The following is a 71,806-nucleotide window of genomic DNA, read 5'->3' as shown; positions in this document are numbered from 1 at the left end:
AACGTTATTGGTTTCTAAGCACCGGCTGGTGTGAGCTTCCCTTTGAATAGGCTGAGGTTGGACCCACCTTTTTTATGGTCTGCATCATTGTGCCGAGGCTTCGGATTATGCAAATGATGATTTTCGGCTTCGTAGTGTGTTGTCACAAAGTTTGCCACCTCCTCAGTAATGAATGCCTCAGCCATCAACGCTTCAATTCTACGCTTATTTTTACATTTAGCTCGAAGGGTATTCTGCATCCTCTCGGTTGCATAGCACCAACGATCTTGCACGGGCCCACCCAATCTTGCCTCGGTTGGTAGATGTAAAATCAAATGCTGCATTGGATTAAAGAAGCCCGGTGGAAAGTTCTTCTCTAACTTGCACAACAACTCCGGTGCAAACTCCTCCATGTCTTCTACCACGCCAGGCGACAATTCTTTCGCACAAAGAACACAGAAGAAATAGCTCAGCTCCGCCAGTACTAGCCATTCATCCTCAGGAATAAAGCCACGTAACATCACCGGCATTACCCGCTCTAGCCATATGTGCCAATCATGACTCTTGAGACCAAAGATTTTTAATTTTTCAAGACTCGCTCCCCTCTTTAGATTCGCTGCATACCCATCGCGGAACATCAAGTGCATTCTAACCCACAAGATAATTTCCCTCATAGCTGGCCTTTCAAGATTGAACCACGCATTTGGCTTCGACCACTTCTGCTTTCCTTTGCCTTCTCGCATGTTTTGTAACGATCTATGACATAGTGTCTCTTGATCGACTCTAGCCTTAGTATTATCCTTTGTCTTCCCATCTATGTCGAACAATGTACCAAAAATAGCCTCTCTGATATTCTTTTCAGTGTGCATCATGTCGATATTGTGTGGAAAAAGGAGGTCTTCGAAGTAAGGCAGATCCCAGAAGCATGGCTTGTGAGTCCAGGCGTGTTTTGAATTATACCCCTTGAAATACCCTGGACGCTCTGGATCAGGCTCGAGGGCGTTTAACTGATCCAGGATCTGTTGGCCTGTGAACGCAGGTGGTGCCAAGTTTTTGACAACTTTATCTTTTGTAAAGTTCTTCTTGTCTTTTCTGAACTGATGGTCAGGATCCAGGAACTGTCTATGCAAGTCAAAGCAAGAATACTTCCGACCCTCCTGCAACCAATGAAACTGAAGAGCTGCCTTGCATTGGGGGCACGGGAACCTTCCATGCACACACCATCCAGACAATAGCGCATACGCTGGCAAGCCATGCATAGAGTACATCTACCACACATGCATTTTGAAGTTTTCTTTTCTAGCGGCATCGTATGCCTTGACCCCATTATCCCAAGCTTCTTCCAATTCATCCTTAAGCGGTTGCAGGTACACATTCATATTCTTCCCCGGATAATTGGGCCCTGGAATTATCAACGTCAGAAATATGTTCTTTCTTTGCATAATCTGCCCGGGGGGGAGATTGAGTGGAATGACAAATACAGGCCAACAATTGTATTGGGTTGCCGTCATGCCGAAGGGATTAAAACCATCCGTGGCGGCGCAGACTCGAGGATTCCTTGGATCTGCCGCTTTATCATGATGCATTCCATCGAAATGTTTCCACGCTTCCCCATCCGATGTGTGTACCATCATCTTATTCCCATCCGCATCTAGTTCGGTTCTTTTGCCCAATTTGTGCCATGTCATCTGTCTGGCTGTCTCTTCGACCATGAAAAGACGTTGAAGTCTTGGTACGATTGGCATATACAGAAGAACACTAACTGTGATTTTGGTCTGCCTCTTCTCACCCATATCGTTGTCTACCACAAGATACCTGCAAGACTCGCAATTGGGACAATAGTCCAAGTGTGCATACTCCTTCCTAAATAAGACGCATCCTTTCTCACATGCATCTATCTTCTCATAGGGCATCTTAAGTACAAGAAGTATTTTGTCCGACTGGTACAGGTTTGCAAGCATGACATGGCCTTTGGGTAGGAAGCGTCCAAATAGTGTCATCATCGCGTCGTAGCATTCTCTTCCCAAGTTGAACTGAGCCTTCAGGGCCATTACTTGTGCACTTGCATACAGCTGGCAGAGCTCAGTGTGCTCATGGAGAGGACGTTTTCAAGACTCCAACATTTCATAAAAGGCCTTTGCAGATTCCTCCATCTCATCTTCCGAATCCCGAGCATCATCAAAGTCTTGCACCATGTCTTCGATCCTGGTACCATGCTCGTCGACGACGGACCACCTCAGCTCTTGTGCGTTGTATAGACTCACCATGAAATGTCCACAGCGTATAATTAGGCTTAAAACCCCTCCTCTGCAGGTGTTTAATCATTATAGCCTGTGTCATCTTTTTATAGTTGTCGCATCCAGGACAGGGGCAATAGTTTCTTTCCTGGCCATTTGCGAATGCGGCTTTCACAAATTCCTTTGTTTTTACAAACCATTCTTTCGTCATCTCTTTCTGACTAGGGTGACCGGTATACATCCACGCACGATCACTCATCTTGCGTAGCTACTAAAGACAGAAGAAATATATTTATATATAATTAAGCATTTATATTCATCGGTTAATCAGGTTCACCATTTTTATTACGTCCAGGCAACCTACACGCTAATAGGTAAAGATAGGTCCTAATCCCACCCGAGTATGTGTAGATTGGGTTCGTTTTCCCATGCTCTGCTCCGAATCCAACGCAAAATTTCGGCAGCACCTCCCCGCTGTTCTCCTGATACACGTCTCCGCAATAAACATAGAGGATGTGCATCCGGAGAACAACAGGGAGGCACTGACAAAATTCCGCATCGGATCCAGAGCACAGCATACGGGAAAACGAACCCAATCTACACATACTCGGGCTGTCCATGGATAATGTTGGACAATTCGAAAGGATGGCGGTTATAAATATGCAAAGACATGCATATTTATAGATGTCGCCCTGTCGAACGGGAGACGCATACTGGTCACGCATACTGATAAATTAATTTAATTACCTAAATCTAGAAAGTTTCATCCGGAAACCGGGCCACAGTAAATGAAGGGGCGGGGAGGAGATGAAATTTGTACTGACCCACGAATGCAGGGGCGGAGCTCGTACAACGCACGGGCAGGTCTTCGCATAGCAGACCTCACAGCGACGAGACAACTATCACATGTAAATCCACCCGATCAACACAAATATTCTAATTATGTCATTTTAGAGGAAAACAAGTTAAAAATATAATATTCATGAGCTAACCAAGGTTTTTATGCCATTTTGTAGCTAAATGGGCTAATTATCTCATTGTCGGGGAAAATAAGGTCAGGAGAATAAGATAGAGGAGAAGAAAGAGGAGGAGGAGGAGGAGAAGAAGAAATTAAGAAGAAGGAGAAGGAGGAGGAGGAGAAGAAGGAGGAGAAGAAGGAGGAGGAGAAGGTATTCTTCTTCTCTTCTTCTCTTCTTCTTCTCTTCTTCTTTTCTTCTTCTCCTTCTTATTTTTGTCTTCTCCTCCTCCTCCTCCTCTTCTTCTTCTTCTTCTTCTTCTTCTTCTTCTTCTTCTTCTTCTCCTCCTCTTCTCCTCTTCTCCTCCTCCTCCTCTTCTTCTTCTTCCTATTCTTTCTATTAAGCTAACTAACTAACTAACCTAACTAACCAAGCTAACTAAACCTATCGCTAAACCTAGATAGCAGTAAACAGCAAAAAAATAACAAAAACAGAATCTACCACTAAGTAACTAAAAAAGAATCTAGCTACCACTAATTAACAAAACAAAATCTAACACTAAACTACCTACTAAATCTACTAATTAACTAACTAAATCTACCAACTAACTAAACTACCACTAAAACTACTAATTAACTAACCTACGAACTAAACTATATATGCCACTAAATCTGTTAATTAGCAAAAAAAGAAAAAAGGACTCACCGGAGGGGGGCGGCCGGGGAGGAGGAGGGTGCGGCGGTGGAGGAGACAGCGGTGGTGGCGGAGGGGGTGGTGGTGGAGAAGGGGCGAGCTCCGATGGCGGTGGTGGAGGAGGAGGTCCCGGGGAGGAGGAGGGGGCGTGGTGGAGGAGGGGGCGCAGGGAGGAGGGCGCGCAGGGAGGCCGGAGGAGGGCGCAGGGAGGCCGGAGGAGGAGGGGGCGGCGGCGCAGGGAGGCCGGAGGCCGGAGGAGGGAGGAGGAGGGGCGGCGGCGCAGGGAGGCCGAAGGAGGATGGGGCGCAGGGAGGCCAGAGGAGGAGGGGGCGCAGGGAGGCCGGAGGAGGAGGGGCGGCGGCGCAGGGAGGCCGGAGGAGGGCGCGGCGGCGGTGGTAGTGTCGGGGGGTGAGAGAGAGGGGTGTGGGGTGGCCGTTAGGGGTGAGAGAGAGAGGCGCGTGGGGGTGGGGCTAACGGCCGTTAGGGGCGCACCCTCTTTGTCGTTCGCCTCCCGACGGCACAAAGGAGAAAAGTGGATGGCAAAGAGAGAGGTCGTTAGGGGGGAGAGAGGGGTGTTTGCCGTCTGCCTAAGTTAAGTTTGTCGTGAGCCCAGATCTTTGCCGTCAGCCTGAGTGGTGTTTGCCGTGAGCCAGCAGACGACAAAGAAGCAGCAGATGGCAAAGATCCTCTTTGCCATCAGCCTTCTATTTGCCGTCTGGTTTCTGGTAGCTGATGGCAAAGAGGGTCTTTGCCATCAGCCAGCAGATGGCAAAGAAGCAGCAGATGGCAAAAAATTGTTTTCCAGTAGTGTTTGTCCATCTATTTTATTCAAAATTAAACATTCTCCTCAAAACATGCATATATATGGCCTATTGGCATGCATACATATGAAAACATCTATTTTATTCTGCTCATATATTCAAACATATATACATGTATTTTCTGCTAATAGAATCAAAAACGAAGGTATGTAGTTTTATGCCAATGGAATCACACACAACCATATATGCATCTATTTTCCATACACAGTTCATGTACAGGAAAGAAAAAGGAAGAACACAGAGCTACCTTGGGCAAACCGTGCAGATCCTGAGAAGGCCAGGAGGGGGACGTGCGCTCGGAGGAGGTCAGCGAGGCTAGGACGACGGTCTCCGGTGGCGGGCGACGCGAGGGCCGGCTGTCTCCGGTGGCGAGCGAGGCGAGGAACACGTGCGAGGGTCGTCCGTCTCCGGTGGCAGGCGAGGCGACGAACACGGGCGAGGGAGGGTGGGCGCCGGCGGGCGCGGTCTCCGGCGGCGGACGAGACTGGCTGCGGGAAACCCTAGCACCGCCCTTGCTCCATCCCCTGTCTACTGCGGGGGATCATGGCTGGGGAAAAAAGAATGGGGGGATTTGCACGTTTATATGGGAGGGGCAGTTTTTCTGTAATTATAGTGAAGTGCCATGGGTCGGATGGGCGTGGGATCGATCCACCGCGGGGAAAAGCTGTCGAAGCTGCTCGCGACCAGCTTCTCCGCTCGCATGTAAAAAAGTTGCAGCTGCGATCAAAATTCTCACGAAAGCTCGTTGTTTGGTTGGGTTGTCGGCTTCAAAGATTGGAAAGCTGGTAGAAAGCCCAACCAAACACCCTATGTCTGCCCGAACTTTGACCATCGTGGTTGGCGGAATGGCGTCATTTGTCATGTCAGTCGGGCCTTTAGACCCTACGGCCTCGCCGAATGGCGTGTACACTTCACTACTCGTTGATCACACTCTTCTCTAGCATGACAATCATATGCTCGGTTCGCTTAGTTTCCTTATGCTCATGTGTTTCTGGGTGGAGGAGTCCGCTTCCGATGGTTCAAGTTATTTGTCATGGGATTCTATTAGAGCAACTGCAATGCGCCGACTCAAACGAACGGTGTGTTTGTCCCTTTTTTGTCCGTTTAGGTCGGCCGCCAGCTCGGCGTCCGCCCTGTTTAACATTTACATCAGTAGTATGGCCAACGCCCGCGACCCATTTCATGTCCACGCACACATTTGAAAAGGCTCGTGGCCGTAGATCAAGACATCGGTCTTGCCATCATCCAAAATTCATGCTAGCACCATGCCAGCGGCCGGCATACAATGTCAGTTTCAAAAAAAAACACCACACAGTTCATGTTGGTGCACTGGCTAGCTACCGGCACACATGCCAGCACACAAAAAGGGGCGGGAGTTCGACTTAGAGCCATCGCAACCGTGGCCATGCCATCATACTTGCTCGCATACAAATAAGGATGGCGCTCGCCGCCATAGATCACTCGTCGTTGAACTTGAGAATGTCAGCCTGCATCTTCTCGAACCACGACCTCTTCCTTGGCGACACGGTGTTGAGATCCACCTTCATGATCTCCACCCCCGTCATCATGCTAGCGAGAGCCACTTCTTTTGCTTTGGTCTTGGCATTAGCGACCTTGATCTCTCGCATCTTGGCTTGCTTCTCCGCCTCCATCTGAAGCATCTTGGCTTGCTTCTCTGCCTCCATCTCAAGCATCTTGGCTTGCTTCTCCGCCTCCATCTCAAGCCTCCTCCTTTGGATCTCCATGAAGGCATTCATTTGCTCTTCCTTGTCTTCCTGGTGCTTATCCTTCCCTGAATCCTTCTTGGTCATCATGCCCTCCACGGTTGCGATCAAGGCAATAGACGGTGCATCCCTCTTGTCCTCCTTCTCGGAGTTGGTCTTTCCTAGGGGTTGTGGCTTCTCGCTCTCCCCATCCTCCTCCATGACTTCCTTCCCCCCACGCGCCATGAGGGCAGCATATTGCGCCTTCAACTTCTCCTCATCTTTGATGATCCTCCAATAATGAGAGAGGTGGAAGGACTTGCCTTCGTGTTGGACCTTGAATGCCTCCAAAGCTTGGAATGCCTATAAATGAATTACATGCAAGCATATTAGCAAATGAATATGGAAATGGACACGCAAACCCAAAGGGGCATATGCATGCATACCATGTCTTGCGTGCCGATGCCACTCACGGGGCGTGCCTTGATGCTCCCATAAGTGGCATAAAACTTGTGCACTCTTGTTGGATCACCTTTCATCGCTTTGAAATGGACACCCACCCGCACGTGCTTTGTATTTGGTACGGCAGAAACTTCTTGTGTTCGTGAAACTCACCATGGACATGATTCCAAAAGGTTGATGCCTTTTGTTCGGCGCCGACCTTGGGGTCCTGCCTAATGTCCCTCCAACACTCAAAAGGAGCTTTTCATCGGCCGTCGTGTATGCCTTTGTCCGTCAGTTCTACCGCTTCGTCTGCACCCTGGTGGCCTGGTAGGCGAGCTTGTCCTCGAACAAAGGCTCCCCGTCGATGTCTACCTCATCCTATTCCAAGGTCGTAGTCATCTGGAAACACATGGTCGAGTGGGAAACCGTCCAGGTCTAGGCCGACCTGATCTTGCATAAGATGGCCTGCATGCCAGCTTGGTCATAGGTCGACGGTGTGAACGACCCTCAGCCGTCCTAGCTTTGGGTCTCTTAGGAATGGTAGCTAGCCGCAGTGGCACCGCCAGCAGCCGCTGCATCACCCTCAAAGATGATGCTCTGCACGCAGCGGTTGGCCCTCTCGTCGACGACAGTCGCCGGCATTGCATCGAACAGATTGCGGGTGCTAGAGAGCATGCCGACTGACATCTCCCACGCGTGTTTCCTCGGCCCACAGGATGACGAGTCACCGGCTACCGGTGTGGCGTTGAGGTCCATGGGCGCGGGCGCGCGCGTGGAAGGCGCAACCACGCTCACCTCCTGCGAGCATTCCCAGGAGAGTCGGGAGCCTTGCACGTAAACGTGGAAGCAGAGAATCGGGTGAGTCACCGATGCACGGGGCGACTCTAGCAGGACCATCCGAGGAATATAGACGAGCGAGTGCTGGCCGCGACCACGGCGGCGTTGACGAGCCCGTGCTGGCCAGGGTTTAACCCTAGATACAATAGCGCCTCCCTCGTTGCCGCCACGACGGAGGCGATGGTATCCTCCAGCTGCACGACTGCAGCTATGGCCGCGACGACCACTGCTTTGTCCCTTGCGTCTGTTGCATGACTTCGGCCCTTTCTCTTTGCCGACTTCCTGGCCCGTTCCATGGGCGTCGGCTCCTTCTTCTTCTTAGGCACGGTGGCGCTATTGTGGGAGGGGCGATGTCGGGGCCCTAGGACCGGAGGTACCCAGGCCCGTCAGCATGCGACCCTCGACGCAGCATGGCAGGACGAGCCTAGATCGGCCCATCGGCGAGCCGGCAAAGGAGAACCCTTGTGAGGGCCCGTGCCTCGCGAGGTGAGCGTTTGAAGGTCGTCGCCAAGGGCCTCGGGAGGGCGCGTGTCGCGAGTTTTTCCCCTGAGGCCCCCTTGGAGCGAGCCCGCCGAAGGCGACTTGGGTGGGTCCCATGACCCGGCTCCTTCACGTGGATGAGGCAGGCCACGCACGCGGCGCAGGAGCAGCGCTAGTGATTGTGTACATAGAGGATTTCCCCTTCCGTGCTAAGCAAGGTGGAACAGTTGGCATGCATCCCATAGCGACCCCCAAGGGTTTCCCATTCGGTGCAAAGAGGCTAAAGCTGGAGGCTTCGCAGGACGGAGGTCATCCTCGAGCCCACCAGCGAGTCATGAAGAGAAGCTTTTGCACGCAAAGACGACCTTTGTCAGGGCGAACTACAGTCATGTGCCCTTTCAAAAATGGTCATTGTGGCAACCCTTCCCACCAATGTTTTAGGGGGAAGAGGACCAAGGCCCATATATAGGAGAGGCACGGCCTCCGTAGAGGGGGATCCAACCTCGTCCTCGGGCTAGGGCCAGAACCCACCTTTGTACGTGTCTTGCACCTCACGCAATCCCAACAGAAGCCAGAGTAGGCATTTACACCATGAGGTGGCTCGAACCTGGGTAAACTCCCGCGTGTTCTAGCTCGTCGCCTTAGCTCGCGCTACCGTAGAGTCGTCGTGAAGTCGTGAGGTAGAACAGGGTAGAAGAGCGAGTGCACCCTAGTGTTCGAACCTTTCCTCCGGCCCGCGGAGCCTTGATTTCGACATTTGGCACGCTAGGTAGGGGTGTGTAGCCGCTCTCCCGTTCCAGATTTGCCTCGGCTTCACAGGCTCCATGGTCAGCACCCGCTACGCGCGCCCCGGGGGCTCGATGTTGGGTGGCCGCTACTTGCCCGTCGGCGTCGTAACCACCGCCGCAACCGGCGCCTAGGGGCAGCAAGGCCTGTTGTGGCTTCGAGTGACAGAACGGCCGCTCCACCACGGCGGATGCCGCGACCGGCGTTCGCATAGGAGATCCGAACGTGCAGGACGCGCTGCTCATGGCGGGCGAGCTGCTCCATTACCGCCTACCCGACGAAGGGTACGACGCTTGGGCGGACCGCATCGACGGGCACATCGCCATCGCCAGCACGTCCTTGGCACTCAGCGCCCCGCTTCCCCCCTGGTGCAGGAAGAGGGGGCGGTCCAGGCGGCGAGTCTCCCTCACTACCCCGTGGCAACCCGCGTGAGTCTCGGTTCGGGAGGCTCAGGTGGGATGCGTCTGGCGCCGTGCTCTTGCTCCTCACAGTCTTGGTGGCCAGCCCGGAGCCCCCGCTGAGCCCCAACACGGGCGCGCCCGGAAAGGACAGCAGGGAGCTCTTCGCTCATCACGACGCGCGCGCCCATGACACCGGGGACTACCGAACAGGCGGATCTGCCCAAGAAATACGTGCGGCCCGGCGTCCGGCCCGTGCTCGCCTCCACAGGCCAGGAAGAGCCGCGGCAGGCGCACACGCCGCACACCTCGCGCCATCGACGTGTGTGCGCTTCCCCCGGCATAGAAGACCATGCCCGACGCTGCCGTCAGGCCGGGCAAGGGGGCTCCCGTCTGGGGACCACCTGGCCCGCGTGGAGAACTGCCTCAGCTCGCGAGCGTGGCACGGGATGCCAGGGGCATAAGGGATCGTTGTTCAAGGTCTGGTGAATTGCAGGGCGTGAGAACGCGGGCGCTTCGCGGCCCCCCGTAGGCCCTTGGAGCCTTAGGAGACGTCCTCGCGAGGTGCAGCGGCTTTAGGGGCTGGTTGCCCTCCCCTCCCATTGAGGCAGGCCTCGACAATGTGCATTGTCAAGAGGCCCAATGCGTCTGCGGCAGTGTGGCCGCCAGGTGATTTTTTGGGTTGCGTGACTCGAGCGGTATCATGTACATTGTCTCACCTCAAGCAGGCGTTTTCCGAATATGTAAAGGTCCGATTAACCTTCAATTGAGATGGTATGGTTTATTTGGACTTTAAGCTCTGATCCTCCGACACCACAGGGGAATGACGCGCCCCTGTGACCGCCGCAGGAAGAATCGACGGTGAGGGGCAAGACACGGCGTATGTGCCCAATTCATCCTCACACGACCGAGAAATCTAACTGACCGAGCTTTGACTCGTGGGCTGGCTACCTATGTTAGCCATCTCGCTAAGGTCCTTAGTGTCCCTCCCTCTCGACGAGACATCACGCGCGAGGCGAAGAAGACGCGACTCGGAGCTGGACTGGAGCCTCGTGGCTCCACACGGCGACCCTCTTGATGACGTACTCTCTCGGGTATGTGGGTGTGAATGGCACTCATGCTTGGGCCTTGGGGTCTAGCAACGGTGCTCCTGGGAGTATGCAGGGTGTGTACGACACTCACGCTGGGGCCTCAGGAGCGCACCTGAAGACCGGGTTAGGAACTCCTGAGCCTTGTGTCTGGGGTGTCCGTCCGCTATCGACGCCCGTGACCCTCTCATGTAAGAATGAGGCGGTTGTAAACGCCCGGGCCTCCTATGCGTAAACCCACGACGAGTTGCATCGTGGCCGCGGTGGAAGGCCCTCCCATGCCCAAGTGGAAGTCCCTATGCTCTGCGCTGGCGGAATGACTGTCGAACCGTGACTATGCCCACGCCATAGTGGAAGCCCTTTCATCGCATGTGGGATCGATCGAAAAAGATGCCTCGCAAGTCGCACCCTTCTTTTAAGGTTACACCATACTGAATACGGCAACCTCCTTCTTTCTAAGGTTGACACGTACTGAAAATGGCAGCCATTTTCATTCGCTTTTCTTTTCGATCTATGAGCGAGCCTGCCAGGCTGATCCGTGTTGATGCGCCACCCGCATCCCCTTTTGGGGCTCGTGAGCAAGTTAGCTTCGAGTTTTTCATGAAAATTTCAGTCTTTGGGTTTTTCGGAGTTCCTTTGGTTCGTCTTTCCCTTCCCACGACCGTGCCCAGCGAAGGCTCCACAACTCGCTCGACGACGATGGCAAGGAAACGCCATTACGACACACACTTGTCGTTTTGCCCCGGGCATCGCGCTCATGGGGGCTAGGCATGATGCCTCAACCTAGGGTCATCGTGATGACGTCGGGGGTCCGGAGGCTGGGTCCCAGCTGGCGGGCACCTTGCGCATGTGCCATGTCATCAAGGTCACGGGATGTACCACCACGCGATGACCAAACACCGAAAGGTTGACGCACGCCGTCACGCCAAGGCATTCCCCTACAGGGTTCCTCCCGAGGCCTCACAAGACCTCGAGGCCTCGCAAGGAAGGCCTCGCGGGGCAGACCTTGCACCTCAGGGACCGCAGTGCCCGCGCTCAGGGGCTGGATCCAAAATTAGCAGGAGATACGAGGGAGAAGTTCATTTTGAATCAAAACAGCCTCCTATTCATGGTTTGGGGTACATAATCCTTCTTACACGCCCCACGGGACCAGTGTGTTGCATTTCAAGAAAGGAGTATGGCGTAAGAAAAGAAGGACGGGACCCCGAAGCACCCAGGCTGGAGACTCCCGCGTCGGTGGCGCGCGCGCTCAGTCAGAATCCACCTCCTCCTTCATGCGGGTGCCCAGGGAGCCGTCAGAGTCACTGTCACCCCCGCCGCCATCGGAGAAGGGGTTGTTGCCGCTGTCATCAGTACTGGAGGAGCCGCTGCTGCCGCCACTATTGTCCTCCATGCAGCAGCCCAAGCGTGGCGGCCCCGTCAAATTTGAAGTGGGGGACGTGCTCGTCCCACGGGCCTTAGGCGAGGGCGAATGACTTCCACCCGCGCCTCAAGAATAAGAAGCCAAGGGAGTTGAACTCCTTCACCACCTAGTTGGGCCCATTGCAACACCCGTCCAGTTGCAGCCACAGGCCCGGGGGCGCGAGATCCTCCATCTCCTCCGCAAAGAAGTGCGGAAGCCGGAGCCAGGTGCGGGGCCTACCCTCCACCTGCACGATGACCTCGCGCTTGGGCGGCCGGACGCTTGGGCTGCCCTAGCGGCCCCGTCCGCGACGGCCGCACCCATCATGCCCGCGGACGGTTCGCCTCCCGCGAATGCTGAGGGCGCCACGGGCCGCGGGCAAGGAGCGTCCACGTCCCCCAGGAGGTGCCTTGAGCGCAGCAACAGGCGCGTGGGGATGTCATGCCTCCATCGTCGACCGTCGCGCACCCGCTCCTCTCTTTGATGTCGTCTTCCTCTCGGCGCCAATGGACCTCTTCGCTGGTGCCATTACCGGGGCAATAGTGAGTAAGAGTGGGAAGCAAGGATGAGAAGGTTGGGGCAGGGGGGTCCCTCCCCCTCGCCCTTATATGGAGCCGCCGAGCGGGCAGTTGGTCTATGCCGCTTCGCACGCGCCCCAATGCTGGAAGACTAACGGGGGCAATAATGGCCCTGCGCTGCACGCAGGCTTTAACGTGGTGCCTGAGGACACCTAGGCGACGTGGGAAGCGGGAGCGTCCGATGCCCCCTGCTTGCCACGTGTCGCACGCGACTCTTCGGTGTGTAAGACTCGCACCGCTCCGTTCCCCACTACGAGATAAAACGCATCGATACATGCACCCGCGGGTCGAGCCGTTGGGCCCGAGGGCCCAGGAAAGCCTAGGGGCATCGTTTCTGGCCTCGCGGCGCGCGTCGTAGCCTCAGGTCGGCCCACCGCTATGCCTCAATAGGGCATCGGCCTCGCGAGTCTTGGGCCCATGGCCACATCAGGGATTTCAAGGCGCCACCGCAGGACGGTCGTGAGAGCTGCTTCGGGGGATGAAGAACGACCAAGGCAACATGGAGTGACAGCCTGGCCGGGAAAGGGCGAGTACTAAGGAATGCTCGGGGGCTATCCTCCGAGGCCCCATTGCCCAGTGGGAAAAGGCCGCTGAGGTGTGACCTCACTAGGACTCTCGGCGGGGACTAAGGAAACGACGAGGGGCGCCGGAAGGCCTCACGAGACGAGCAGTGGCACGCTAAGCATGACAGAGAGGAGTTGTTAAAAACAAAAATATATTACACATTTGATGCCCCACATGGGGTCGGGTGATTTTGAGTGCAACGGGAAAGGGGAAGCCTAGGCGGAGGAGGCGTTGTCTTCATCGTGGCCCTCGAGGGCCCCGGCGCTAGGGCTGCCGCTTGCTTCGGGGGTCTCCGCTCAAATGAACGGCTCCACCAGGGACTCCACGTGCTCGCTCACCTCGTCCTTGAGGGGGCACCGGAGGTCATCGGGCATCGGCCCCATCACGAGGGGGAGGTCGAACGTAGGATCATGGCGACGCAGGTTCGAGAAGACCTGCGTTAGCACATCGCCCAGGAGGTCACGCGCCCTGGAGTCGAAGTCGCCGTCCACCTTGGAGACGCCCGACTCTAACGCATCCACCACCTTGGTGAAGAACTCGAGGTAGACCCCATTGCGGTGCGCGCGGGGCAGCGACGGAGCGTATTGACGAAGTGACGTGGCGCGTTGTTCGTGCGGAGGGCAAGCTCCATGAACTGCTTGGCACGTTGCGCCTCCATCTTCCGCGCATGTGTCGCGTCGTCCTTGGTTGCTTGCACGGCGTCGGCGGCTTCTTCAATCTGGGCCTGGAGCGCGGCCAGCTCCTCCTTGGCGCTCTCCTCGCCCTGAGTGCGTCGTGAAGCACGGCATAGGCATTCCGCAGCTGGGCCCTGAGCGCCCGTCTCCGCCTCGAGTGTTTCGCACCTGAGCCGTTGACGGTCCTCCTACCAAGCGGGTTCGCTGCGGTCCGGGGCCACCTCGCTCCCGATGCCCTGAGGGGCAAACATGGCAAGTTGGGTCGCGCCCTCTGAGGGCCCGGCCGGCTCCTCGGCGGGGGTTGTGGGTGCCACAGGTCTCATCAGGCCGCACAAGGAGGAGAAGGCCTCCCCAGAAGGCGGCGTGCGGGATGCCCCCAGCGGGCTCACGCGACACCTCTGGGGCGCCGGCGCCCTGAAAGGTCCAACAGTCAGGATTCATCAGGACAAGCAAGACACGCGAGAAGAAGCAACAGTGGCGGTGTACTTACTCGTCGCTGGCAGACCTACGCCATCACGGTGCGGCCAGCCGCGACCCTAAAGATGTCGTGTGCACCTCGTCGCCAGGGGTGCCCCTTCTAGTCGCCATTGAACGAGAAGGGGAAGAAAGGAGGCGGCGTTCGCACAGGGGTGGAAGAGCGGGACGGGGACAGGAAGAAGGAAGAAGCAATGTGGTGGCGCGCCCCGGGGGTGGTCGTCTTATAGCCATGATCACGGCACCCGGGGCGTCGTGGGAGTAGCGGCGACGTGCCCATCGTGCGCCACATGCCGCGGTTGGCCTATGGGCGGTTCCGTCTTGTGTCGCCTCGTTCCCCCAACTGGCTGTCTTCGCGGGAAAAACGACGTGAATGAATGGCGTCAATCGGGAGCAACGACGGCACACACAGCACAGATGATCTGCCCCTACCCGCATGAGGCGATTCTCGAAGCGCCGCGGGAAGGAAGGGCCCCATGTAGTGTCGAACGCTGCGCGCCGAGCCTCACCCATAGGCGGTTGGGGCCCACGTCACCTCGCCCCTCCCGTTGGGAGGAGTCATGCCCGACGCGGGCCCGAGGGCTACTGTCGGGCCCCTGAGACCGGGGGTACCCAGGTCCGTCGGCCTACGGCCCCGGACGTGACGCGGCGGGGCGAGCCCAGTAAGGAGAACCATTCGTGAGGGGCCATGCCTCGCGAGGTGAGCGTTTGAAGGTCGTCGTGAAGGGCCTCGGGAGGGCGCCCATCGCGAAGTTTTCCCCTGAGGCCCCCGTGGAGTGAGCCCATCGAAGGCGACTTGGCCAGGTCCCACGACCCGGCTCCTTCACGTGGATGAGGCAGGCCGCCTACGCGGCGCATGAGCAGTGCTAGCGATTGTGTACGAGGAGAGTTTCCCCTTCCCTCCTAAGCAAGGTGGGACAGCTGGCATGCACCCCATAGCGACCCACAAGGGTTTCCCGTTCGATGCAAGGAGACTAAAGATGGAGGCTCCGCGGGATGGAGGTCATCCCCAAGCCCACCAGGGCGTCATGACAAGAAGCTTTTGCACACCAAGACCATATTTGTCAGGGCGGACTGCAGTCATGTCCCCTTTCAAAAATGGTCGTTGTGGCAACCCTTCCCGCCAATGTTTTCGGAGGAAGAGGACCAAGGCCCATATATAGGAGAGGCCCGGCCTCCGTAGAAGGGGATCCAACCTCGTCCCTGGGTAGGGCAAGAACCCACCTTTCTACCTGTCTTCCACCTCAGGCAATCCCAACACAAGCAGGAGTAGGGTTTTACACCGCAAGGTGGCCCGAACCTGGATAAACTCTCGCGCGTCCTAGCTCGTCGCCTTAGCTCGCGCTACCGTAGAGTCACCATGAAGCCATGAGGTAGAACAGGATAGAAGAGCGAGCGCACCCAAGTGTTCGAACCTTTCCTCGGATCGGTGAAGCCCTGATTCCGACAGGCGCGAGGCTTGCCTTTGCAGGAGGGTGCGGTCGTGATGCCGAACAAGGCGAGGCCGACGGTGGCATCAAGATCGTCGTCCATGGCGAGCGGCCGGAACGCAAGAGGGTGCGGTCGTGATGCCGAACAAGGCGAGGCCGACGGTGGCATCAAGATCGTCATCCATGGCGAGCGGCCGGAAGCGCGCGTCGACGAGAAGGTTTTGAGAAAGTGAAGGGAAATTATGGAGGCTTTACCACCGACTGGCTGGCCAAGGGGTAGTTCGCGTGCGATGTGTGTGCCCGTCTCATGTCCACGCCAATACAAACGCCAACGCAAATCAGACTGAAAAATGGGTTGACAGACAAGCGTGCGTCCATTTAAGTCGGTGTGTTGAGACGACTTTTCTGTCCGCCGCGACCAAACGGACACGCACGCGTTGGAGTTGCTCTTAGGTGTCAAAGAAATAATCCTAAACTCAGTTCACCTACGCAAGTAAACGGCTTACGTATCACCAAAAAGACATGGACACCGATCATAGTTTTGTGTCATTAGAAAATACAAGACAACTACAGACACGATACATACAAACATATTTGTAGACAGTGCATGAAAACCATCATTTTCAAAATGTTCACCTAAGTTCTCGTTGCATTTTCTTTTTGCCCCTTTACGGATCATTCATAAAGTATGTTCATAAGTTGTTTGGGTTTTGGCGTCCTATTATTCTAAAATAGGTCAAATAAACTTGGAGCAAGATTTATTTTTTTCCTTAAGATATGTGAGCAAGATTTTGTTCCTCTAAAAAATAGCAAAAACTTGTGGAGAGACCTCAGCTATACAACAACAAAAAAACAGAAACAGAAGATTAGTAAAGCTGTAGAAAACAAAGGTTATTTAGCCATCTGCATAATTTAAAGTCATGTGTAGTGGAATTTTCAAAAAGAAAGTCATGTGTAGTGGATACTCTATATTTATACACTTCAACTATACAGGTAAAAGGAAAACATAACACAACTATATGCTACTACTAGACCAATATAATATTCAATCAGATTGCATGTGCTTGTTGTCTCAAAGTTTTGGTACATTTGGTACTTGTTAGACGTGGAGCTGAAGTTAGGTAACTTGGAAGCAGGCTTCATCCCTGCACACGAATTTGATCAGGTGGCGGTGGTGGCGGAGGTGTTGGTGCCCTCTCCACATGTCTATCTGTGCTGCTGGTGTTAGTCTTGTGAAGTAGAAAAGTCCCTGCAACAATGGTCACGAACCCACATAGTTGAGTAGCTATCTGTGTTGCACTCTGTGAAACCCAGTCCTGAAATGGGGAAATAACCATGGCCCTAAGTCAGATGAAAATGATGTATACATATTACTTAACAAATGGTCAATTTATTAATGCATATAATTATGCCAGGATATTGTTTACAGTACACGACTCATCAAGGAAAGAAGCAACCACTTCAGTATTACAAAATTAATCTTACAGGGCACTTAAAATGTCGCATATTTCCACTATCTACATGTTGTGGAGATGGGCTAGGGGTGTACATATGCAAGGCAATGACTACATTATCGTATTCCATGTATTGATTATGGAAGCCTTAGCCACGGATTTTTATGGTTATTTCTAGTTGCCGGCTATCGAGACGATAGCCGAGGGGTGCACCTTGGCTGCTTGGATTAGTCGCGCAGTTTGGATGAGCAATGTTCACTCATCGGACAATTGTGTGACGTTTCTGGTCTCCCCCTCTATTGGATACCATTGGTGGTTGGACAAGGCCACTTTCCTCGATGAGATGCGAGATGTCCGGCTAGGCCATTAGGTCGTCTATTGGGGACTTAAAATGCTCTACCGCGACGAGGACAATAGCAATGTTTCACCGCTACATGGTGAGGAGATTATGCCGTTTCCTCAATGATTGCTAGCTTAAATAACTTTACTGAATCGGCACAAGGTTGTGGAGGAACAACTCCACTTGAACGCTACAAAGTGTACATCACTAGTGTTGAAGGAGCTATTTCAACGTGTTGCGTCAGATATCGCGCTAGAAGCAAATATAAGCCAATATGGTAGCATGAGTGCAGTCCAAAACTCCTTAAACACAAGACCTAGTCCAAGACCTCAGATTAAAACACCAAGTTCTATTATAGGTAATGGGTATATAGATTGGTTACAAACTAGAGATCAGGACCTCTATAAATAGGGCTTTAACAAGCCTTCACATCTTAACTTCTACTTACAACTAGAAGATTCTGGAAAACATTACTTAAGGTTCAACCTCTACTCATAGCTAGAAGACTCTAGAAACATTATCGATCGGATAAGAAAACATATACAACAACTTGTGTTCTACCGGATTTTGTGAATACTTTTGGGATTGAATGTGATGCAAGTGAAACCGACATACGTGGCGTGCTTATGAGAGCGTAGACCCAAGCAAACAAGCAAACCGTAGGGGTGACCGATCTTCACGAATAGAGATGGATGTGGGGAAGAATAAAAGCAAACAAGAGGAAAACGCTCAATAAGGACAAGATTCACAACCAAACACAGTTCTCATAACCAAAAGTTAACATAGGAGGTACTTCTTGATCCAAACACCACAAAGGAAGATGGAAACCGATAGCTCGTCTCCATGAGGGTCTTGAATTCATAAAGGAATCTTCTCCACAAGGGAGGTCTTGAAATCCAAATAGAGTTTCTCCACAAGTGGGAGGCCTTGAACCCACTTGGGGATATCCCATTGGGTAGATAAAGGAGCAAAGCTCTCTAAGTTTGTGTTCAACTTTGTTAACCCTAGAGAGGAGGTGAGCAAAGCCCTTTTCGTCCCGCGTGCCACGATTCTATGGTGAAGACCTCTATTTATAGGGCTTTGGGAAGCTTTCACATCTCAACTTCTACTTCTAGATAGAAGACTCTAGAATACATTACTTACTTAAGGTTCAGCCTCTACTCATAGCTAGAAGACTCCAGAAACATTATCTATAGGATAAGAAAATTAATACAACAAGCAATAACTTATGGACCAGCTTATCTACACTAGAGTAGAAGTATGTAGAAGTCAAACGGTTTTGAGTTCTGTTTTTCTCTCTCTAATTTTCTCTAATGTTCCTCATCATTCTCCCGTGGTTGTTGGGAAACCAACTTCGAGTTGTCTTCATAAAGGGCTTGCTCTGGGTGGTAGAGAATCAAGTCTACAACATTGAATGTGATAGATATACCCATCTTGCTTGGAAGATCGATTGCATAAGCATTATTATTTATCTTCCTCGGAATAGAAAAGGGCCCATACTTTCGTCCCTATGCTTCCCTTTAACACCTAAAGGCAGTCTTTCTTTCCGGAGGTATACTATCACCAACTTCGAATGATTTTGTCCTCCTTTTGCAGTGAGGAAACTGTTTCTACTTTTGATTATGTTCTTCCAAAACCCTACAATCTTCAAATAGTTCAGTATAGTTATCAGCAAAAGACAATGCTGATTTTAGGTTTCCCCGTGATGGTAGCTTCATGAGGTCCACCACATGTCTTGAAACTTCAGTGTAGACAATGGAGAAAAGACTCCTTCATGTGGATCTATGCCTTACGTTATTGCAGAACTCGGAAAGAGAGAAAACCAAATTCCATTTTCCCTTTCTTTCTCCACATGCAACGTATCAGATTACCCAAACATTTGTTCACCTCTTTCGTCTTACCATATGTTTGTGGGCGGTTGGTGCTGGAAATTTTTAATTCAGTGTTGAATTGCTTCCACAAAGTGAACCAAAATGCCGCAAGAAACTTGTTATCACGGACTAAGATGCTCACTGGAACACCTGAAGTCTGACCATTTACCAAGTGAATAGATTTGCCACATCATGAGCATCTAGTGTCTTGCGTCATGGAATGAAATGAGCCATTTTCGAGAATCGGTCCACCAAACAAAGACAACACCACTCCCTCATCTTGTTCTTGGTGAACCCAAGACGAAGTCCATAGAGATATCCTCCCATGAAACGACAGGAATAGGCAAAGGCATGTATAACCTTGTTTTGGACTTGACCTTTGAAGGTTTGACATATGGGTCGCCTCTGAACAAAATTCCCAGCATCTCATTTTAAAAAGTCATCCTGGTGCATGTAGCTCCCGCTTACACAAGGTCCGGTGAAGGGTCCGATCACTAAAGGTCTTTTGTACGCAACATTTCCCTACATTTCTGCAAGCGGCTGTTTCCAGGACTCGCACCAGTGACCTCCAGGACTCGCACCAGTGACCTCATGGTCAAAAGGCAACAGCTTACCGCTGCACCAAGGCTCCCCTTCCCTGCATCTCCTTTTAGTTGTGGCCAAAAGTAACAAGCCTCTAGGTTAGCGATAGTCAACATGGCCACTAAGATCACTTGAATGGAGCTCTCTAATCAGCTTCACACGTAGAAAACTTCTTTGGATGCATAGACGGCCATTCTTGTAGAGATAGCCATCATGCAGAATAGTCTTCACCACATGGCTGGTCCCTGATGTGCTTTACCCAAACATGGACAAGGTCTTTGTCGTCCTCATACAACTCCTTTGCTTAATATAAACCCTAGCTAGTTTCCCCTCTAAACTTAATGATCTGGTTTGGGACACGATGCGTCTTCACCGACGACAACGAGCCGATCTTGCTCCCGGCGGTTTCGTGGTGCCAGGACGCACTAGGAAACAACAGACGATAAGGGAGGGCGTTGATCAACCCCCGCTAGATCTCGAACATCAGGGTCCTGAGCCCTTTGACCCTTAAGCAGGACATCTAGGTCTAGCAGATGGTGCGCAAGGTATTGCTTTCCACCTCGCTAAAAGCCCTCCAATGGTGATGGACAGTACACGTGCAAGAGCTGCTACGAAGCCCTCTTTCAGGGAGCGGTTGGTTGGAGCTCTTGGAAGTTGACAAAGTCCCAAAGTCCCAGGCTCCCTCCAGGGTCAGGTTATTCATGTGAAAGAGAGCGGTCGGTTGGAGCTCATGGAAGTTGACAAAGTCCCAAAGTCCCAAGCTCCCTCCAGGGTCAGGTTATTCATGTGGCTCACCTATCAAGACCATTGCTAGATCGTTCAGAGACTGGCGAGACGATGCATGTAGAAAGCACCTAGTTGCATGCTTTGCGACTAGTCAGAGGAGACTATGGCCGGACAAATTCACTGTTTCGACCCTAGCTACGTAAAGAATTCACAGAACGAACTCGCCCCGAAAAGATTTCACGATCTGACCCTTTTAGAAACGCCAGAAACCGTGGCGTTGCTGCGGAACATAGAAACGCCAGTCCAACGTGGCGTTTCTGGTCCATATTCAAACGCCAGACTAGTTTGTGTGGCAGTCCGGACCAAAACGCCAATGATGCTGGCGTTTCTAGTCTATATACAAACGCCATTGACGTTGGCGTTTCATCTTCGGCAGCAGTGCGTGAGGCGACAACGCTCTGCGCTGGTGCATGCATGGACCGAAGAAACCTTTTTCGAAGAGAACAAGAGAAAAATCAGTCGAAAGGGTACAGTGCAGTGGCTGGTTTGTCCTCGCCGGCCGTAGGGCAATGGCACCAACCTACCTATGCCCATCTAGGGGTATTATCTAGGAGTACTCCTATGTGGCTGGGTAGCTAGGTACTGTGCCATTGTGGCTCGTTTCTTTCGGTGTCGTTCACTGCCTGCTGCTTTTGCTTTGTGTTGCATGCATGACTGCTGGCCAGCTAAGAAAGTATCGAAAGACAAGTGTTATCCTAAACAGTAACACGGTGATCTGAAGCTGTTCCCGCACAGAAGAGGAACTTGTTCCCAGCAGCGAAGATGAAACGCCAACGTCAATAGCGTTTGTATATAGTCCAGAAACGCCAACGCCATTGGTGTTTCGGTCTGGGCTGCAACGCGAGCTAGACTGGCGTCTGATTGTGAACCAGAAATGCCACGCTAGACTGGCGTTTCTAGGTGCCGCAGCGACGCCACGGTTTCTGGCGTTTTTAAAAAGGGTCGGATCGTGAAATCTTTTCAGGGCGAGTTCGTTCTGTGAATTCTTTACGTAGCTAGGGTCGGAACAGTGAATTTGTCCACTATGGCCCACCTCCTCAGATGTTGCTCTTTTTCATGCACTGTATGGCACGACGTGCTCTCCTAGATCCGACTGACAGCACCCCCCCCTATGGGCAACTCTGCTGCTAGGAAGAGCACATCCTTGATCATATGATGTTGGTACAATGGTTTATACCGAAGCATCATAGTGCAATCATCTTCGACAATGCCCGGCTCAGCCTAGTCAGCCTCCCTGACACTATCAAGGTGGAAGTCAGGCAATCGGCGTCAGCGGGCACATGGTGTCTGGCGACGTTGTTGCCAGCATGGGCGGGCATACCATTTAGTGGCGTAGTGTTGTAATTCTGGGTGTCGTTCATCTTGGGTCTTCTATGAACTCTTATTTCTATCGATGCATCGCGACGCAAGGCTTTTGTGTGTGTTCTTGGAAAAAGATTATGATAAAAGAAATCGAGATTTAATATAATAATATCCGGTTAAGATAGTGTTATGGATGCAACTTATCTCTATATGTATGTATGTATGTATATGGATGCAACTTGGGTTTACAAGGAAAGAGACATAGCCTAATAAGGACTCCTAAACCAATACCAACAGTCCTTAACACCCCCCCCCCCCTCAAATGCAAAACGTATGCAATAGCATTGCATTTGAAGAAGTGTAACACTAGAGAAAATAAAATGATAAGGGCTCGTTCGTTTTGCATGAAAAAACAAAGGAACAAAGTCTCTGCAGTTTTTTTCACCCTCACTGCATTCAGAAGGAAGGAAGCCTGAACAGGACATCAAAGGAAAGGTAGGGGCTTCGATTGGATTCCAAAGGGAGAGAAAAACATCCACCCGTAGCTCCTTTTTTTCGCGTAGGCCTGAAGCAAGAAGACAAAAGAGCTGTGAATAAACAATCCTCACCGTGTTTCTGTCCATCACATAGCGTACTATTCGGTTTTTTAGCGAGCTTTATGTTTGTACCATGGTCTTCTCTCCGATCCGAACAATGTTCCTTGCTTTGGTCCTCTGTCTTCTATTCCTGAGTTTACCATAATAACCCTATGCCTTCCACAGTTCTTGGTAGTTTTTTCTCCATCCATTCCGAACAGGGCCTAATCCAAAGGGCAAAACGAGAAGATAGCGCATCAGAGGAAGATACAGAATCAATAGAAGATACAAGAGAAGATGGGTTGTCAAAAGAAGATGGGACATCAACAGAATGAAGGATTGCAGCCAAAATCATGGCCCAAGAAAACCGACAGCAGAAGAATCTCGGCGGCAGGAGAATGGGCGTAGACCAATGATGAAAAGATGGCACGAAAATCCTATAGAAAGGACAAGGACCAGAAAAAGGCTGATTGATAAAGGCATGGTGGACTCAGATGACATGGAAAAAAGGGAAAAGTGCAACAGACTTGATACAATGGAAAATGTAGAAAACTAGAAAGCACATACTAGACTAGATGCGATGGGAACCAAGCACAGACAGCAGGATCCAGTGGTCAAGCAGTTGGTGAGGCGAGTGGACGGACGGAAGGCAACGAATGGAGCGTCGATCTAGTGGCTTCACGCAACGGCTGCATGAACGATCTAGTGGCTTCACGCAACGACTGCATGAGCGATCTAGTGGCGTTGCACAACAGCTGCAGGCAGGTTGACTCCACGAGCGAGCCCTCAACGGGACAAGCGGCGGCGACGGCTTAACAACAGACCAAGCCAAGCGGTCGGATCAGGAGGATGGTGAAGGCGTTGACCAAGGAGGATAGTGAAGGCGTTGACCAAGGGGATCAGCACGGGAGCGTGCGGAGAAGTAGTGTTGACTGACCAATAGGAGGCAGCGGCGGGGCAACATTGGATCAGGAGAGCAAAAGTTGTGCGTGCAAAAAAAAATCATAGGGCTCTAATACCATGTGATGGATGCAACTTATCTCTATTGCATAGACTAAAGGGCATATGTATTACACAAGACTTGAAGTACAAGGAAAGAGACATAGCCTAATAAGAAATCCTGGACCAATACTAATACTCCTTAATAGATAGAATGTATCTGGTGCACTGGACATCCATCTACAATATTAGAAGCTTCAAAAATATATTAAAAAATTGAGTGCGTAGATACAATGACGTATAACAATCTAAAAAAATCAAATCCAAATTCAAAACACAACTCCGCCTATGTTGTCTCAACATAGCCGGTCCCAAGCCCGGGTAAAGGAGGAGGGTTGTGATAGGCTTGGCGAGCCAACATTAAAACTCAGCCACTCTTATGGAGATGAAACCCCAAAAGATTTTCGTTGGGCGTAACCCTCTCAGCGACGCGACACATCGAAACCCGGGTGTGGTGTCAAATGGGAAAAGGTCGGGTCGTCACCCCCTTGGTGGCGCGCCGTATCGTGATCTGGATACGGTGGCAAGTGAGCAAGGGTCAGGCCGTCGCATTCGTAGTGGCGCGCTACATCGGCGCTCGGGTGTATTAAAAATGAGCAAGGGTCTTTGCACTTGACTCGATGAGTGCAAAGGGTAAGGAAGCTAGCCGAGCCTAGGACGATCCGCTTAGGTAGTTGGAACGTAGGGTCTCTGACAGGTAAGCTTCCGGAGGTAGTTGATATAGCGGTGAGGAGAGGTGTTGATATCCTTTAAGTCCAAGAGACCAAATGGAGGGGACATAAGGCGAAGGAGGTGGAGGGTACATGCTTCAAGTTGTGGTACACTGGGATGGTTGCTAACAGAAATGGAGTAAGCATCTTGATCAACAAAGCCTCAAGTATGAAGTGGTATACGTCAAGAGGCGTGGGGAACGGGTTATTCTGGTCAAGCTGATAGTTGGGGACTTAGTTCTCAACATTATCAGCGCGTATGTCCCGCAAGTAGGGCACAATGAGAACACCAAGAGGGAGTTCTGGGAAGGCCTGGAGGACATGGTTAGGAGTGTACCGACTGGCGAGAGGCTCGTCATAGGAGATCTCAATGGCCACGTGGGCACATCTACCACAGGTTTTGAAGGGGTGCTTGGGGGCTTTGGCTATGGCATCGGGAATAAAGAAGGAGAAGATGTCTTAAGCTTTGCGCTAGCCTACGACATGATTGTAGCTAACACACTCTTTAAGAAGAGAGAATCACATCTAATGACTTTTAGTAGTGGTCAGCACTCTAGCCAGATTGATTTCATCCTCTCGAGAAGAGAAGACAGGCGTGCATGTCTAGATTGTAAGGTGATACCTGGAAAGAGTGTTGTCCCTCAGCATAAGCTTGTGGTTGTTGACTTCCGCTTTCGCATTCGTGTCCAGCGGGACAAGCGTGCCAAAGTCGCTAGAACGAAGTGGTGGAAGCTCAAGGGAGAGGTAGCTCAGGCATTCAAGGAGAGGGTCATTAAGGAGGGCCCTTGGGAGGAAGGAGGTGATGCAGACAACATGCAGATGAAGATGGTGACTTGCATTCGTAAGGTGGCCTCAAAGGAGCTTGGAGTATCCAGGGGAAGTAGAGGCGAAGCTAAAGACACCTGGTGGTGGAACGATGATGTCCAAAGGGCAATTAAGGAGAAGAAAGATGGTTTCAGACGCCTATACCTGGATAGGAGTGCGAACAACATAGAGAAGTACAAGATGGCAAAGAAGGCTGCTAAGCGAGCTGTGAGTGAAGCAAGGGGTCGGGCGTATGAGGACCTCTACCAACGGTTAAACACGAGGAAAGGAGAAATGGACATCTATAAGATGGCCAAGATCCAAGAGAGGAAGACGAGGGATGTTAACCAAATCAAATGCATCAAGGATGGAGCAGATCAGCTCCTCGTGAAGAACGAGGAGATTAAGCATAGATGGCGAGAGTACTTTGACAAGTTGTTCAATGGGGAGAGTGAGAGCTCTACCATTGAACTGGACGACTCCTTCGACGATATGAGCAGGCGTTTTGTGCGGCAAATCCAGGAGTTGAAGGTCAAGGAGGCTTTAAAAAGGATGAAAGGAGGCAAGACGATGGGCCCTGATTGTATCCCCATTGAGGTATGGAGAGGCCTCAGGGACATAGCGATAGTATGGCTAACCAAACTTTTCAACCTCATATTTCGGACAAACAAGATGCCAGAAGAATGGAGGCGGAGTATATTAGTACCAATCTTTAAGAAAAAGGGGGATGTTCAGAGCTGTACTAACTATCTTGGAATTAAGTTGATGAGTCATACAATGAAGCTATGGGAGAGTCATTGAGCACCGCTTAAGAATGACAAGCGTGACCAAAAATCAGTTTGGTTTCATGCCTGGGAGGTCGACCATGGAAGCCATTTTCTTGGTACGACAACTTATGAAGAGATACATGGAGAAAAAGGAGGACCTGCATATGGTGTTCATTGACTTGGAGAAGGCCTATGATAAGATACCACGAAATGTCATGTTATGGGCCTTGGAGAAACACAAAGTCCCAGCAAAGTACATTACCCTCATCAAGGACATGTACGATAATGTTGTGACAAGCGTTCGAACAAGTGATGGATGTTAGAGTACTATTTATATAGCCATGTAGCCTTTTGTATTTACCCCATTGTATAAGGGGTTTCCTGCATATTATACACCTGTACTTGTATATATATATACTGGCCTATGGCCTCCTGGAAATACAAGTTGCATATTCCTATCATGGTATTAGAGCTAGGTCAATTTTTTGCACGCTGCAACTCGTGTTGTTGATCCACTTCCACCCCGTGTCATCACCCCTCCGTGGTCGTCTCTCTTTCTCTCTTGTTGCCGCTGGATCTCCACGCCTGCTACCTCCCTGCAGCAGGTCGACGCCCAACGGTTTCCTTCTGTCGTCCCGCCCGCCTGCACCTTGGTCCTTCTCTTCTCTGGATCGAACGTGCGTCGTGGCTGTGGTTGGATCGATAGGCCCGTGCTGGATAGGGACGTTCCTCTCAGCATCGAGCGCCTTCCTTTGGCTCCCTATCTTCATCGCCCGTCACTGCTCCCGTCGCAGGATCCCCACAGCGCCGCCCAATGCCGATCTCCGCCGCCCTCGCGCCGTCCTCGCGCCGTTCCTGGATCCCAGACCGCCGCTCTTGCCGGATCTCCGTGCCAACCGTCGCTCTCGCGCCTTTCCCGGATCCTAGACCGCCACCCTCGCCGGATCTCCGCCGCCAGCTACTGATCTTCATCGCCCTCGCTGGATTCTACTGCCGATCTCTGTCCTCGTGCGCCTGGTTCTCGTCTGGCTCTAAGACTCATGCCTGAGAGCTGTTGTTGCCTGCTTGGTAAAAATAACTATGTCTACATCCTCAGGCTATGTCGCAGTTCCTTGCTGTCCGATGAACTTTGATGGCACTAACTACACTGAGTTTGTTGGCTTCATGTGCATTCATATGCGTGGCATTCGTCTCTGGGGCGTTCTGTTTGGCGAGGTACATTGTCCGTCGTGTCCGGCTCCACCTGTGGCCCCTACTCCACCGACTCCACCAGTTCTTGCTGCTGATGTTGATCAGGCTACGAAGGATGCAGCTAAGCTGGCTAATGAGGCTGTCGTCCGTGCTTATGATGAGCAGTTTTCGACTTATGAGGAGGCTCTTCAGCCTTATCATGAGGCTCTTTCTGCTTACACTCAATGGCTTGATGATGATGCCCGTGCCGCAATTGTTCTCACTGCTAGTGTTCTGCCTCAGTTTGCCTCTGAGTTCTTAGGGCACCCTACCGTATTTGAGATGTGGACCCGTCTTCGTCAGCGCTATCAGCCCTCTGGTGATGCCTTATACCTATCTGTGGTTCGGCAGGAGCATGCTCTTCAGCAGGGTGACCCTAGTGTTGATGATTTCTATGCGCAGAGTTCTACTATCTGGGGTTAGCTTGATTCTCTCCGCACTGCTGGTTGTTGTACCTGCCAGTGTTGCCAGGATGTGCGGGCTGATTTGGAGTTTCATCGTGTCTACGAGTTCTTCTCACGGCTTCGTAAGGAGTTTGAGCCCCAGCACGCTCAGTTGTTTGCTCGTGGTCGGATTTCTCTCATGGAGGCGCTTTCTGAGATTCGTGCTGAGGAGACTCGCTTACGTGGCGCTGGTTTACTTGAGGTTCCCTCTGTGTTCGTTGCTCGAGCTCCTTCTATGCCGCCTGTTGCACCGCCTCCTTCCCGCTCTAGTGCTCAGCCGCTCCTCCCCGCTCCTACTAGCAGTCAGGGCAGCTCTCGTCCTCACTGTGGCTACTGCAACCAGGATGGTCATGTTGAGTCTCAGTGCTTCCAGAAGAAGAAACACATGCGTAAGGCGCGGTCATCATCTTCAAGGACTTCTACTTCTACTAAGACATCTTCAGACACCGCTTTGACTGAGCAGGATATTCTAAGACTTAAGCGCCTACTTGCCGCTTCAGGTTCTTCTTCGATGGGTACTGTAGGTTCTGTGCCTGATGCTTCCCGCATTGAGCAACCACCTTCTACACACTCAGGTACATCCCCATGGATTTTGGACTCCGGAGCTTCTTTTCATATGCCTTCTCATTCTTCCAATATGTCCTCACTTAGATCGCTTGATTTTTCTATTCATGTACTCACTGCTGATGGTACTCCTCTTTCTGTTGCTAGTCAAGGCAATCTTACTACTCCTTATTCTGTTCCTGATGTTGCTCATGTTCCTCGACTTACTATGAATCTGTTTTCTGCTGGTCAACTTACTGATTCTGGTTGTCACGTCATCCTTGACGTTGACTCTTTTGTTCTGTCCAGGATCGTCGCACACACACTTTGGTTGGGGCTGGCCCTCGTCGCCGTGATTCTCAGGGTCTTTGGGAGTTAGACCGGCTTCATGTTCCTTCCGCTACCACCACTATTGTCAGTTCATCCGCTTCTGTCGCTTCAGCTACCGGTTCCTTCCGGTAGTGGCATCATCGACTTGGTCATCTTTGTGGCTCTCATTTGTCGTCTTTAGTTCGTCGAAGTCTTCTGGGGTCTGTCACAGGAGATGTCTCTTTAGAGTGTCAGGGTTGACGACTTGGCAAACAGATTCAGTTACCATATCCAACTAGTGAGTCAGTGTCTCAGCGTCGTTTTGATTTAGTCCATTCCGATGTATGGGGTCCGGCTCCCTTTGCTTCAAAAGGGGGGCATTGATACTATATTATTTTCATAGATGATTTCTCTCGTTACACTTGGCTTTATTTTATGACATCTCGCGGTGAGGTTTTGTCCATCTATAAGCGTTTTGTTGTCATCATTTACACTCAGTTCTCCTCACCCATTCGTGTGTTTCGTGTTGACTCCGCTGGCGAGTATATTTCTAAGTTGTTACGTGGTGTTATTGTTGAACAGGGGATTCTTTCTCAGTTCTCTTGTCCTGGTGCTCATGCTCAGAATTGTGTGGCTCAGCGCGAGCATCGTCACCTCCTTGAGACGGCTCATGCATTGATGATTGCCGCCTATCTTCCACCTCAGCCTCGTTTTTGGGCTGAGGCTGTCTCCACCTCCACCTATCTCATCAATCTTCAGTCGTCCACTGCTCTACAGGGTGGTGTTCCTTTCGAGCATCTTTTTGATCGCTCTCCTGATTATTCGGCGCTTCGTTTGTTTGGTTGTGTCTGCTATGTTCTTCTTGCCCCTCGTGAATGCACCATACTGATCGCTCAGTCTGTTGAGTGTGTCTTCTTGGGCTATAGTGATGAGCATAAGGGCTATCGTTGTTGGGATCCTGTCGGTTGTTGGATGCGTATTTCTCGGGATGTGACTTCTGTTGAGTCTCGTCCCTTCTACCCGCGTCCATCTTCCTCGACTTTGTCTGACACACCTATCACCCCCGTCGAGCCTTTGTCTATCCGTCCCGCTAACTCTGCTTTTCCACCTCTTGTTGATTCACCGCCACCATCTCCCACGGTTTCCTCACCTAGTATGTCTCGGGATTCTGCACCTTCCTCACCGGTGACTTCTTCGTCTCCATCCCCTGATTCTACCTCGACGATTCCTCCTCGTATTCTTCTATCTTTTCCTCAGTATTATACTCGTCGTTCATGTAATGTGGATGCGTCTACAGATGTGTCGTCCTCCTCGTCTCAGCCTACCTATGGTGAGGTTGTTGGTGCTACTGTTCTTGAGCCGATTTCTTATCGTGAAGTTGTTGTTCATCCTGAATGGCAGTTTGCGATGGCTGAGGAGATTGCTGCTCTTGAACGCAACGATACGTGGGATCTTGTTTCCCTTCCTCTTGGTGTTCGTCCCATCACTTGTAAGTGGATCTACAAGGTTAAGACTCGCTCCGATGGTTATAAAGCTCTACTTGTGGCTCGTGGTTTTCAGCAGGAGCATGGTCGTGATTACGATGAGACTTTTGCTCTTATGGCCCATATGACCACCATTCGTACACTTCTTGCGGTGGCCTCTGCACACCATTGGTCTGTATATCAACTTGATGTTAAGAATGCCTTTCTTAATGGTGAGCTGCATGAGGAGGTATACATGCAGCCACCACCTGGGCATTCTGTTCCTGATGACATGGTATGTCCTCTCCGTCGCTCTCTCTATGGCCTTAAGCAAGCCCCTCGCGTTTGGTTTGAGCGTTTTGTCTCTATGGTGACTGTCGCTGGATTTTCATTGAGTGCTCATGATCCAGCGTTGTTTGTCCACCTTTCACCTCGTGGTCGGACTCTTCTTCTTCTCTATGCCCATGACATGGTCATCACTGGTGACGATCCCGAGTATATTGCCTTTGTAAAGGCCCGTCTTAGTGAGCAATTTCTTATGTCTAATCTTGGACCTCTTCGCTACTTTCTTGGGATTGAAGTTTCTTCTACCTCTGATGGCTTTTTATATCCCAGGAAAAGTACATACAGGATCTTCTTGCTCGTGTTGCTCTTATTGATGAGCGCATTGTTGAGACTCCCATGGAGCTCAATGTACACCTTCCTGATACTGATGGTGAACCATTGACTGATTCGACGCGTTATCGACATCTTGTTGGGAGTCTTGTCTATCTAGCTGTCACTCATCCGGATATCTCTTATCCGGTTCATATTCCGAGTCAGTTTGTCTCTGCTCCCACTTCGGTTCACTATAGTCACCTTCATGTTCGTTCTCCGATATCTTCGAGGCACGATCTCTCACCGTCTGTCCTTTCCTCGCTCCAGTTCCTTACAGCTTCAGGCCTATTCGGATGCTACGTGGGCTAGTGATCCCTCAGATCGCCGCTCACTTTCTGTTTATTGTGTGTTTCTTGGTGGTTCCCTCATTGCTTGGAAGACGAAGAAACGGACTGCAGTTTCACGTTCGAGTGCAGAGGCTGAGTTGCGAGCTATGTCTCTTTTGACGGCAGAGGTGACTTGGTTACGATGGTTACTTGAGGATTTTGGTGTTTCTGTCACTACACCTACTCTACTATTATCTGACAGTACGGGTGCTATTAGCATTGCTCGCGATCCTGTGAAGCATGTGCTCACCAAACATATTGGTGTTGATGTTTTTATCTGCGCGCTGGTGTGCAGGATCAAGTTATTGCTCTTCAATATGTGCCTTCCGAGTTACAGTTGGCGGATTTTCTGACGAAGGCCCAGACTAGAGCGCAGCATGGCTTCTATCTCTCCAAACTCAGTGTTCATCGACCGTGAGTTTGAGGGCGGGGGGGTGTTAGAATACTATTTATATAGCCATGTAGCCTTTTGTATTTATCCCATTATATAAGGGGTTTCCTGCATACTATACACTTGTACTTGTGTATATATACTGGCCTATGGCCTCCTGGGAATACAAGTTGCATATTCCCATCAATGGCGACCCTGATGACTTCCCGATCAAAATAGGACTGCACCAGGGGTCGGCTTTGAGCTCTTATCTTTTTGCCTTGGTGATGGATGAGGTCACAAGGGATATACAAGGAAATATCCCATGGTGTATGCTCTTTGTGGACGATGTGGTGCTAGTCGATGATAGTCGGACGGGGGTCAACAGGTAGAGCTATGGAGACAAACCTTGGAATTGAAAGGTTTTAGACTTAGTAGAACTAAAACCGAGTACATGAAGTGCGGTTTCAGTACTACTAGGCACGAGGAGGAGGAGGAGGAGGTTAGCCTAGATGGGCAGGTGGTGCCTCAGAAGGACACCTTTCAATATTTGGGGTCAATGCTGCAGAAGGATGGGGATATCGACGAAGATGTGAACCATTCAAATAAAGCCGGATGGATGAAGTGGCGCCAAGCTTCTGGCAATCTCTGTGATAAGGGAGTGCCACGAAAGTTAAAAGGCAAGTTCTATAGGACGGCGGTTCGACCCGCAATGTTGTATGGCGCTGAGTGTTGGTCGACTAAAAGGCAACATGTGCAGCAGTTTGGTGTGGCGGAGATGGCGCATGTTGAGATGGATGTGTGGCAACACAATGAAGGACCGAGTCCGGAATGATGACATACGAGATAGTTGGGGTAGCACCGATTGATGAAAAACTTGTCCAACATCGTCTGAGATGGTTTGGGCATATTCAACGCATGCCTCCAGAAGCTCCAGTGCATAGCTGACGGCTAAAGTGTGCGGGTAATGTCAGAAGAGGTCGCGGTAGACCGAATCTAACATGGGAGGAGTCTGTAAAGAAAGATTTGAAGGACTGGAGTATCACCAGAGAACTAGCCATGGACAGGGGTGCGTGGAAGTTTGCTATCCATGTACCAGAACCATGGTCGCCAGGTCTTATGGGTTTCACCTCTAGCCTACCCCAACTTATTTGGAACTAAAGGCTTTGTTGTTGTTGTTGTTCAAATTCAAAACACAGTTTGTAAAACAAAAAGACGAACTCGGTGTCAATAGAGATAATCGGATGAATTCATAACCCAATTTAGATTAGCTACTATTCACTGAGATTTGTCCCTTTTTTTGCTTCTCAACTTGTGTATTATTATGTGCTGATCTTTTTCCCATTTTTTACGACTTTTAGATGAGTGCGCTGAGGTAGGGTGTGTTAAGCTTCATGCACTAGCCAACGCAACCAAAAGTCCGAACTGATGGAAAGGGTTAGTGCAATCCACATATACTGTAATACCCCCTCTCACGTGTGACGGAGAAGACAAGTCAACACGTGCAACCGGAAGAGAGCGACGGCGCGCGAAACTCACGTATGACTCAAGAGGCCTCTATGTGGACACAAAGGGGGGCTACCAGCAATTTTTTAATAAATTGCGAAACCAGGACTTGAACTCAAGACCTTAGCTCTGATAACATGTTAAGCTTCATGCACTAGCCAACGCAATCAAAAGTCCGAGCTGATGAAAAGGGTTAGTGCAATCCACATAGACTATAACAGGGTGCACCGTGCACCACAAGCCCTGGTGCACTGAATACTCTCTCCTAGTCCTCCTGGTAAAGCTCTATGGTCCTGCAGTATAGGTCTTCAGACCATTATTCTACCCAAACCATCAGATATAACGTGCAAAAAAATTCTTCTACAACATGGAAACACAGTTTAAAATTGTCTAATCAATTAAGACATTAAAGACAAAAGGGGATACAAAAGAAAGTAGAACAATTTAGCTTCATATATCCCTGGCGATGAAACTTTTGACCCGTATCACTTATAAATGGTTTCATCTAATCAGTGACAATCTGCTAGTTCATCATTACTGTGCAGTACAAATCCTATCTAGGAGTAAATAAGCTATGAATGTTATCATGTAAAGATATTTGCAAGTTCACACGTAGATATATCACCTTGTACATAATCATGTTAGCGAGAATCGTAAGAATGGTGAACATCACGTAGTATATCGGAGAGACCACAGCCGTATTGAAAGAGTCCAGAGCCTAGAACAATTCAACAAGAGGTGAAATAATCACAAGAGACTAGTTAGAACAGATTTCAGATTAAACTCTTTCTGCAGCCTTTAAGATAGTGTAGCTATCAGTAAAATATTGTAGAACAAGAACTCACCATTTGTATGAGTAATTTAGAATTCTGCCTGCTTTTTCTTTTAAAGCAATACTTTTTGTTAGTTATCTTTGGATGACTAACTAGACAGGATTAAGAGAAGGACAAATTTATTACCAGGCTCTTACAAGTGTGCTTACATTTGCAAAATCTAAACTAAACAAAGGTTTTGCAAGTTTCCCATTTAAACCAATAACATACTTACAAATATATTCTATACTGAGAAAACTCTGCTTGCTAAAGATTATCAGTTAAAAGCTAAAACTTAGAAACAAATAGAAATATGCTTGGAAAATCAAGAGATAAACCATCATATGCTTTAGAATGGTTAAGGCATCTCCAGCTCACCAAACGGACCTCATCAAATGTCCGTGGGCACATCCATGGACATCTGGCCGGGTGTAACATCCCATAATTTCTAAATTTGGAAGGCTAGTAGAATCTTTAATTTGCATCATTATTTCAGTGCATATTTGATTATAATTTTGGAATATTCAAAGTATTTTTCAACTCAAGGCAAATTATTGGAGGAGATAATATGAGTTCTCCTGTTATGACCGGTACAACGTACCAACGGAGGAGGCCCAATGGTAAGGGTTAGTTACGGCTTAGCCCAAGTTATCTTAGCTATCTTAGAGTCCAAGTTATCTAGGGTTTAGTGGAGGCTGTCCTCCTATATAAACACATGTACCCCTTCGATATTAAGCAGACAATAAACAGTATTCTGTTGTCGTCTCCTTCAGGAGACGGGAGCCCCAAACCCTAGCCGCCTCTCTCGCTCTCTCTCTCAACGCCGCGACGACGCCCAACCGCCGGTGCCGGCGTCCCCAGCCTCGCCGCCCGCACTTCCACCCCTACAACCTACGTCCGAGACCTGGTAGAACCCTAGCCTCTACCAATTTGGTATCAGGTAGCTTGGGTTCGATGAGTTTGTCGGACCTTCCCACCACCACCGCCTTCCCCGCCACCTCGCAGCAGCCGCCGCCGCCGCACCAGTCGCCACCGCCGGCCACCTCAGGTCCGGCCGCCTCCGGTACCGCAGCCCTGGCGGCCGAAGCCGCCCCCGTCCTCTCCCCGACGGAGATGTCCTCGGCGACCCGCGACCTCACCCTGGCGGTCTCGAACCTCCGGACTTTCCTCCAGGCTCCGTACGCAACCCCGCCACCACCGCCTCCGCCGGCGGCGCCCTTCGCGCCACCGCCCCCGGCCACCGTCGCGCCCCAGGGCCTGCCGATCACCCAGGTCCGGTGGCCGTCGTCGCCGTCCCCGCTACCGACGTGGATCGATACGCCGACCTACACGACGGCGCCGCTACAGCCGACGGTGTTGCAGCCACCCGCCCCCACCTTCGGGGGGTTCGGCGGGTACACTGACCCGTACGGCGGGAGCTCCGTGGTGCCGCATCACTCTCCTTCCGCCGCGCTGGGTCGTCACGAGGGCGCCTACGCGGCCTCACCACACGTGCAGCAGTCACCCCGCTTCACCAAGCTGGAGTTCGCCACCTACGACGGCACCGTCGACCCCCTGAATTGGCTCAATCAGTACGACCAGTTTTTCAGGGGGCAGCGGACCATGGCGTCCGACCGCACGTGGATCGCCTCCTACCACCTCCGTGGCGCCGCACAGACATGGTACTACGCCCTCTAGCAGGACGAGGGCGGGATGCCTCCGTGGGAGCGCTTCCGCGACCTGTGTCTCCTCCGGTTCGCCCCCCCCCCCCCCCCATACGTGGGAGTCGCCTGGCCGAGCTCGGTCGCCTTCCCTTCACCACCTCGGTGCAGGACTTCGCCGACCGCTTCCAGACGTTGGCCTGCCATGCGCCTGACGTCACGGCTCGCCAACGCGCCGAGCTCTTCGTTGGCGGCCTTCCCGACCACATCCGCATCGACGTCGAGATGCGCGACCCCCAGGACCTGCAGACGGCCATGTATTACGCACGCGCGTACGAGCAGCGCGCCAACGCCTTGCAGCAGGCGTTCCCGGGCCGCGGCACGCGTCCCCCGACCCGCCCCGCCCCGGCGACCGCCACCCCGACACGCCCCGCCCTGCCGGCCACTACTGCGGCTGCCCCCGCGCCAACACGCACCTTCCGGCGCTTGACGTCGGCCGAGCAGCTCGAGCGGCGCCGCAAGGGCATGTGCTTCAACTGCGACGAGCCGTATGCGTCGGGTCATACGTGCGCCCGCCTGTTCTACTTGGAGACCGTCGACCACGCAGAGGTGGAGGCCCTCACCGCGGAGCTCGACGCCACCACACTCTCCGAGGCCGGCGTCACGACCTACGGGCCGGTCGATGCGACCGCCTTCATCGTCTCCCTTCATGCCATGGCTGGCATCAAGACGGCAAAGACGATGCTGCTTCCGGTGACGATCAACGGGGAGCGTCTCACCGTGCTCGTTGACACGGGTTCGACGCACAACTTCCTGTCCGGGGACGCCATGCGCCGCCTCACACTCCAACCGGCAGGCTCGAAGAAGTTCAGCTTCACCGTCGCCAACGGGGACCGCCTGGCTTGCCAGGGGGTGGCGCGGCAGGTTCCCGTCCTCATCGGCAACGAGTCGTTCTCCATCGACTACGTCGGCATCGACCTGGGCTGCTACGACTTCATCCTCGGCATCGACTTCCTGTCCACTCTCGGGCCCATCCTTTGGGACCTCGATGTGTTGTCCCTCATCTTCTAGCGCGAGGGCGGCCGTCGCGTTCAGTGGACAGGCATCGGCAGCTCCGGCTCGAAGTGCTCGTTCGGCACGACCTCCGTCGCGTACCTGGGGCACGTCATCTCTGCGGACGGGGTAGCGATGGACGCGGACAAGGTCGCCGCCGTCGCCGCGTTGCCGACCCCGCGGTCACCGCAGGCGCTCCGCGGCTTCTTGGGCCTCGACTACTACCGGAAGTACATCCGGGACTTCGGCCTCATCGCCGCGCCACTCACGCGTCTCCTTCGACGCGACGCCTTCTCCTGGGACGAGGAGGCAACTACGGCATTCAGGCTCTCCAGCGGGCGCTCACGACGGGACCCGTCCTCCAGATGCCGGACTTTGATATGCCCTTCGTGGTGGACTGCGACGCCTCTGGCATCGGCTTCCGCGCCGTCCTCCGCCAAGGCGAGGGACCGCTCGCCTTCTTCAACCGCCCCTTCGCCGCTCGCCATCACAAGCTCGCGGCCTACGAGCGCGAGCTTATTGCGCTAGTTCAGGCGGTGCGCCACTGACGGCCTTATCTTTGGGGACGGTCATTCGTGTGCGCACGGACCACTACAGCCTCAAGTTCTTGCTGGACCAGCGCCTCTCCACCGTTCCGCAGCACCAGTGGATCGGCAAGCTCTTCGGCTTCGACTTCACCGTCGAGTACCGCCCCGGCCGTCTCAACACGGTCGCCGACACCTTGTCCCGCCGCGACACTGAGGACGTCGCGGACGACGTCGCCATGGCTGGCACTATCATGTGCATCCGCTCCGGGCCATCTTTCACCTTCATCGATGACATTCGCCGGGCAACTTCAACGGCCGCGGACGCGCAGGGCCTGCGCCAGCGCCTTGACGCCGGCGAGCTGGACGCGCCCTGGCGCTTCGACGAGGGGCTGCTCCTACATGGCCGCCGCATCTTCGTGCCCGACCATGGCGACCTGCGCCACCAGGTCCTGACCTTGGCGCACTCTGCAGGGCACGAGGGCGTGCAGAAGACTCTCCATCGTCTCTGTGCTGATTTTTACATCCCCCGTGATGGCGCGATGGTCCGCGACTGGGTGCGGTCGTGCGTGACGTGCCAGCGGAACAAGACAGAGACACTACGACCCGCGAGTCTACTGCAGCCGCTGGACGTACCCTCCCAGGCATGGGCGGATATTTCCATGGACTTCATCGAGGGCCTTCCCAAGGTGGGCGGCAAGTCCGTCATCCTCACGGTGGTTGACTGCTTCTCCAAGTACACGCACTTCATCGCCCTGGGTCATCCAAATACAGCCGCCTCCGTGGCGCGGGCCTTTTTCGACGGCATCGTCCGCCTCCACGGTTTTCCTTCGTCCATCGTCAGCGATCGTGATCCCGTGTTCACGGGACATGTCTGGCGGGATCTCTTTCGACTAGCGGGCGTGAAGCTCCGCATGAGCACGTCGTTCCACCCTCAGACAGACGGCCAGTCCGAGGTGGTCAACAAGATGATCGCCATGTACCTGCGTTGTGTTACTGGTGATCGTCCACGAGCTTGGGTGGACTGGTTGGCGTGGGCGGAGTACTGCTACAACACCTCCTATCACTCCGCCCTGCGCACCACACCTTTCGAGGTGGTCTACGGGCGCCCACCTCCGGCGATGCTCCCTTACGAGCCTGGGACGGCTCGGTCCGAGACGACGGGCGACTTACTCCACACCCGCGACGACATTCTGGCTGAGGCGCGCCAGCGTCTTCTCCAAGCACAGCAGCTGGCTCGGAAGTACTACGATGCTCATCATCGCGAGGCAGAGTTCGCGGTGGGCGATTGGGTGTGGCTGCGCCTCCTCCACAGGACCACGCAGTCTCTGGACCTGCGCTCCAAACGCAAATTGGGACCTCGCTACGCCGGTCCCTTCCGTGTGCTGGAGCGTGTCGGCACACTCGCATACCGCTTGGAGCTACCAGCTGGTTCTCGCCTCCACGACGTCTTCCATGTCGGCTTACTGAAGGCCTACCGCGGGGACCCTCCTGCAGCGACGCCGGCCCTTCCTCCTACTTCGGATGGCCGCCTCCTTCCAGCTTCCGCGCAGGTGGCGAAGGTGCTGCAGGCGCAGCAGCGTCGCGGCGTCTGGCATGTCTTGGTACAGTGGACCGGACTGCCAGAGGAGGAAGCGACTTGGGAGAAGCTCGGTGATTTCCACCAGCAGTTTCCAGATGTTCAGCTCGAGGACGAGCTGTTTGAGAAGGCGGGGAGAGATGTTATGACCGGTACAACGTACCAACGGAGGAGGCCCAATGGGCAGGGTTAATTACGGGCTTAGCCCAAGTTATCTTAGCTATCTTAGAGTCCAAGTTATATTAGAGTCCAAGTTATCTAGGATTTAGTGGAGGTTGTCCTCCTATATAAACACATGTACCCCTACTAGTAGTGGTATATTTGTGATTTGTCTGGTATTTTTAGTAAGTAAACTAGCATTTTATTTAGCCACATTTATTTCATGTATTTAATAAATAGGAATAAAACCAAACAAACCTTAGCCTACTCAAGCTGCACTGTGCGAGCCCAAGGCTATGTTCCGCCGCATGAGTTAAGCAGCTTCCCGTCTCCCTCGTTCTGTTCAGCCCATGGCCCACTTTACATTTTTCACCCCAAACGGTATGTGGAGCTCCCAGGACCGTCAAATCCACTTAAAATCGAGAAATCTGCACGCGCAACGCCACCCTCTTTCTCTCACCAGTGACGGCGATAGCCCACCCGCTTGAGAGAAAGAGGTCGGGCAAGCCATTAGGGCACCATATCATCATCCCTTGGTATACCTACTGTTAAGATTCATGCACTATTCAACGCAACCAAAAGTCTGAAACGTTGAAAAAGGCTAGGCAATCCAAATATACATTTCAACACCCCCTCTCACGTGTGATAGTCAGACGGGTCAATAGGAAGTTAGAGCTATGGAACAAACATTGAAAGCGAAAGGTTTTAGACTTGGTAGAACTAAAAACGAGTACATGAGGTGCGGTTTCGGTACTACTAGGTATGAGGAGGAGGTTAGCCTTAATGGGCAGGTGGAGCCTCGAAAGGACACCTTTCGATATTTGGGTCAATACTGCAGAAGGATGGCGATATCGATGAAGATGTGAACCATCTAATAAAAGCCGAAGTGGTGCCAAGCTTCTCGCATTCTCAGTGACAAGAGAGTGCCACAAAAACTAAAAGGCAAGTTCTATAGGACGGTGATTCAACCCGCAATGTTGTATGACGTTGAGTGTTGGCCGACCAAAAGGCGACATGTACAACACTTAGGTGTGGCGGAGATGTGCGTGTTGAGATGGATGTGTGGCCACATAAGGAAGGACCGAGTCTGGAATGGTGATATACGAGATAAGAGTTGAGGTAGCACCGATTGAAGAGAATTTTGTCCAACCTCGTCTGGGATGGTTTGGGCATATCCAGCGCAGGCCTCCAGAAACTTCAGTGCATAGCGAATGGCTAAAGCGTGCTGATAATATCAAAAGAGATCAGGGTAGACCGAACTTGACATGGGAGGAGTCCGTAAAGAGTGATCTGATGGGCTGGAGTATCACCAAAAGCTAGCCATGGACAGAGGTGCATGGAAGCTTGCTATCCATGTGCCAGAACCATGAACTGATCGCGAGATCTTATGAGTTTCACCTCTAGCCTACCCTAACTTGTTTGGGACTAAAGTCTCTGTTGTTCTTGTTGTTGTAGGCACGCTGGTCAAAACTAACCGAGCAAAATCAGCAACTATCGAAGAGTTGCCAGGCTGCCGTTTCTGCTTGTGGAGCAGGAAGGAACACCCAGCAAAGCAAGCAGCAGTCAGCAGAGCAGCACGCGTGCATCAGCAGAGCGCTAGCAGCAACATGCATCAATAGCAGCAGTGTGCTGCCTTCCAGGAAAGCAACGGGGGCTACACACTTATCCTCCTGCGAATGAAGCCCAGCATGGCCCAAAAATGCTCAGCCCAACAGCGAAGGCCCGAAAAAACTCCTGGTAGGGTTGCTAGCGCACACAGGGAGGTGGCAGCGGCTGCAACACAGCAGCAGCAGTGGCAACGCACAGCTGCAGAGTTGAAGTGGTCCGTCTACTGATCTTGGCTGCCTGGAGGAGCAGCAACACACCAGGCCCAACCCGTGGTGGCACATCTCGTAAGGAACGACCAGCGGCCGAACAAGAAGAGCAGCGGCATGGATCGGAACGGGAACCAGACAGGACGGCGAGAGGTGTTAATTAGGCAGGGCGACGGCCGTCGGGAGAGGTGGTGGCGTTGACGGTCATGGTGGAGGCGGACGGGAGAGGCAGCAGTTTGGACCTGCGGTGGAGGCGTTGACCGGCAGACGGTCAGGCGAGAGGCGTGGGAGACAGGAAAGCAGCGCCAACAGAGGGCAGAAGAACAGCACAGTCGGACATAGGAGAGAGAACCGCTGCACAAGATAGGGCTCTAATACTCCCTCCGTCCCTAAATAAGTGTCTCAACTTTATACTAACTTTAGTACAAAGTTGTATTAAAATTAAGACACTTATTTTGGGACGGAGGGAGTACCATGTTAGGAAATACGCAACTTGTATTTCCAGGTGGCCACAGGCCAGCATATATACACGTACATGTGTGGTACCATAGGCAGGAAACCCTTTATAAAACGGGGAAAATACAAAAGATACACGGCTAAATCGTTGATACGGCAAAACCTATAGCTAACTTGACAGAGCTCATTGATTTATGTATTGATTTACAAAACAAGAGAGATCATGGATATCAAACAGAACTCAGAAAGAACTGTCAGGACAGAAATTATCCTATAGATGATGTATCCATGCCTGTTCGAAATGATATACTCCCTCCGTCCCACAATATAAGAGTGTTTTGCAAGCTAACACGAGGGAGTAACTCTTAACAGATTCCAGGCAAGTACAACCTCCTTGTCCATTCTGACACATCATATTTCTTTCCCCCTCCTTGCTTGCACTAGAATCACAATGTTGTAGTGGTATTGCGACACCTATCCTTTTGCATAGCTTGGTTATTGTCACCTTGATATTGCCTTTACTTCCATCTTAGTATAACATGTTGCTTTTGGGGTATCACACATGTTAACCTGGCTCTGATACTTTTTTTTATGTGATGGAGTTAATTATGAAATTAAAGGCAACAGTGGGAGGCCATGTTTAAAGCATCGGTGTTCTCTTCCATTCGGGCCGCACAAGGACCTGAGTTCTTGTTATCTTGATACAAGACTGAGCGCGCTAACCGGGCTTTCCATTTGGCATACGCAAAGTTGCATGAAACATCTTCATCAACAGGAAGTATGAGATGTTATTTAATCATTGGGTGAGGTTATCACCTAATATTTGTACACATATAGGAATGTGGCGCAGCAAGGGGTTATCCTATATGGCTCTAGCCGATCCTTGTCCCCGCTCACAATGGTTGAGTCCGACACATAGCAACCGCATAATATCGTTCCCGGGATGGCCACCAAACACAACGTGTACGTGGCAACATACACATTATGTGGGTGGAACAATGATACTATGAGGTTAACAGTTGTACTGTATAGTGCCGGTCCCAGAGGCGTTACATGGGTAAAGTGCAAAACTCTGCAGAGTATAAAAACTAATCATGATTTGCCAATCCCCGGTTATGGACAGTTTTGAGCAACTGGACTTGAAACCTCTCGAAGATCTTATCATCTCAAATGACTAATATGAAGTGGGTTTAATTAAAACCTATGATCCTCGGAGGCTCTCATATGCGGGTTAAATCGGAGGCAATCCAATTTAACAATAGGTTAACTAGAGATGAACAAGACTTGACTAGTAAGTAGAAGTAGGTTGAAACCAGCTTTCTGCAAAACAAAAACAAAAGCCTTTTCTTTGTGCTCAGCCAATTAAGGCATAATACAATGTAAGATATTTTAGGTTAATTATATGCTTAGCTAGCTGTGGTTCTGTTCATATATTGCTATCGATCAGGAATAAAATATATATTTTTTTGAAATTGATCAGGAATAAAATATTAATGTAAATTAGACCAAATATTCAATGGTGGCTCATCATGGTTAAACATCTATACTCTAAAAAGTATGTGAATTCACGCATAGTTATACACAATGACACTTATAAGAACCATGCAAGTTCATACATCAGATGTCACTAAAAGTCCAAGATTGTGCCATTTGATTGAAATTGAAGTACCATAACCAATTTCTCAAAAATGCAAACTTATACAAAAAAAGAGGGACCTGAGAGATTTATAATGGTTACCTTGTTTAAATAGTTCAACTGCACCAAACAACAAATAATGACAACAAATATGAAGAACCACGTCTGGATGTAGATGAATTGGTTTGATTCGCTAAATGACAGCTTCAAGGCAATGGCAACTGCTTTTACGCTGATAACCTGCCCAGTCAAAAAAAATATGTCACTGAACAATCACTAACTTGATCCATTTAATGATTTGATCAGATGGTATTGCACTTCTAGTGTACCGTGAGTGATCCCATTAGTGAACAGATTGCAATATAGACGAGCATCTTCCTGTGACCAGAGCGTTTGACAGCCCAGAAAATCAAAAAAAGAGCGCCAACCACAGCCACACATGAATAAACAATGAAACCTGCAGAAATTACCCTTGCATGTCAATGTTGAGAGTGCCAACGAAGATACAGCCAGATCAAAATGGAGCTAGGCAAAAGAAAATAGTATAAGTATATCTTTCCACTTAAGAAAAGTTTATGAAGCTCAAGTTCTTTTTTCATATACTGAAACATTGTGATCAGAGATCCTTCAGAAACACCGTGACCAGAACAAGTGGAAACTTATAACTGAAATAATCGAGTAAATGATCGGTTTTGCATGAGAGAAAGAAGCGAGGAATCCTCTTTTCGACTCTGACTCCCCCACTCCAGTCGTTGCTTTTCTTTCTGTTACTTCGAAATCCATCAAGATTGATCAACCATTAACAAGCAATCCTAATGTGGGAGGTTTTGGTCAGGGGGACGCAGAAATCGTGCTTCAGGATCCATTACGTGTCCAAGGCCTTTTGTTCTTCTTCGCATCCGTTATTTTGGCACAAGTTTTTTTGGTTCTCAAAAAGAAACAGTTTGAAATTCTCGCATGAATTGCTAAAGATCCAGTAAGTCCACCATTGATTCCTTCAGACGTGTCAATTGGACAAATACGCCCATAGTGACTCGGATGAATATCTCGGCTCCGAAAACTTGCGGTTCTCCCCGTCAACCTACTTCAATTTTGACCCTATCCCCCATCAGTATTGATATAGAACTAGACCGGATCTTTCCTGAAATATAGCCTAGGAAAAAGATTTTCTTTTTTAATGAATGAAAGCGCTCTTAGTTCAGTTCGGTAGAACGCGGGTCTCCAAAACCCGATGTCGTAGGTTCAAATCCTACAGAGCGTGATTCAATCTATCTTATGTCGAAGCACACTCTTGTGGTTTCCTCTTCCTCGGTTTCTGTTTTCTTATTCGGGATCTTGCTTTTCATGGTTCTCATCTCTGCAACTCGCGATTTTCGCGAGAGAACATGAAAGTTATAACCTTAGTAGAGGAGAACAAATTGCAGAAATGAAATTAAATCTTTATGTACTGACCCCTAAGCGAATTATTTGGGATTGTGAAGTGAAAGAAATCATGGTAAACAGTGCATTTCGCCGTCTAATTCAGAATAATTATACTTTTGTACCCTTTCTTTAAAATGTAAAGTGGACGTTCCGGCACGAATCTCCGCAATTACTTGTTCGTATAATCTCACTAAAGACGGAGCCATTTTCATTGTTACCGTACCGGCTGTTAAAATTAGGCATGCTTGCCTAGGACTTGATCTTGGTACCAATCCATGACGATCAAAGTCGAATCGTGAACATTCTTTTTTTTTTCAAATCCAAAAAAAAAATCTATTTTTTATACATAGGTCGTCGATTCGGCAATCTAAAAGGTAAGTTAAGTCTTACTCCCTCCTTTCCGGTTTATAGGGCTCAAATCTGAAATCCCATCAACCAAGGTGGGTTGTGAGTGGATGGCACTAGTTTTAACTAGCCAATGAAATATTTCTCACAAATTCAATTTCCGAAGCAAGCACCCTCCCTCTCATTGGACTTGCATGATGCATGTAGAAAAAGATGCATGCATAGCCGCCACTAATTTCCTTTCTCTTATCTCTATGAATTAAACACAGCATGAGACTCAAAGCACTTCAACTCATTTATACTCAAAATGAGCCTAATATAATGGAAATCTGAAATTTTTTAGATGAGCCCTATAAACCGGAAAGGAGGGAGTAGATATTCATACGTTTGACCAACAGATGCCAAATTCTACGCTATCTGCAATTGGACAATTTTCCATGGAATGCAAACCGATGGTCAAGTCATGAAATATCGAACAAATATTGAATGCTCGATCATGCAATTAGCAGCACTGCATCAATAAAACATGAAATACTATAGGTTTCTATTGACAGGAGCAGGTCTTCAAGTTGCTACCTGGCTGGGTTGCAAAATGCCATATTTCCTCCACTGAATTAATCTCCCTCTCCTTTGGGGCATGCAAAACTATACCGACAGACCCAACAACACACAAGATGCAACCAACAACACCAAACATATGCAATCTCTCTTTCAGGATGAAGTGTGCGAGCACTGCACTGCATCAGCAAAAGATTAAACAGAAACATATAATATGACAAATAAGTAAATTCAAGAAAATGGTATGGCTGCTACCTAAATATGATGCTCAGAGCTCCTAGAGGAGTAACAAGTATGGCAGGGGCAAATGCGTATGCTGCAAAGTTTGCTATCTCGCCCAGAATCACTGCAAATAAATAAATATATATATATATCAAGATACGCATCATAAGTGTTTCAGTTTCCATTCCATATGTCTTGAAGGTCACTTTAGTCAAAGATTCACTAAATGATAAAAAAAATCCACAGATAAACCGAACAGATGAAACCAATCAGATAAATCTTCTTAGAGATAAGCTAGGAGAGGCTCTCTAAAAAGACCCACGCATAGTCAAACCAACATAACTTTACTGCTGTGTTCTCCATCAGAACAGAATAGATGTCCTAATTATTGAGCAAGTTCTACAAGTATTTGCGAGTCTGGTATTTCAGAGGATTTCTAAATGTAAGAAGAAACTCCTAAATCTTTTTATATTTTAACTGAAGTCATATATTGTAAGAGAAGGCATGTATAACACTAATAATATGAAGTTAAGTCTTCCTTTCTGGAGAGAGGCTATAAAACTTTGATGCCACTCGTAGCATTTATACGATGATATATTATTTAACCCAACATCCAAATAGTTCTTGTTTCAAAAAATTTATGGTTAAGGTAAACAAACAAATAAAACAAATATCCTGTATTCAACTTACTGAAGTTGTGTAGCCTAACTTAATTATGAACAATGAGTTACAAAATGTTAAACCAGTATGGGCCTTGCCCATTCACTTAAAGCCCATGTGGCCCAGGCCCATTGGTTTGACCTAGAAGAGGTTGCGCCAGCCAGTGTCTGAACAGGTGCAAGAGCCACACACATCACACCATCCAACCGCCAGAGAAGAAAGAGATGCAGAATTGAGACCCTCCCTAATTCAACATGGTATCAGATGTCGGTGACGGGCAGGGCCTGACGGGAATGTGGCAGCAGACCTGGGCGAAGAGGGGGCGGTGTGCGAGTTGGCGCGGCAGGGCTGCATGGCTGTGGAGGTAAGGGAAAGACGTTGGAAAAGGTGCCCTCTGCTGCTGTTGCTGTATTGGCTGTTGTTCCTCCTGGAGTTGGTCCTGTGCTGCTGTTGCATGAAGGGAGGCAGGTGACATGCTGGCAGTGTCGCTGCTGCATGCAGCTGCTTGACAGGGGGAGCAGGAGACCTTGCTGATGCATGCAGCTGATCCGGGCCGGTGAAGGAAAAGGAGCAGGTGCGCCTGCGTGGGGTTCCTGGAGGCTGCACGTTGCTACTGCTGTTTGCAGAGGAGAAGAAGGCACTGACTGCTGCGTGCTGCTGCTATTGCTTAAGTTTTTTACTGCTCGTGCTCTGCTGCTTGCACTTGAGGGTGCTCTTTGTACTGCTGCTGCTTGCTATTGATGGTGAGGAGGCTGGCTTAACCGCAGTTAGTGCTGCTGATTGAAGAGGAGAATGAGGTTGTGTCTGCAGCTGCTACTGAGTGTTGCTGCGGGTGATCCTCCTGAGCGAAGATGGGTGAACCAAAAGGTCTTGCTGAGGCTTGTCAGGCTCTGAAGAAGCACCTGATGATCAATGTACTGCTGATGATGTCGGAAGCGCCATCGACCGTCTATCGCTGATCCAACGGCTACGACTTAAAGTGCACTGTTGAATTTCCGACAAAGCCCCTGGTCGGTCGCGCGTCCCTCTCCTGCCCGCAGCCGCGCGTCCCTCTCCTCCTTTGGCTATAAAGCCATGTAATTTCCCCTTTGCCAATTTTATGCTTATTGCAATCCAGGGTTGAACCCTAGCCGCCAGTGGCGAGCTACATTGCTATTTCCTCCTCAGTAAAAGCTCCAAATTCCTCGCGATTTCTCCTCTGAATTGAGCTCATGTTTCTCTGTTCATGATCATACTCTGTTCGTAGCTAGCGAGAGCTTGACAATTGGTATCAGAGGCCCAGTCTTTCCTCGGCAAAAAGGGGGCGGGCGCAGCAAGGGGGTAGATCTCAGATCGGAAGGCAGATGTTGCTGGGTCTTCGTCCTGGTTGCTGGAGCACCCTGCTTCAGTGGTAAAACCCCAGGTTTGGAGATCGATCCAGAGCAGGGAAGTTGCTGGGGGCGGTGTGAGCAACATGGTCTAGGTAAATTCCCTCCCTTTTCCCTCCCTTTGAAGCAGTTGGATTGTGATCATGGCTGGAGTAGCAGAGTCGGCCACAACTGCTGATCTGCAGCTGGAGTCATTAGAGTTAGATCTGAAGTCACTAAGGCAGGAAAGAGATGAAGATAGAAAGGAATTCCACCAGTTCCAAGCAACAGTGAACAAGAATTTCATCACAATGCAGAAATTTTTTGACAAGATCCAAGATAACTTCAGGAGGTTATTACTAGACCCTGATCCTGGTAAAGATGATGCAGCTGATCATGCATCAGTACAGGGAGCAGCTGTGCAGAAAGATAACCCTGGAGGATCACCTATGGTTGCACCAGGGCGCCCAAAACAGCTAGTAGCAGATACACCACCATCTGTAACTATGCCTGAAAAAGCTGCTGTGGGAGGAATTGGTACAGCAGTATTGAGGGATCAAACTGGAAGAGAATTGAACATGGATGGTACATTAAAGCAACCCTACAGGCATCCAAACTTTGGCATTAACAAAGCTGAAGGCATGGGTCAAAATGCTATGGCTGTGCATGCTGTTCAAGGGGAAGAATTACAGGAGATTGAAGGATATGATAACAACTATAGAAGAAGAGTTAGTACCCCAATGGACAGTAGAAGAAGCCCTCTTACTGTGAAACCTGCTAAGCTCAACATGGTAGAATTTGAAGGAGATGATCCTGAATCCTGGATACAGAATCTAGAGCAATAATTTGTTGCTGCAAGAACACCTATTGAGCACAGGACTGAACTGGCAATATCTTACTTGAAAGGACCTGTTGTGCAGTGGTGGAGAGGTACTGGTTTTGCTCCTGGTAACATTGCTTGGCATAAATTCTGCTCCTTGCTGTCTGAGAGATTCTCAGTACAATCTGTTTGTGATATTGTGACTTCCTTTCATGCTGTCAAGCAAGTAACAACTGTGACAGGATATGTGGAACAGTTTGAGCAATTGATGAACATCATGAGAAGGGAGAACCCTGGAATTCCCAATGAATATTATGTGACTAGCTTTATAGCTGGCTTACACCCCTACATCAAAAGTCATGTGGAGTGATTCAAACCCAAAGATATGAAAACTGTTGTGTGGTATGCAAGGAGGATGGAAAAAGCACAACCATCTCCTGCAGTAGTGCAGACAAAACCTTACTTCCCACGAGTGAAGAGACATGTGAATTTTGAGCAAGCACCTGGCCAGAATAGTACACCTCCTCTAGCAAAAAGTACACTTATCCAGCAAGCTAAGCAAAACCAGGTCTGCTACAAGTGTAGGGAACCATGGGTTCCAGGGCATAGACAGGTGTGCAAGATGAGCCAGAAAGCACAGATTCAAGCCCTGTTAAATCAAGAAGTAGATAACTCAGATGTGATATTTGTGACAGACTTTGAGGACCCTGACTTGGACACACAAGAAGCACCAGCAGCAGAAACTGTATTACAGGTTTCAGCACATGCTGCTCATGGCCTTAATTCAGCTAAAAACACATTTATTTTGTCAGTGAAAGTGGGGGAAGTGACAGCTACTGCTCTAGTAGACAGTGGTAGCACTGCTACATTTGTCTCTCCTGAAATGGCAAGCAAGATGTCCATTGCACCTGTAGCTAACACTAAGGTGAAAGTGGTGGTAGCTAGTGGGGAGGTACTGTGGAATGAATTTACTGTCAAAAATTGTCCATATGAAATCCAGGGCAGTACATTTTGTGACAGTTTCAGGATCCTTAAGTTGACTGGGTATGATATGATATTGGGAGTGGATTGGCTTAAGAAATATAGTCCAGTTCAAATGGATTTTATCAAGATGGAGTTGAAAATTGCAGGCACACAAGGTCAAGTAATCACATTTGTGGATGAAACTGTTCCCTTGGAGAAGATCACTGAAAGCAAGGACAAGACTAGTAGGTTAATGGAGCAAGCTGTATGTGGCTTCTTTTTGTTTCCTATATGTGGAGCAAATTATGAGTTAACAGCTACTGAAGTACCTAATGATTTGCAACCACTACTTCAACAATATGAGAAGTTATTTCAGGAGCCTAGTGGATTGCCCCCTAGCAGACCCTGTGATCATAGGATTCCACTCATGGAAGGAGCAAAAGTGGTGAACCAGAGGCCTTACAGAGTACCACATCATCAAAAGGAAATTCTGGAGAAAATCATTTTGGACTTGCTGAAGAAAGGACTGATCAGGCCTAGTACCAGCCCTTTTTCTTCTCCTGTGTTGCTAGTAAAGAAGAAGGATGGATCTTGGAGGCTCTGTACTGACTACAGGAAGCTGAATGCTATCACTGTAAAGAACAAATACCCAATACCTGTCATTGAGGATTTATTGGATCAGCTGAAAGGAGCAAAGTATTTCTCAAAAATTGACCTGAGAAATGGATACCATCAGATAAGAATGGCAGAAGAGGATATAGCAAAAACTGCTTTTTCAACTCACATGGGATTGTTTGAGTACCTGGTGATGTCTTTTGGGCTCACTAATGGTCCACCATCATTCCAAGCACTAATGAATCTGCTATTTGGCCTGCTTAAGTTTGTAGTTGTTTTCTTTGATGACATATTGGTCTTCAGCTTGACATGGGAAGAGAACAAGGAGCACCTCAAGCAGGTGTTTGAGATCCTGCAAGAAAATAAGTTGTATGCCAAAATAGAGAAATGTTCATTTGGGCAAAAAGAAGTGGAATATCTGGGTCACATTATCAATGAAGAGGGAGTGTCCACAGATCCCTGCAAGATTAAGGTTGTTCAGGACTGGCCTATTCCTGCTAATATCACTGAATTAAGAAGTTTCTTGGGCTTGAGTGGTTACTACAGGAGATTTATTCAGGGATATGGGTTAATTTGCAGGCCATTGTTTGATTGTCTGAAAAAGAATGCATTTGATTGGCAGCAGGAACAGACCAAGGCATTTGAAACATTGAAGCAGAAGCTGACTAACACTCCTGTGCTGGCCTTGCCTGATTTCACAAAACCATTCATTCTGGAAACTGATGCTAGTGGTTATGGTTTAGGAGCTGTTCTAATGCAAGAAGGAAGACCTCTCTCCTATTTCAGTAAAGCAATTGGCCCAAAAGCTGCAGCTATGTCTACATATGATAAAGAAGCTCTAGCCATCATTGAAGCAGTTAAAAAATGGAAGCATTACTTTGCAGCTACTGCCTTGGTAATCAGAACAGATCAGGAAAGCCTAAAGTACATCCAGGAGCAAAAGATCACTGAGGGCATTCAGCATAAACTTTTGTTGAAGCTGCTGGGTTATAACTTTACTGTGGAATACAGAAAAGGAAAGGAAAACAGAGCTGCTGATGCTTTATCTAGGGTGAAACATAAGCTTTCTGCTCTGACTACAACATCTGTTTCACCTACTTGGGTTAGGGAGATTATTAAAAGTTATGAGGATGATGATAAAATCAAGGAGTTGATTGCTGCATGTGTGGTAGATAAGGACAACAGTACTGCTTATACTTTCAGTAATGGAATTCTGAGGTATAAAAGTAAGGTGGTAGTAGGAAAAGCTACTGAGCTGAGACAAGAAATCATGAAAGTGTTTCATAATTCAGAACTAGGTGGACATTCTGGTGAGAGAGCAACTTATCACAGGGTCAAGCTGGTTTTTCACTGGTCAGGCTTAAAGCAAGATGTGGTGCTGTTTGTCAAAAGTTGTCATGTCTGTCATGTTAACAAAGCAGCGCACACACCATATCCTGGGTTGCTAGAGCCCCTTCTTGTTCCTGATTTTGCTTGGGCACATATAAGCATGGATTTTGTGGAGGGATTGCCTGTGTCTGAGAGCAAAGACCTGATCCTAGTAGTGGTGGATAGATTCACAAAATATGCTCATTTCATAGCCATGAAGCATCCTATATCAGTTCAGACAGTAGCTAGAGCATTTTCTGACAATGTCTTTAAACTGCATGGCATGCCTATGGTTATTGTCACTGATAGAGATAGAATCTTCACAAACAACCTGTGGCAGCAACTTTTTAAATCCATGAAGGTGAAGCTACACATGAGCACTGTTAGGAAGTATTAGTATTAGTCTAGGAGTCCTTATTAGTCTATTAGTATTGGTCTAGGAGTCCTTATTAGTCTATGTTTACTTTCCTTGCACCTCAAGTCATGTGTAATATATATATGCCCCTTGGGCCTTCAATATAGACAAGTTGCTTTCCTAACATGGTATTAGAGCCTAGGTTTAGGTCTCCGGACGCCGCAACTCGTCCTCACGATCCAAAAAAAAATTCTGTTCCCGTCGTTGATCCCGTCTCAGCCCCCGCTGGATCCGGTCTCGCCCTACTCGCTCGAAGCAGGGGGCTCGTCGCTGGATTGAGGCGCCGATCCACGTCGCGGGCGTGGCAGCCGCTCGCGCCTACATGCGCCTCGCGGAGGCTGCGCTCCTTCGTGCGCATCTCCACCTGCAGGCCGCGGCGGCCAACATGCTGGCGTTGGAGCCCCTCGGGCTCGCCGGTGGCCGCGCCGCTCGCCTCCATCCAGCTCCTCGTCGCCCCGAAAGCCGTGATAGGGGCCACCCTGGCCAGGCTCCTGGTCGCCAACCCGCACCCGGACTCTGGGTGCGAGTACATGAACTGGTGCCGCCTCCACCTCGTCTCATCCCGCTGGATCCAGCCGCCGTCGCCTTCAGCCGGCATCCGCCTCCAGCAGCCAGATCCCGCCGGATCCTGCTGCCCACGCTCCGGATCCCGCTCGCGACACGGGCCGCATTGCCCACGGCCGCCACCTCTGGCCGGATCTCCTCCGCTCCCGATTCGCTGTTGGTGCTCGTCAGTTCCCGTCTCGTCCGCGCTGGTGTTGGTGCTCGTCTCGTCAAGTACTCGTCTCGTCAGCTCTCGTCCGCGCTGGTGTTGGTGCTCCTCGTCCGCACTGGTCCCGCTGCTGTGCTCGTCAGGCCCTCGTCCGTTGCTGGTGCTCGTCAGGAACAGATCACGTGGTGGTGGTCTTGGTTACGCCTTCCAGTCCCACCAGATCAACTCCCAGATCGATTCCCGCGCCGGTCAGGGGTCCTAGCTGCCGGATCCCATCATCGCGTCGCCTCCCAGACCGGTCTCAGCCGCCGCCTCACGCGGTCTCCAGATCGGATCGGCTTGCTTGAGTAAAAAAAAAAGCAAAACAAAAAAAATAACAAAAAATACTGCTGCTATGTGGTGCTGCTCATGCTGCTACGTGATGCTATTGGCCACCGCTGCCTCTGCTAACACGTGTTGCTTGCTGCTGCATGCTACCTTGTCGTGGCGTGTACTGCCTAGCTCCCGATTGCATGTTCTGCTCCCGCACGTCCAGCTCGCGTGCTACTGCTATTCCCTTCGCCGCCATGATATTATTTTTTCTCTTCCGCTGCGTCCACCAAATCCGTTGATATTTTGTGTTTTCTCATGCCATGCGAGTCCACCATACTTTAGTCTGTCAGCCTTTCTCCGGTCCTGATCCTTTCTATGCAACTTTTGTGGCCTACCTGCCCTTGTTGTTTTCTATAGGATTTTCTGGACTTATTTTGCATTGTCGATCTACATCCATCGTGTCCGTCAAGCTTCTTTTGCCGACGGTTGTCGTGGACTATGATTTTCTACACAATGTTTTATTCTCTTGATGTGCCATCTTCTTTTGACAACCCATCTTCTCTTGATACTTTTGTTGTATCTTCAAGTGATGCAGTGTCTTCCTCTGATGTGCCATCTCTTCGGCGTCTTCCTCTTGATGTGCCATCTTCTTTTGACAACCCATCTTCTCTTGATACTTATCTTGTATCTTCAAGTGATGCGGTGTCTACTTCTGGTGTGCCATCTCTTTGTTCTCTCCTTCGGCGACTCGACAAGTTTTGAAGACTCTTCATGCTACGACGACACTCTCAAGACGCGGATTTGGATTATCATTTTTTTGTATTACACTTCTTCAAATGCAATGCTATTGCATACGCTTTGCATTTGAGGGGGGTGTTAGGAAGTATTAGTATTAGTCTAGGAGTCCTTATTAGTCTATTAGTATTAGTCTAGGAGTCCTTATTAGTCTATGTTTACTTTCCTTGCACCTCAAGTCATGTGTAATATATATATGCCCCTTGGGCCTTCAATATAGACAAGTTGCTTTCCTAACAAGCACAAGCTACCACCCTCAAACTGATGGCCAAACTGAGAGAATAAATCAGTGTTTGGAGAACTATCTCAGGTGCATGTGTTTCCAACAACCTAGGAAGTGGCATGGATGGTTGGCCTTGGCAGAGTGGTGGTATAACACTTCTTACCACACATCATTGGAGATGACCCCATTCCAAGCATTATATGGATTTCCCCCTCCAATGGTGGCTGAGTCAGCACTGCCTGATTCAATATGGGCAGAGAGTGACAACTTGATGCAGAATGGGGAGCTGGTTATGGAAGTGATCAAGCACAACCTCAGTAAAGCTCAGGCTAGGATGAAGCAGTATGCTGATCAGAAAAAAAAGGAAAGAGAGTTCATAGTGGGAGACATGGTCTATCTTAAACTTCAGCCTTATAGACACACCTCTCTCAGCCTGCATAAGCACCTCAAACTGCATTCTAAGTTCTATGGCCCCTTTAGAGTGTTGGCAAGAGTGGGCAAGCATGCTTATAATTTGTTACTGCCAGAGGGATGCCAGTTACACCACACCTTCCATATGGAACTATCAGAAGAGAGCCTGAAGTTGTGTTGGACAGAAAACTGGTTCCTCGGCGCCAAGGTGAGATAAGCATTCCTGTGGTGCGCTGGCTGATCAAGTGGATCAATATGCCTGCCGAAGAAGCTACGTGGGAAGATGCAGCTTTTATCCAGAAGATTTTCCCGACGTTTAGAGCTTGAGGACAAGCTCAGATTCAAAAGGAGGGTATTGTCAGGCTCTGAAGAAGCACCTGATGATCAATGTACTGCTGATGATGTCGGAAGCGCCATCTACCGTCTATCGCTGATCCAACGGCTACGACTTAAAGTGCACTGTTGAATTTCCGACAAAGCCCCTGGTCGGTCGCGCGTCCCTCTCCTGCCCGCAGCCGCGCGTCCCTCTCCTCCTTTGGCTATAAAGCCATGTAATTTCCCCTTTGCCATTTTTATGCTTATTGTAATCCAGGGTTGAACCCTAGCCGCCGGTGGCGAGCTACATTTCTATTTCCTCCTCAGTAAAAGCTCCAAATTCCTCGCGATTTCTCCTCTAAATTGAGCTCCTGTTTCTCTGTTCATGATCATGCTCTGTTCGTAGCTAGCGAGAGCTTGACAAGGCTGTCGAGAAGCTCTTTGTTCATCACGGGCTCGAACCCTTGGGCCATCATTCCTCAACAGGAAGTGGCTCAGAGGACCGAGCTGTCGCCCACGGACATCAATGTAGAGAGGGCTACCAAATATCTGAGCTGGTCTCGGAGGGCATTGCTGGTTGTGGAGCAGAAGGAACTTGATGGGCACTTGTTGGGTACTGTTGAAGAACCAGGAGACAAGACTAGTGCGGAGGGCAAGAGGTGGAAGGTCATCAACTCTGTGCTTATTGGGTGGTTGTAGAACTCGGTGATGCCCTCCATTGAATGTTCTGTGGAGGGGCTATCCACATCTGCTGAAATATGAAAGACTCTGTCCACCCAGTACTCTGGCAAGGGCAATGTCATGCTCATTGCCCAGATTGATGGGAAGATTGGTCGGTTGCACCAAGGTGACATGTGAGTGATGGCATATGTGGCACAGCTGCAAGCATTGTGAGAAGGCCAGGATAGTTGTGATCCTCTGGAACTCTATGATGTTGCTTGCATCGAGTCAAAGGCACGAGTAGATGGCACACAGGCGTGTGTTGAAACTTTTGGAGGGGCTCAAAGGTTGCTTTGATGGCAGGAAGGCATCCCTGCTGCACCAAACTTTCCTGCCTACTAATGATGAGGTTATTGTAGCGATGACTCAAGAGGAGGTGTGGCTATCTCTTGAGCACGCAGACGTGAAGGCTGTGCCGGCTTCGACGGTTGCTGTTATGGAGCACCCAGAGTGAAGAGAGAACCGGGGTTGTTTTACCTAGGCCACCTAAAGTGCAACTGTCCAACTCGTGGCAGAGGCAGGGGATATAACAGAGGGGAAGTGTCAGGATTGCTAGAGGCAGACATGGATACTCGGGGAACTCAGGTGGGGCAGAGTATTAGAGGCAGAGGTGGATACTCGGGAAACTCAGGGGGTCAGAGGGCACACATGGCAGTTGAAGGGGACAATGGGACATCTAAGGACAAAGAAGTAGATGATGCTGCCTATGGAGACTTTGCTCACTGGGCCTCAACTGATGAAAGTAATCCTGAAAAGGCATCTCTGGTTACTAATGAGAATGATCCAGAATGGGTTCTAGACTCTAGAGCATCTAAGCATGTTGCAGGTAAATCCATAGGCAACATGATAAGATGAGTAGGATATTTCCAGATGTTATGTGTGGAATAGGCAAGGGCAAAGTTGACATGTGATGCTTGCGAATATGCTAAACACTCTCGATTCTCATATGTGAGTAAGGACGTTAGGAGTATATGTCTCCTTCTATACTTATTCATTCGAATGATGGACTTCCCCGGTGGCTTAGGTATACAACTTCATTGACTGTTATTCTCATATGACCTGGGTTTATTTGATGCATCACAGGGATGAGGTAAACACCTATTTTTTAGAAATTCCATGCATTTGTATAAAATCAGTTCCAGATGCAGGTGTGGGTACAGGACTGACAATCGCAGAGTACGTGAACAACACCTTTGACCCCCCCCCCCCTCGCTCTCTCTCTCTCTCTCTCTCTCTCTTAGAATGGAGTTGCAGAAAGGAAGGAATCGACATATTCTTGAGGTTGCTCGGTCGTTGATGTACACGATGAATATGCCCAAGTTCACGATAAATCAACCGGACACCTTCGAGGATACTAGGCATGAAATCTCCGTGTGAGTTGTAATTTGGAGGAAATAAGTTTGTTGTTCCATCCAAGTTGTTTAGCAGTACCTGATTTTTTCGTGATCACAGACCTTCTGTTGGGAAACTTATCCGCGGGAAGTGAAGTGTGTTTTTCTAGGCTATTCTTTTAGTCGGCAGGGGTACAAACTGTTGAGGAGTATTGGTAGTTGGTCTAGGAGTCCTATTAAGCTATGTTTCCTTTCCTTGTACCCAAGCCCCATTACATATACACCCCATGGGCTATGCAAGAGATAAGTTGCACCCACGGTATGGTATCATAAGCTCAGGTTTATGATTTTTTTGCTGCTACGTCGTGCCTCACGCCTTGGTTCCTCTACGTGTTGCTACGTGGTTCTGCTACAACATGGCTACATGCTGCAACCAGTTGTTGCTACATCTACTTGCTATGCGTGCTTGACGTCTCTGGATCTGGTGTGATATTTTTGTCTGAGTCCACATCTCCCTCGCTGCCAGCGGACTCTTGATGGTGTCCCTTGCATTGGACTCATCTCGTACATGTGTCGTCTTTCGGTGCTTGTTGCTCGTTCACCTGTGACGTCGCCCCATTCAGTGTCTTCCACAGGCTGTGTTGGTCGCTCTTCAGCGACTTCTATCATGCACATGGTGATTATCACTGCATCGATTCTTCTCGCGAATTTCACCGGCAGTGCCACCGACTATGTCTCGCACACGTGCCTTCCATTGGCGCTTGGTGCTTGTCTGGATGTGACCTCGTCTCCTCCACCGGCCTCTGCAGATGATACTCGTTGCTATGTCGTCTTCTCTAGTATGTGCTTTCTAGTTTTCTATATTTTCCGCTACGTCCACCAAGCTTGTTGCTCATTTTGGTGTTTCTCATGCCATGTGAGTCCACCATACCTGTCTGACAGCCTTTTCTTGGTCCTTGTCCTTTCTATAGGATTTCCGTGGCCTCTTTCTGCATTGTCGATCTACGCCTATTCTCTTGCCTTCAAGCTTCTTTGGCCACCGGTTTTCTCGGGCTATGATTTTGTGGGCAATGCTTCCTTCTCTTGATCTACTGTGTTCTTTTGACAACCCATCTTCTCTTGATACTTATCTTTATCTTCTACTGATGTGATGTGATGTCTTCCTCCGAAGCGACATCTTCTTCATTATCCCCTTTGGCTTGACTCAACATGTTTTGAGGACTCTTCACGCTACGACTGACACTCTCAAGATGCAGATTTTGGATTAGACACACACACATGCACGCGCAGACGCGCGCCCGATGGGCTATGCAATAGAGATAAGTTGCATCCATAACACAAATGTTGGTGTCCCTCTGAGAAACACAGGTTCGTAAGTATGAATGTCGCCTTCAGGGGGTCTAAGCCATTTTGTGGTGAGCCAACAGATCTCGGTTTGTTGTTTGAAGAGCTTGCCCACTTACACTCTGTGATAGATCGTCAAGAGGGGGAAAGGTTGTGTCTCATACTCAGAGTGATCTAATGGGCACTAACACAGATGATGATGTGCAAGTTAAGGTCGAGCCAATAGAGGGTACAATCCCGGTTGGTACTCTCAGTAATGGTGTCCAGCCAACATGGGACTATTCAGATTGGTACTCGCCAGGTTCCTATTCAGGGTCGATGGCAAAAGAATCCCCTGGTGTACTCACGACGACAACCACAAGTGCAGGGGGCAGTAAGGAAGTGATGCAAGCTGATTTGACATAGTCAAACTGCCTATTGCGTTGCGAAAGCGGACACGTGAAGTGGCAAGGAAGGCTCTACAAACTGTCTTGGATGATCATGCCATTGGCAATTTTGTGTCTTATCAGGCCTTGTCTCCTTCCTATAGAACATTTTTTGCCTCTCTACAAACAATGTAAATCCCAAAGGATTGGAATGTTGCAAAGCAAGATCCAAAGCTGCGTGAAGCGATGATAGAGGAGTTGGAAGCACCGAAGAAAAACAAACTGTGGGTGCTAACCATATTACCGAGGAAGGTGGAATGGTATAAGGCTAAATTGGTTGTCGGAGGATATAGTCAAACTTATGGGAATGACTATGATGAGACGTTTGCTCCAGTGGCAAACATGAACACGGTAAGGATATTAGTTTCCTATGTTGCAAACATTTGGTGAAAGTTGCATCAATTAGATGCCAAGAATGCCTTCTTGCACGATGACATGCAGGAAGAGGTATACATGGAGATACCACCACACTTCACAGACCACGGGCAAGATATGCAGATTGAAGCAATCATTGTATGGACTGAAGCAATGCCGAGGGCTTGGTTTGATAAGTTCAAATGTGTTGTCTGTGGATGGGTATGGACAATGTAACAGTGACCACATGGTTTTCTACAAACACTCTGATTGGAAGATCGCCATTCTTGCAATTAATGTGGACAATCTTTAGGATATCGGTAACTGGTACCTTATCGGTCAGGTGCTGGGTAGGGATAAATAGGCGAATTTTCCAGTTAATCGGCCGATAAATCAGTTATCAGCTATTCAATGACCCACCGAGTAGCGATTAACTAACCGAGACGCCAATTAACTGGCCGATATTTGGAACAATGAATGTGGATGACATTCTGATCACTAGAGATGAGGAGGAAATAAAGAGATTGAAGGGGTGTCTGGGAAGGAGTTTGAGGTAAAGGATTTGGGTAACCTAAAATACGTCCTTGGCATCGACATGGTCCAGACAGAGAAGGGGATATCTTTTTGCCAACGGAAATAGACATTGGATCTCTTGAGTGGCATGGGCATGATGGGATGTCGTGCAGCCCCTAAGCTGACTGAACAAAATTATCAAGTGAAAGCTCACTCGGGTGAAGCTAGTGAATAAGGAAGATTATCATAAATTGGTTCGGAGGTTATGTACTTGGTCATACCAGGCCTGACATTGCGTGTGTCGTAGGTGTGGTGAGCAGATACATGCAGGAACCAAGGAGCGGGCATCTTGATACAGCGCACAGAATATTGAGATACTTGAAGGGCACTCCAGACAAAAGGTTGTGATTTGCGAAGAGTGGACATCTGAGGTGGATGGGTATAGTGATTTTGATTGGGCCAACTGTCAAGATGATTGAAGATCAACCTCGGGCTACTGTGTGTTTGTGGGAGAAAATTTGGTGTCAAGGAGAAGCAAGAAATAGACAACTGTGTCTGAATCAATAACAGAATCTGAGTATAGAGCGCTATCTCAAGGGTTGAGTGTGATGTTATGAGTGAAGAACCTGTTGAGCGAGTTGAAACTTCTGAGGAAGGGACCCTTCAGAGTATGGTGTGACAATCAATCAACCCAGTTCAACATGATAGGGCAAACCATGTAAAAATTGATTGGTTCTTCATCAAGGAGAAACTTGATGTTGGGATCATCAGTCTTACTCATGTCAGCTTTGGGCAACAGATTGCAGATTGCTTGACAAACGGCTGGGATCAAAGGACTATAACTTGGCATGTGACAAGATGGGGTTGATAGGTATCTACCACCCATCTTGAGGGGGAGTGTTCAACCGGTATGGGACTTGCCCATCTTCAATTAAGCCCATGTGGCTCACGCCCATGGCTTTGACCTAGAAGAGGTTGAGCCAGCCAGTATCTCAAGAGGTGCCAGAGCCACACACATGACACCATCCAGCCAACAAAGAAGAAAGAGACACAGAGGTGAGATACTCCCTGATTCAACAAAAAGCATATAAGCTAGATATAAAATCTATACAAGCACAAACACAGAAAAAATGAGCAAAACTGTAGTCGGCTGCAATAAGCAGTATAGCTAACTTCATTATTTTATAGTACAGTGTTAATTGCCTGAAAAGCATGATCGTAATCCATACTTACTAGTGACCATTCCCAGCCACCATAATGGCTCATACAAGTATGAATGACCTCCAGAACCTACAATGCATTAGCATAAGAAATCAAAATTATTAAGAAGTTATACTATATAAAATGTCAATAGGTATCGTACGGATCATTCATATTGCATAACTGTCAAAAGCATTTAGGGATTCACTTAACAATGTTATGCAATTAAGTCTTTGGTCTGATTACGTAGGTGTCAGAAGAAGCATAACCTGCTCTTGCTCTTGACCCAGAATCCCCAGCCTTCTTCAGCCCAATTTTCTTGATTACAAAGCTTGAACCAATGAATGCGCTGGATGACATTGCTAAAGTCAAGCCTCTCACATTATCTAGAGAGGCCACCATATTTGTAGAGATACTTTTTTACAAACTAAAATAACCCAAGAACCAATTCCTGCAATCCAAAGAGTAAGAAAGGTTAAGAGCATCTCCAATAGAAGATGCGAATTTGGAGATGTAAAAATTTACATCTCCAAAAAAGAGGCAACTCCAACAGATGATGTAAATTGGTTATGTAAAAGTGCAACTCCAATAGATGATGCAAATGGAGATGTAAAACTAGTCAGCATGAGCGCTGACGGTCGAGCGCCGAGAGCCGGGAGGAGCATCGGCGGTCGAGCGACGAGAGTCGGGAAGTCCAATGCGGCGACGAGCTCGAATGGGCGGCGATGCGTCTGTGAATTGAGCAGCGGATTGGTCGTGCGGCACGAGAAGGTCGAGTATGGCGGCGGCGATAGCCGGCAGGGGCATGGCGACAGGTGTGCGGCTTGAATCCGATGGCGGTGGGCCAACGGGGGAAGCTCAAATCATGCGGCGGAAAAGAAGCGGCCAATACGGCTGATTTGGAGGCGGAACCGGTGGAGCAGCCGGATTTGGCAGCGGGGCGGCGGCGGCATGGTGCGGTAGGCGAGTGGCGTGGCGGCGGAAGTACGGTGGGACGGACTCAAATCGGCGGCGCGACGGGTGACGGGGATAGCCGACGGGGTCGGGAATGGACGGACGGGCAGCGGTGGCAATGTTTCTGGCCAGAAATCGCCGGCCGCAGAGGCGAGCAGCTGTCGGGCGGGCGGGCGGAATGAAACTGAAGGTTGTTGAGCATTTGGCGCGCGGCCGCCAGTTTTACATCTCCTAGAGGTGGAGATGTATATTTGCATCTCAAGGTGTTGTATTTTACATCTCTAGGAGCGGAGATTTTTTTTGCGTCTACATAATCTGTTGGAGAGGGGATTTGGGGCCTCGGAGATGCAAAAGTTAGTTATTTTTGCGTCTACATCATCTATTGGAGATGCTCTAAGGAAAGATAAAAGGAGAAACTACATAGTGAACTGCTAAAGAATAGCTCAATCTTCCTTGCTCAACAGAAACTTACAACCTCGGCTTGCTTTTGCTTGAACTACCAAGAACAAATTTTTGCACTAAGAAAGACAAACAATGTAATATTTCATTTGAAGATGTCATAACAAAAGAAACCAACCTTCGATTGCTGAAGTTTCAATTCTACAGTCAAGTGGCGGTCCACCATGAGAAGGAACTAATCCGGAAATACGATGTCCCTCAGGAGCAAGGCTTCTTTTTATTCCGTGCTAAAACCAATATGGAAAGGAAAGAATATTTCAGACACTCCAACTCAAGCCCGTGTCGAAAGGTAGGCTGAAGGAAAATATCAAACAGCTGCATAAAAAGACCTAATCATAATAATGAATAAGGCCCTGTTTGGAACCATAATAAATTATAATAATCTGGATTATGAACATAGATTATATAATCTGGTTTATAAAAATAATCAAGGTGGGCATGTTTGGAGGCCAGATTATATAAACTGTAAACCAGCTTTTAAATTGTACAATGACATGTTTGCCCTCAGTTTACAAGGAAAAATAGGAAAGTGGCGGTGGCACTGCGTAATTCTCTTGAAGTTTACAAGGATAACACGTCATTTGTAATCCATAATCTCATTTTAGCTAGGGTAGAGGAGATTATGAGATTATAATAATCTGGTCATCTAGTTTATAAAATCTACAATATAAACTGTCCTGTTTGGAAATACAATAGATTATAAAAACCAGATTATATAATCTGGGTGGTTCCAAACAGGGCCTAAGTAGGATTGCGAGACTGACGAGTGTAGGTGGTTGCGCTAAAACGCACAGCATGTGTGAATTCATGGCGTGGCAAAGACACACACAAATGTCCTCCTTGAGTTGGATTTCCACCTGAGGCGTAGCCGGCGCATCACCAGCCAACGAGGCAGTCTCAACACTGGGCAACATGCCCTTCAAAACATGCTCCGTAAGTGGGGCTCGTCGAGGGGAGTGAGAAGACCTAAGAGGAGGTGATTATCGTTTACCACCGACTATTTGAGGTCCCATTGGGTGACAACATGATCGAGGCGATCACGAAGCTTTACGTGTGGTCCATTTGAACCATTTGACGGGGCTCCATGGGTGATCGACAGTGGGTGAGTAGCCTTGTCGATTTGACCCCACTGGTTCGCTAGGGTGTACCATGTCGAACTGTTAGGGACAAATTCGTCTAGGTGTACATATTAGTTTAGATTTTCATTTTTGTGCTCCAAGTCTTTTGTACTATATATTTTCCCCATGGGCTTTACACTACAATCAAGTTGCATCCTGTTAGGAAAGCAACTTATCTGTATTGAAGGCCCAAGGGGCATATATATATTACACATGACTTGAGGTGCAAAGAAAGTAAACATAGACTAATAAGGACTCCTAGACTAATACTAATACTTCCTAACACCCCTCCTCAAATGCAAAGCGTATGCAATAGCATTGCATTTGAAGAAGTGTAATACTAAAAAAAATGATAATCCAAATCCGCGTCTTAAGAGTGTCGTCGTAGCAAGAGTCTTCAAAACTTGTCGAGTCATCGAAGGAGATAACGAAGAGATAGCACATCAGAGGTAGACACCGCATCACTTGAAGATACAAGATAAGTATCAAGAGAAGATGAGTTGTCAAAAGAAGATGGCACATCAAGAGAATAAAGCAATGTGCAGAAAATCATAGTCCACGACAACCGACGGCGAAAGAAGCTCGGCGGTTAAGGCACGATGAACATAGATCGACAATGCAAAAGAAGTCCAGAAAATCCTATAGAAAACAACAAGGGCAAATAGGCCACAAAAGTTGTATAGAAAGGATCAGGACCGGAGAAAGGCTGGCGGACTAAGGTATGGTGGACTCGCATGGCATGAGAAAACATAAAATATCAACGGATTTGGTGGACGTAGAGAAAAACAAAGAAAACTAGAAAACACACACTAGATTAGGGATGATGGCAGCGGAAGAGAAAAAATAAAAAAATTATATCATGGCGGCGAAGGCCAATTCCAACCAGAGTGTGCGTGAGACGGTCCTGAGTGTGTAGAAGGTGGTTGCTCAGTGCGAGAAGCCTCGGTCACAGAACCAGCAGTACCCGTCAAGGAAGAACCTGAAGCAGCGAGCAGACGCGTAAGTCATAGAATATCCTGCTCAGTCAAAGCGATGGCTGAAGCTGTCGAGGTAGATGACGAAGTCTCTGTAGATGATGATTGCGCCTGGAGCAAGTGTTTCTTCTTCGTGTAGCAGTGGGACTCAATATGACCATCATTGTTGCAATAGCCACAATGTGGACGGGGGCGACCTGAGCCTCCAAAAGGAGTGGGCAAGAGCGACGGAGCACTCGAGCGAGAAGGGGTCGGTGCAGCAGGTGACGTAGAAAGAGTCCGAGCAGCGAGCACCGAGGGAACCTCCAGCAAACCAGCACCATGTAAGCGAGTCTTCTCAGCACGAATCTCAGAAAGCGCCTCCATGAGAGAAATACGGCCACGAGCAAACAAATGGGCACGCCGGGGCTCAAACTCCTTACGGAGCCGAGACAGGAACTCATAGACGCGATGAAACTCCAAGTTGGCTTGAACAGCCTGGCAACAGGGGCAAGTACGACAACCAGCACTGCGGAGAGAATCAAGATGGCGCCAGATAGCAGAACTCTGTGCATAGAAGTCATCAACAGTAGAGTCACCCTGCTGAAGAGCATCCTCCTGACGGACCACAGAGAGGTATAAGGCATCATCAGAGGGCTCATAGCGCTGACGAAGGCGGGTCCACATCTCAAATACAGTAGGAAGGCCCAGAAACTCAGAAGCAAACTGAGGCAGAACACTAGCAGTGAGAACAGCGGCAGCACGAGTATCATCATCAAGCCACTAGGTGTAAACGGACAGAGCACCATGATACACCTAAAGAGCCTCCTCATAAGCCAAAACCTTCTCATCATAAGCACGGATAGCAGCCTCATCAGCAACCTTAGCTGCATCCTTTGCAGTCTGAGGAGCATTCGCAGGAAGAGCCAGAGGGATCGGCGGAGTGGGAGCCACAGGAGGAACCAGACGTAGCGGACAGCAGACCTCGCCAGAAAGAACACCCCATAGGCGGATGCCACGCATGTGAATGCGCATGAAGCCAATGAACTCGGTGTAGTTAGTGCCATCAAAGAGCATCGGACAACGAGGAACAGCAACGTAGCCGGATGCAGCAGACATTTTTTTAGGTCTCACGGCAACTGCAGATCAGAGAGGGCCGGCAGGATCTGACGATCGGGAGCAGAGCCGCCTCCTGCCTCGAGCGGGACCGGCGGGAGCCGAGCTTGCGTCCTCGAGCAGAGGCGCTCGGGAAGCAGCAGGCGTTGGACTGGGGACGGGCGAGAGAAGCGTCGGATCGATCTGTAGCAGGGCGAGCGGGAGCCGTCCTGGATCGATCTGTAGCAGGGCGAGACAAGCACCAACACCAGCGTGACGGGAGCTGACGAGCACCAGCAGCGAATCTTGGACCGGGAGCGGAGGAGATCCGGCCAGAGGTGGCGGCCGTGGGCGATGCGGCCCGAGTCGCGGGAGACGGGGCCAGGAGGGGGGCGGTGTGGCGACGGGTGCAGGACCCGGCGGGGGGGGGGGGGGGGGGGGGCAGAGACGAGATCCAGCGACGGGAACGGCGGTTGGAGCAGAAGGAGATCGGGAGCAGCAGCTAGACGAACAGCGGCTGCGTGGAGAAGGATCGGAGCACGAGTTGCGCGTGCGAAAAAATAACCTAAGGCTCTAATACCATGTTAGGAAAGCAACTTATCTGTATTGAAGGCCCAAGGGGCATATATATATTACACATGACTTGAGGTGCAAGGAAAGTAAACATAGACTAATAAGGACTCCTAGACTAATACTAATAGACTAATAAGGACTCCTAGACTAATACTAATACTTCCTAACACATCCATAACATGGTAACGGAGCCCTAGTTTTTTCCGCACGCGCAACTCATGTTTCTTTCTCCATGCAGATTTTTTGGGGGGTTCATCTCGATCGATCTCTCTTCATAGACCTGTCTTCTGACTGAGTGCCGATTTTCTTGTTTGACCTACTTGATTCCCTAATTTTCACTCCCCGTATGCCATATCGAAGCCCACGCTCTCCTACTCAAATGGATTGGTCGCCTCCAAGCAAGCCAACCTCCGCAATCTGCTCGTCCCCACCTGATCCTGCTCCGCTCTCCAGTTCACCTCGCCGGCACCACCATATTTCGGTTGCCTCACCTTCCTCGTGAAGCCGACGCCGCCTCCTCCTAATGGTAGCCGCCACCACCACATTTCAATCGCCTCACCTTCCTCCTCAAGCCAAACGTCGCCTCCTCCACCTCGAAGTCACCGCCTCAAGGTCGACGTCCAGCGTTGCCTCTTTGGCGGTCGGCACCGCCTCCGGATCAACGTCCACCGCCATCAACGTCTTGGCTCTCCGACCAACGCCAACCGACGCCTTCTAAGTGCAATCCTCTGTTTCATTAGGGTTGTGATCACAATCGCTGAGAAATTTTTTGAAAAAAATAGGTACATGTCAGGCTATGTTTCCATCCCTTGTTTCCTGGTGATTTTCTATGATGTCAATTACACCAACTTCATTGCCTAAGTTTGTCATCTCGGGGGCGCTCTCCCGGCGAGGTCCCTGGCATATTGCTAGAGGTGTGGTTATCTAAGTTTTTTTTTGCTAGAGGTGTCCATAAAATCTTATGGGTGATCCAGATAATGTGTCAGTTGCGTCCAAAAGGTACTTCTTGTGTTAGTTGCGTCCGCAAAAAAAATATGGTCGTGTAATAAGGGCGTCTACAACACATGTTCTTCTGGTAATTGGGTCCACAAGTAGAGTTCTCCTATTAGTTGAGTCCACGAGAAAAGAGAACTTCAAATTCTATATGTTGACGCAGACCTTGAGACATATTAGTGTTAGGATTAATCTTCTCATTGTTAGAGTACTATATATGTAGTCATGTAACCTTTCGTATTTATCCTATTGTATAAGGAGTTTTTTCCATATTACACACTTGTATATGTATATATACTGGCCTATGGCCTCCTCGAAATACAAATTGCATATTTCCTAACATGGTATCAGAGCGAATAGACAAAGGCTCAATGGGGATGATAGGTGTGTCAGGAAAAGTGAGGAAAGAGATATCCTCCACTGAAAAGGTCGAGGAAGATGGGCGCGAGTAGAAGGGACGAGACTCGTCAAAAGTCACATCCCGAGAAATACGCATCCGACGACCGATAGGATCCCAACAACGATAGCCCTTATGCTCATCACTATAGCGTAAGAAGACACACTCAACAGACCGAGCGGTCAGTTTGGTGTGTTCGCGAGGGAAAAGAAAAACACAGCAAACACAACCAAACAAACGAAGCGTCGAATAATCGGGAGAACGATCAAAAAGACGCTCGAAAGAAACGCCACCTTGCAAAGCAGTGGACGGCTCGTGCGATGATGATCGGTGCCTCTCTTCCGCCTCACTCTTGTCTATCTAGATGTCACTCGTCCGGATATCTCTTATCCGGTTCATATTCTAAGTCAGTTTGTCTCCGCTCCCACCTCGGTTCACTATAGTCACCTCCTTCGTGCTCTCTGATATCTTCGGGGCACGATCTCTCACCATCTATTCTTTTCTCGCTCCGGTTCTTTACAGCTTTAGGCCTACGGATGCTATGTGGGCTAGTGTTCTTTCAGATCGCTGTTCACTTTCTACTTACTGTGTTTTTCTTGGTGGTTCTCTCATTGCCTGAAAGACGAAGAAACAGACCGCAATTTCCCGTTCAAGTGCAGAGGCTGAGTTGCGGGCTATGGCTCTTTTGACGGCAGAGGTGACTTGGTTACGGTGGTTACTTCAGGATTTTGGTGTTTCTGTCACTACACCTACTCTGCTCTTATCTGACAGTACAGGTGCTATTAGCATTGCGCGCGATCCTGTGAACCATGAGCTCACCAAGCATATTGGTGTTGATGCTTTCTATGTGCGCGCTGGTGTGCAGGATCGGGTTATTGCTCTTCAGTATGTGCCTTCCGAGTTACAGTTGGCAGATTTTTTGACAAAGGCCCAGACTAGAGCACAGCATGGCTTCTATCTCTCCAAACTCAGTGTTGTTAACCCACCATGAGTTTGAGGGGGGGGTGTTAGAGTACTATATATGTAGCCATGTAACCTTTCGTATTTACCCTATTGTATAAGGGGTTTTCTGCATATTACACACATGTACATGTATATATATTGGCCTATGGCCTCCTAGAAATACAAGTTGCATATTTCCTAACACGCATTACCCTAAAAATATGCAAATTATACATGTTACATGTCAACAATGTGAGAAGGTGCTAGAAAGTTCATGCATTATCATATGTTATGGTGGTAAAGTGAAGAGAAAGAAGTCAATTTAGATTTGTTGCCATGTAGCTTAGCTAAATTTGAGTTGTAAAAAGGCACTCCCTCCGTTCCAAAATTATTTTCGTGGTTTTAGTTCAAATGTTAGCCACTGTACCAGTGCCCCTGCGGTCTCTATCCAAGGGTTCATAGAGTTTAATATACTACTAATTCCTTGTGTGCGTGTTTGTGAGAGAACTAGCAGTTCCAACACTTAGAACCATGCATATCGCCTACTCTTTTTTTAGAGAAAAGGCTCAGCCCGAGCCTAAAGTAGGCTCGGACCTAACCCGGCTTTGAATTAACAAAGCCATCAACCGACCGGGATTACACGAACAAAAGTACCAACAGAAAACGCCCAAAAGATACAAGGGGGCACTCTGAACAGCTTACAACACATCGCAAAGCTAGTTACTAGAAATACACAGAAATAGCACAACTAGCAGAAGCAAATGACCACAACTCTCAAGGGTCGAGAACAACAGGAGGAGCACCGCTGGGACAGTTTGAACTGAGTGGATGCCAAGAACAGGGTTGAACACTGGAAAGTTGAACACAACACATCCCTCCTCCACCGTCGAAAAGGGCCACAACCCTCCTATCTTGGCTCAAAAGACGACGTACCGTCGGACCTGGGAGATGCTCACCAAGAGCTAGGGAGAGCCCAGCTCAATGTACAGGGCAACCGCACTTCATGAACTCCTTGACGAAGATAGCACACCAAGCCGGCCACACCAACCTGAGCCTGAACTCCTGACAGCAGCAAGAAAGCCGTCGAGGGCAACAGCAGAGAAGCGGACAGCGGGTCAACGAGACAGCCCATTGGCTGCAGCCGCACGAACCCACCGCCGGCCAAAGCCCCACCTTCAGCAACCCACACCCGAATCCATGGCTCCCCAGGCAGCGCCTTCATGGAGGGGACGACACACAGCGCCGGCGCTGCCCAATCCATGTCGGATTTTGGGTTTTCACCTGAGACAGGAAACGGAGGTGGCGAGAATTGGAACCACAACATCGCCTTCAGGAAGGTTACGTCACCCAAGGCCGAAGATGGTGTCGGGCTGAACCAACCGGCCTACGGTTTCCCTCGGTCCCAATCTGCACCACCATCCCCAAACAGCACCGGAACCACCACCACTAGCCGCCGGCAAAAGTCGCTGAGGGGAAGGGGCGTGAAGAGGGGCAGCAGACCTCCAGATCTGGCGAGGAAGAAGGCCTCCACGTTGCAGCCGCCAAGCGCCGGCGCCGGCGCCTCACCGCCCCCACGGTTGAGGACACTGGTCAAAGCCCCCGCGCACACCGTCCAGGGCACGGACGACGACGCCGCACCAGCAGGGGCCGCCGCCCCAAGGATCCAGATCTCTGCGGACAGAGCATCGAGGGCCTCGCCGCCACCATCACCAACAGCCGCACGGGCTTGCCCGACGACCTCCTCACGTGGCGGCGAGGGGGAAGGAAAGGGATGAAGGTGGCGGCGCTCGCGAACCCTAGCCGACGCCCGAGTCGCCCAAGCGAGCAATGCGGGGGCAAAAGGGGAGGGGGAGCGTCTCCTATCGCCTACTCCTATCATCCCAGTTTACCTTTGGCCTTCTCACGATGATTATTAGAGATCTAGGAATGCGTACTTCATCTCACATCCGAGGCGAAATGTCGCATGGCACACCAAATCTGAAACAGCCATCTAATTCAAGCACTGTGTACTCCCTCCGTCCCAAAATTCTTGTCTTGGATTTGTCTACAAATGGATGTATCTAAATACTAAAATATGACTACATACATTCATATCTACACAAATCTAAGACAAGAATTTTGGGACGGAGGGAGAATTTATCTACGGCCATTCAATACGTTGCTGAAGCGCTAATGCTAGCACACGGCAAGTATCTTTCGTCGTTTTCGTTTACAAGCACAAGCCAATGGCATAAAAGATAGATCCGCACGAGCAAACCACAGAAAAACCGCGCTGGAGCATAATCCTACTCTTTTGAGAGGTGTTTTCTTCGACAAGTCAAATATTTTTTCTGTATCTAAATAATTATAGTCGGAAAAGACCAGACTAATTCTCCCCAACTACAATTATTTTAATATAAAGGGAGTATTCCTTCTGTCTCAAAATAATTATCTCAACTTTATACTAGCTAATACAAAGTTGTGCTAAGAAAAGACACTTGTTTTGGAAACGAGGGAGTATTTCGGAAGAACCAGTCAGAAGTCCAACACGAAAACTGCAGTGCTCCATAGGAACAGGCGATTGTTGCTATTATTCGACGAATGAAAAGGGGGATGTGGGGAGAAGGTTACCTTGCACAATAAAAATTCCCCAACCCTTCAGACCTTAATGGAAGAAGGGAAGACGGAGAGGGCAAGAAATCAAGCGGAATAGGCTGCGCTGAAAAAAAATGGAGAAAATCAGAGGGGGGGAACTGCGGGCATTTTGACCAAGAATTAAAGATATTTTTTACTGCAACGCTTCACCGTTCGTCTTCAAACTCAGAATTAAAGATATAAATCCGCGGGCAGAGTACATCCATCAATCAACCAAACCGAGATGCAAAATTCAGATCGAGAAGGGCACTGGTTACCTGCCCGAGCCCGCTGGGCTGCGATGCGAGGCCGCTGCGACGGCGAGCAGGACAGAAGTCGTGGAGAACGTGGCGGGAGAACGTGGGGAGGGCGCAGACTTGTGGCTCGCAGAAGTTCGAGTAGGGTTTTTTTCGCGTGCGTTCTGGACTGTCGGTTGGCTCCTGGCCAACTCCAACACGGATTTTAGAGTAAAATGCATGTATGGTCCTGCAAGTTGGTGGCGATGTTTTTTATTTTTTGCATTATAGTTGGTGGCGATGTCCACAATCATCCTGGAACTTACGAACCGCCTACGATCCTGGAAGTTGGATATACAGTGACAATACGGTCCTTCAAGTTGGAGAACTGGTCCGAAATACATATATGTGTTGCCAAAAAAAAATACATATGTATGCAAAAAAAAATACATGTGTACTCCCTCCGTTTTAAAATATAAAACATTTTAGAGATTTCACCAAAAGACTACATACGGAGCAAAATGAATGAATCTACACTTTAAAACATGTCTAAGTACATCCGTATGTAGTTTATAGTACAATCTCTAAAAGGTCTTATATTTAGGAACGGAGGGAGTACATACAAATCGCGTGGCTTACCGTGTGCCCGTCCGATATGTCTGTTTGGATGAGCCGGCCCATACATCCGAGAGCTAGTTACTTTTTACCGCTACGTCTGCAGCAAACGATGCAAACGTCGTAGCAATTTCTTTTTTTCCTATGTATTTATATTTCCAAAAAAATGTTCATGAATTCAAAAGAAGTTCAAAATCTGAAAATATATTCGTGTATTTGAAAAAATGTTCAGGAATTCAAAAGTTGTTCATGGATTCCAAACATTGTTCACGAATGCAAAACAAATGTTCACAATTTCAAAAATTATTTCTGAAATTAATTTCAAAAAATGGACTCCAACACAGATTCTATCCAAATTTTTGTTTGTTTGGATCCGTCAAACGGATTTACGATCATGTTTGATAAATTTATTAAAAAAATGTAATAACGATATTTAAGGTTGGATTATAATTATGGTAAAATAAAAAATGATCAAGAAAAATGGATTGGTTTGAGGTTTAGCGCGGGTTTGAGGCTTAGTTTGATGTTGTTCAATGTCTTTGTATCTTACTGTATTGTATTTTTTTTCATAGATGTGTTTGTAATCTTGATGAATAAATGGCTTTGTTAATTTAAAATTGGGGTAGGTTGAAGCCTCATTTCGGGCTCGTTTTATACTTCTTATCTAAAAAGTGGACTCGCAAGCCCACGAGAGTGGCACTAAAAAAGACATATGTCGATTGAATTCTTTCGTTGATGTTGCGGGTGAGGGAGTCCGGGATTAAGGGGTCCTCACATAGTCGGCTTGCTTCGTACAGGCCAACCTATTGGGTCGTACTAATTAGAGGTCGGACTGTGTGGTCATCTCGTATTCAAAAAGGAAAGCGCCGAAGACCGACGTGACGTCCAAGTAAGGTACACTAGGTCGGTCCATCCGTCCTCAGCTAGAGGTTGGTTGTATGTAACCCTAGATCCCCTGGTGGCTATATAAACCGGGGGTCCTCATTCATGTAGGCAGGTTGACTCATCTAGGGTTTAGCTGATAAGATCTCAAGGTAGATCAACTCTGTAATTATCATCCACATCGATATAATCAAGCACGACGTGGGGTTTTACCTCCTCAAGAGGGCCCAAACCTGGGTAAATATAGTCTCTCATTTCTTCCTGCAATCCATCGATCCAAGGTTCACAGTTCGGGACCCCCTACTCGAGATCTGTCGGTTTTGACACCGACAT

At 49.3% G+C, this 71,806-nt stretch overlaps 1 protein-coding gene and 1 non-coding gene across 13 annotated transcripts; one reads left to right on the top strand and one right to left on the bottom strand.

The window, feature by feature from the left end:
* Positions 1-16,414: 16,414 nt before the first annotated feature.
* LOC123406217 (probable magnesium transporter NIPA2) lies at positions 16,415-70,216 on the bottom strand. 12 transcript variants are annotated; one of them, XM_045099698.1, is made up of 13 exons: positions 70,019-70,212; positions 69,738-69,825; positions 61,175-61,385; positions 59,913-60,094; positions 59,677-59,733; positions 44,835-44,925; positions 44,598-44,758; positions 42,584-42,711; positions 42,357-42,494; positions 33,207-33,299; positions 22,548-22,678; positions 22,325-22,444; positions 16,773-16,860 (listed from the first exon to the last, which is right to left on the bottom strand). In XM_045099698.1, the coding sequence occupies exons 4-12, from the start codon at positions 60,043-60,045 to the stop codon at positions 22,336-22,338; spliced, it is 1,041 nt and encodes a 346-aa protein (XP_044955633.1). In that variant the 5' UTR covers positions 60,046-60,094; positions 61,175-61,385; positions 69,738-69,825; positions 70,019-70,212; the 3' UTR covers positions 16,773-16,860; positions 22,325-22,335. The 12 variants fall into 12 exon arrangements, with proteins under 12 accessions (XP_044955638.1, XP_044955636.1, XP_044955633.1 ...); XM_045099697.1 differs by having other exon boundaries at positions 61,175-61,371; XM_045099699.1 differs by having other exon boundaries at positions 61,175-61,350.
* Positions 43,442-43,515, top strand: TRNAW-CCA. The gene has a single exon. It is a non-coding gene; the product is annotated as a tRNA-Trp (tRNA).
* Positions 70,217-71,806: the final 1,590 nt, after the last annotated feature.

This window comes from Hordeum vulgare, chromosome 6H, assembly GCF_904849725.1.
Source record: "Hordeum vulgare subsp. vulgare chromosome 6H, MorexV3_pseudomolecules_assembly, whole genome shotgun sequence".
NCBI classification, from domain to species: Eukaryota; Viridiplantae; Streptophyta; class Magnoliopsida; order Poales; family Poaceae; genus Hordeum; species Hordeum vulgare.
Note: the sequence above shows the minus strand (reverse complement) of the source record. Positions and strands in the feature narration are given on the sequence as shown.

Coding starts and splice junctions, on each gene's coding strand:
- LOC123406217 (XM_045099694.1), bottom strand. CDS start 46,000: ATGCATCAGCAAGGTCTCCTGCTCCCCCTGTCAAGCAGCTGCATGCAG. Junction 44,926..45,768: donor ACCGCCCCCTCTTCGCCCAG/GTCTGCTGCCAC, acceptor ATTTATTTGCAG/TGATTCTGGGCGAGATAGCA. Junction 44,759..44,834: donor GCTCTGAGCATCATATTTAG/GTAGCAGCCATA, acceptor TTGCTGATGCAG/TGCAGTGCTCGCACACTTCA.